General features: G+C 33.6%; 2 protein-coding genes across 2 annotated transcripts; one reads left to right on the plus strand and one right to left on the minus strand.

Moving 5' to 3' along the window:
- Positions 1–32,908: 32,908 nt before the first annotated feature.
- On the plus strand, positions 32,909–36,304 carry LOC129217668 (uncharacterized). The gene is made up of 2 exons (XM_054851999.1): positions 32,909–34,448; positions 35,964–36,304. Exons 1-2 carry the CDS (start codon positions 32,909–32,911, stop codon positions 36,302–36,304), a joined length of 1,881 nt encoding a protein of 626 aa, XP_054707974.1.
- A 16,772-nt stretch (positions 36,305–53,076) lies between these two features.
- On the minus strand, positions 53,077–60,094 carry LOC129223779 (dual specificity protein phosphatase 19-like). The gene is given in 4 exon segments (XM_054858142.1): positions 53,077–53,774; positions 59,558–59,617; positions 59,620–59,791; positions 59,930–60,094. Coding segments are annotated over 3 exon segments (624 nt in total). The 5' UTR covers positions 59,777–59,791; positions 59,930–60,094; the 3' UTR covers positions 53,077–53,367.
- Between the last annotated feature and the right edge of the window lie 854 nt (positions 60,095–60,948).

A 60,948-nucleotide genomic window follows, 5' to 3' on the forward strand; every position in this document is an offset into this window, starting at 1 on the left:
AATAACACCAAGGTTGAACTCGAAAGTGGTCTTGTTTCCGTCGAGAACAGACGGAAACTTGCTACTGTAAAGTTCCCAAATAAAATCAGAAACCACAATAAAGACCACATTGCTTACAGAGCTTTCGACGCTTGGACAGACACATTAAGGCTTCAGAGATCATCAACGCTGCAGTTAGACAGAGATATTAGAGGGGCCATTCATCTTGCCCATTCTTCCCTGAACATAACTCAAGAACCACTCTTTCCTTTTAGACCTCCTAAGAATACTAAAATTAATACTTACCTACTTGAACCATGCTCTAAGAAAGAACCAACTGAAATCTTATTACAGAATTGGCGAAGACACTGTTCGTTCACTTGCCAAAGAAAACAGCGTATTAATCTACGCAGATGGTTCCTCTGACATTGACTGTAATAGAGGTGACGCAGGCATCTCCATCATTTACCCCTCAAGGAATAACGTCAAACTTAAGATACCCACTGGCCAAATCACCTCAAACTTCACTAGCGAACTCATTGCTATTAAAGTGGCTCTTTCTTATTGTCTCCCTTCCCCTACTCCTAAAGACCAAATGGAAGAAATTGTGATCTTTTCCGACTTAAAATCAGCACTCGAAGCCATACGTAACGGTGTGACAAGACTGACGCAAGAAATTAATTTTCTTCTCCACTCACTCAAGATAACTTGTGTTCTCCAGTGAATCCCCGCTCATGTCAGAATCGAGGGAAATGAATGTGCAGATGCCTTTGCAAAGGAAGCACGTGACCAAGATCAACCTCTAACAGCCACCTTCACAGAAGTGAATGCTGTTGCCAGGCGAAGGATCTACAATCAGCTTTTCAGCAAGCAACAATCCCCGACCTTCACTGCCCAAGAAATCTCTCTTCTACAATAGCTAGGCTAGACACTGGGCATTTCAAGGGCATGAAGATATAACCAACTAATAATAAATCCTGCCCCATCTGCAAACACTGTCCCCATTTACAACTCACTCCTGATCATATTTTTAATTGTCAGGCCATTATTCGCTCCCTCCTCCAACTTGGAGCACCACCAATTGAAATCCTGTACATCCATCGGGCTCCAGGATTAGCATATCTTGTAATCAAGACTTTTGGAAGCATCTAAGTCTTTCGCACTCTGCACGTCATTAGACACGACAACAACAAACAACTTGCGTAAACAAACTTCAATTTGGAAAAAATTGCCGGTGCAAGTTCCCTCAAGGGAGGGGCGATCGCCCCTATCGTCTCTCCCTTGTATCCGTCCTTGGGATCGGACTCCGAGAATTTTAAGGCCCCTTGACTCCGATTCAGACGCCTTTATCCCGAAATCAGTCCAACTCCTATTTCACTGCTTTCCTTTTTTCCCAGTTGCGGACTGGGAGGGAAAACGACTGATTTCGACTCCTTCATCCCAAAAACAGTCCAACGCCTTCTTAGCAGCCTTTTCTAAATTGGAAATGCCCATAAATGAGGTGTTTAATACCGAAATCATCTCCGTCCATGAACTTTCAGAAGCTTTTCTTCTTTTTCCTCATTTGATACATTTTTATTACGCTACAAAGCGAATGAGCAAAGAATTCAACCCAATCATGTCGAAAACCGATGTCAAAAACTTGTTTCACTTCAAAATCAGCGCGATCCATGATAATACTACACTGCCATCGTAAAAGGCATCATCTACAAAAGTATTATAAATTGCTTAGTTAACTCACATTGGCTAGTAATGGCATAAAAGTGAGAAAACACATGAATTTAGTTAGAATTTGAATGAAAAATTAAAGGAAAAAAATTTTTAAAAAGATAAATTTTCTTGAAAACCAGTTCAACAACCTTTTTTACCTACAAATAATTAGATAATACTACTAATTTTTTAAAAAAAATGATGCTTTGCGTCGAATGTTATTGAGATGAGAAAAAATCTTTAGAAAAAGCGAAGTGGTTTGGACGAGAAATAATATTTGTCTCTCTTGATAAAATATCTGGTGCACAAATAAGCTTAAAAGGATTTTCAAGAGACCGCCTCACTAGTATTTAATTGAAATGGACAATGCTGCAACTAATTTCATTTCATAACCTCATCGTTTGGTTTTCATTTTCAGTATGTGACATTTCGCTGAAGTGGAAACAACATAGATTTTGTGTGCTCTGAATATGTCAACTATTGTGCCAACAAGACACAATTTGCGGGAAAGTGCACTTTTCTGCTTTCATTTGAAGAAAAGTGCATCTGAAGGCCATCGAATGCTGTCAGAAGCTTACGGGAACATGCTTCATCGGTTTCCACATGTGAATTTTGGTATAGACGTTTTAAAATTGGTGATTTTAATGCCGATGGCAAAGAGCCCGATAAATGGCCACAAAAGTTTGAGGATGCCGAATTGGAGGTTATATTGAACGAAGACTAGTGCCAAACAACTTTACCGAACTCAATTGATGCATTTGAGCCGAGGAGTGCGGGAAAAACGGCCACAATATAATGAGAAGCACGACAAGGTAATTTTGCAACATGATAACGCTCGGTAACTTGTCTCGCAGCGGGTCCAAACATGAACCTTGATACGCTGAAATGGGAAGTCCTACCCCACCCGCCATATAGCTCAGACATTGCTCGTTTAGACTACTACAGTAGAACCTCTCAATAAGGGACACTAAGGGGACCAGACATTTTGTCCCTAAAATAGAGGTGTCCCTTAAATAGAGGTGGATGAATTGATGCATGCCGTGTACTTAATGTTTATTGCGATATTATACTACTAACCCTTATGATTAAATACTGAAAATGTTTCATATATGCTAAATAAAATTCACAATTATTCAAATTTCTAAGTTTATATTATATTATTAAGAAAAATTTAATCAAAAATTTTGTAATGACAAAGTTTTGTAGCATACAGAAATACAGTAGAACCTCTCAATAAGGGACACTAAGGGGACCAGACATTTTGTCCCTAAAATAGAGGTGTCCCTTAAATAGAGGTGGATGAATTGATGCATGCCGTGAACTTAATGTTTATTGTGATATTATACTACTAACCCTTATGATTAAATACTGAAAATGTTTCATATATGCTAAATAAAATTCACAATTATTCAAATTTCTAAGTTTATATTATTTTATTAAGAAAAATTTAATCAAAAATTTTGTAATGACAAAGTTTTGTAGCATACAGAAATAATTTTGTAGTAATTCATTACATATATTTGCTTTACGTCATGTAATTTACAATGTAATACTATGTAAATTACGATTAATGTTCAAATTTAAGTTTTATATACAAAGCTAATTAGTTGCTGTGCATTCTGCATCGGCTTTGAATCTACTTGAATAAGTTGTTGAGAGGACAAATCATGCATGTTAGTTTCAGCAAGTTTTTTATACAATACATTACTGGTTTCCTTCACATATGTGTATGTCAAACTTACCTCAAATAATTTTTAGAGGAATAGTGACACTTTAATTCCAGTAAATTCATTATTTCTTACGTGCTGATACATTATTTTTTGCATTTTTTTGGGCTTTGTGACTGTCCCTTAAACAGAGTGTCCCTTAATGAGAGGTAAATACATAGAAGTCCCTATTCAAAGGGACTGGGACCAGAAAAAATGTCCCTTAAATAGAGGTGTCCCTTATTCGGAGGTGTCCCTTAATGGAGGTTCTACTGTATTTGGTTTCATCGATGGCGCATGCTCTTGAGGATCAGCACTTCTGCTCTTTTGATGAAATTCAAAATTGGATCGATTCTTGGATCGCATCAAAAGACGCATCGTTTTTTCGAGATTCCATCCGAAAATTACCAGAAAGATGGGAAAAGGTATTGCCCAACGATGGACAATACTTCGAAGAATGAACATAAGAACCATTTTTTCACAATAAAGTGTCAAACTTGAAAAAAAATCCTTTAAAACTTATTTGTACACCAGATATTTAAAAATAGATTGAGCTGTTTTTGATACTAAACGCTTCAAATAAACTTTGAGGCAAAAATAATCACAAACAAGACTATTTCACCTAGTCAGTGACAAAATTAGAAAATTGCAGTAATCACTTCGGCAGTTGTTCATATTTTTACAATTGATGCTCAATTTTTGCCACTTGCAGTTACTTCCTGCAATTATACAGAAAGAGTATCTTTCATTGCTTCGTGTGCTCAGAGTTTACCATGTGCAGCGAGGGAAGCGTTACGTAAATCATTTCCTCTGATACTAAAGCAAAAATGAAAACACCCGCTGAATTAACAGGAAAATAGAAAGAAATCTTCACAACTATAAAACAATGCAAGCAAAACCAATGTTTAGTCTGAAGTCCTAAAAACTTTCCTCTTCAAGTCACTGCATATCTAAACCCCAACACGAAATACTTCACCGAAAGCTTTTTCACTTAATTTCTTGAGAAAACAAAGCCTTTTGGATGAAGGCTCCAAATTACAGTTATTTTATTCATTATCTTCCTTTTTCTTTCCGAAATAAGCAAACTGCTTCGAATTCTTTTCTACTTGAGTGGACAAGGAAAATGTGTTCTGGGCACTTCCATTACTTTTAACTTCTTGTCATGAGAAATTTAAAAGCAGATTTTAAAGCAGTTTTACGAAGCATTTTCCTCGATGTTTCTTGATTGAAAATGCAGCATTGTATGGACACGACTTGAACCTTGAGCCCTGAAGCAATTGCTAGATTTTTTTTAAATTTAATAATCACAAAAAAAGGGCTATATAGAATTTTAAAAAAATTTAAATTTTTTTCTGAAAAATTACAATTAAGAATTGCAGCCAAACTACTTCAGAAAGTTATGATTTTGCATAAGATTTAGTTTACCATTTCAGATTTTTTTTATTCATTCCCAAATTAAACACTATTACCGGCTCATGGATTGACATTAGCCTTTGTATATTTTTCGCTGCAGTTTATTACACTACTACTATGATGCGAAAAGTATTTTTGGTACTCAAGACAATAATTATTTTTGAATAATATGGTTTTGTTATAAATGTGTGAGTTCATTTAAAATAACTACAGAACAAATTGAGGTCTTGGAAATGTCAAGAGATCAAAAGTTGGCAATTTTTTTTAAATTATCAGAGTTTTTGGAAGATATCACGGTGAAAATATAAAAACATACTGTAGACGAAAGTTTTCGTTTGCTATGATGAATAGGAAAAGAATATTTACTTAAGCTCAAAAGATATTGTTCTTTTTTTTTTAATATTCTTGATGCTCTTGACAAAATTTCAAATATTTTTTGTGTCAAAAAATATGGCTACTCTTCCGATGGGTTTTAGCATAAAAAACCAAGGTTGTGTAATTAGTCTGATCCATCACAAAGACCATAGAAATATTTATGGTGTAAATAAATCCTTACGTCAGGCTGTGACTGGAGTAATATCGATAAGTAATCTTCGTGATCGCTCAAAACACATTGGAGTGAGTTTTTGTCGTTACAAACTCGAGCGGAAACGAAAAAAAAAATTATTTATGAATTACAACATTATTACTTATTCCCTAGGTTTAATAATGAGCAATATGTTCAATCAAATGTGTTAAAAATGAGACACTTCACCACCTATGATGTCAATATTCAAATATTTCGTCAACCACGTGAGTAGTGAAATTATTTTTCTTTCCTACTAGCCTACAAAAATGACCTAATGTCGAAACAAATTAGGGACAAGCTGAATTTTTGACAGTTGTTAGTACACAAGGAGAGGAGTATTTTCCCAAAAGTCCTCGTCTCTCCCCCTTGAGCTTTCCCCCTAGCACGCCCCCCCCCCCACACACACTTGAGTAAAAAAAATTATAGGTTTTTAAACAAACGCTTATATCTCCGTTAAATATTATTCAAATCTTTTAAACTTAACGTATATTTTTAAACCTTATAACATGACAAATGAGAGATGACCTTTAAATTTTTTTTATACATTTTTTTTTTTTTTTTTTTTTTTTTTTGTTATTCGAGCAACTACGTCATTTTTCTTCCTTTTTCGCTTTTAATGGCTTGGGGCTTCTCACGTCTAATATTAGTTCTTTGAAAAAAAAAATAGGCAGCCTACTTTTAGAGCAATTTCTAAGCTTTCCAAAGATATATACATATATCGAATTATACAGTCAACTTTACGCATAAAACGCGCAACAAGACGTCAAGAACCAACTTGCAAACGCACTAGAAGCTTTCTATTTACACCAGTCAATCAAAGGTTTCTGCCAGAAGAAATGAGGGACATGATGATTTTTTGTCAGTAATTAGTACTAAAGGTGAGGAGTATTATCTTATCAAAAATGTTGTAAAATAAGATTCATATCCAATCTTTTAAAAGTAGAAGGTTATATATCAACTGAATGTACATTTACTTTAAAGATTATAACTTGAATTCATATTACTAAATGGTAGCAGTGCATAGAAAAGAAACAATTGTGGCTTGTGTCGAATCAGCCATTTTTGTTGCAAAAACTTCTTCTCTGACTTAAGGGAAGCATGCACAACAATCCATTAAAATCTGACTTAAAATTTGTTTTAAATTTTGGTTGCAAAAGTTTTGTTTAGTTGAAAGATGTTACTTTGAGTTGGTAGAAGTAAATTTTTGTCTCTTTTTGGGTTTTGAAGAAATGATGGATGCCATTTAGTGGTGCTTCAGTTTTGCTAGTCTCCAGTAATTGGCACATGTGCTTATAGTTCCTAATGTGTTGTGCAATTTGTCAACTAGTTTGATTTCTGATACTTTTGCAGCAACAATAGTATATGGGTTTTACTATTGATTTGGACACTCCGGAATCTACTGTTAAAGTTTTAAAAGAAATAATAAAAAAACAAATATGTTTGGCCATCACAGTCAGATATTGCGACTGTAGAGAACTGTTCCTTTTTTGTGGTCCTTTTGAATCATCGGTTTAATGTTCCTTTTTAGGTGAAAACAGCTCTAATTCTTAAAATCAAAACTGCATTCCAATTGATGAAGCAGCAATAATCTCGATATTTATTTTTCATGCAACATTCCAAATTTTTTCTTTTCTAAAACACGTTTTTAACGTCAAGATGTGTAATTTAACATTAATTTATGTAAAATTACTTACTTAAAGTTTGATTATGTTTCTTATGATGATGAAATTTGTATGTAGTCTAAAAGTGACAACGGCATATTATTTTTTTGGGTTTACTGATTCATCGAACGAATAGTGTTGTGCATCCTGAATTAAAATGTAATATTGAAAAAAAATATTCGAACATTTTTGCAGAATGCATTTTAATTCCCGATATCACAGCAATTGTTTGAATTTCTAAATGATCATTCTTGCATTTCTGAAATATATGGCAGTAGTGCTTATTGTCACTGTATCATGTAACATCTTTAAATTGTTTTCCAACGTCCCTGCCATTACTTCATTTTAATAATAGGTGAAGATGTATTTTCTAAAGAATAGAGACGGGGGGGGGGGTTCTTCTTTGTTAAGACTGTCTTTCTATTTTCTTAATTCTTTAACTTGGATTCTTTGTTGAATGCACATTCAGCAAAGTAGGGAAGACTGGGGATACTTGATTCCCCCCTTTAGTTTTCAATTTTTTTCTCTGCTGCAAATTATCAGTTTTTTTTTTTTTTTTTTTTTTTTTTTAAGTACGTGAGCAAAGGTAATTTTTGCCTCTATCTGATAGTATTTTTTTAGTTGAAATTAAACAGATAGTTTTGGTAAAATAATTTTTTTCAATAATTTCATAAAGGGATCATGTGTCCCCACATCAAGGGATACATGATCTCTTCATGAGGGATACTTGATCCCACAAAGAAAATACATATACTTTTCATTCGATCAGCAATTTACTTATAGATTTTAGTTTTCTAGATAATGCTTCTAAAAAATAGCGCTATTTTTAATTTTCTCTAATAAATTGTAATAATGTGAACACAAAACAACATTGTTTAAAATTCCACAAGGACATTTGTAAAAAAAAATGTATACAACTTTAATGAACTTATGATGCTTTTGATCAGTTACTTATTCTCCAATACATTTGTGAACACACACACAATACATATTTTATAAATAAAACTAACATTTTTTTAAGTAGCGTAGTGAAGCTAAAACTACAGCAAATAAAAGAACTAGGATGACTAGTACAAAAATCAACTTATTTGCTTCTTGTCTTACAATAATAAAATTAAGAGTTTCATCAATTGAATTAATTTTAAAAAAGAGGGAAGAAAATGTAAGTATTGGTATGTTTATAAAAAAGAAAAGAAAGCCTAGCATATGTTTTCAAAACCTGAGTGTCAAATCAAATAATTCGTTTGTTGTAGTTCTAAAAGTTCAACCCAACTCGATGTGAGCAACTAAACACATTTTGTCAATTTTTCAGGAAAATTATATTGATTAAGCATATTACCTTTCGCTTTAGAAAACTTATTTCAAACTCTAGAAATCCAACTTCGTATTCTATCCGCTAATGGGTCTACATAATGGGCAACTCACTTTTTTGTTGTAAATCTAACTATAGCAAAATTTTTTTTTTTTTTCATTCAAACAAGGATTTGACATATTTTTCAACTTGTTCAAGCTCATTTGGCTGATCAAAATATAATTCATCAGTAGAGTTAGTTTACGTTTAGATGTTTGAGGCGTTATGTGTGGGTTACAAGTGCTATATGAGATTTTTATTGTTTAGCACATTTACTGCAGTGATTGCTTAAATCTAGCACTCATACTATGATAAATTTTATTATGTTAACATAGTTTTGAATGTTTACAGTTAATGTCAATTAAGTAAACAACATTTATATTGTTTTCATTGTGTTTATATAGTCACATGAATACTTGATCCCTGCGATCATGTATCTCTCTAAACGAAGGGATCAAGTATCCCTAATATGCGATTTTTACAAACATACTTGTTCTATTATTAACAATAAGTGGCAATTAACTAAAAACATTTATTAAAGACTGTCTATACTTTAACATTACACTTGGATATTTTTTAAGTTGCATGCAACGGATAATGAAAACTTTAGAATGCTTTAATAAAAAAAAGTTTCCCTTGACACAGTCAGACAAACATTTCTTTAGCTAAAACTAAATGACTTTAAAAAAAATAAAATGTGTTGTCAGTTTTTATGTACAAGTATACCTTTAACATACTTGCCAGGTTTCAAATCTCTATACGTTGTGATTTTGGTACATTTTTGGCTGTGGGATCATGTATCCCTAGGGATCAAGTATCCCTAGTCTCCCCTTCTCATTTTGCTTTACTCACCTTTTTTTTAATAATAATTCTTTAAATTGGAAGTATCTTTTTAAAGATCTTTAAAAGAGTATTTTTCTAAGTAGACAGAAGGTCTACAATGTAATATCACTGGTATTTTTCACCCTTTATATTTTTAATCAATGTAGAATGCTTACTTATTCAAAATTGTTCATGAAAATGTACATTAAATTAAATAAGTTTTAAATATTAGCAGTCATTTTTAAAACGTTACGTTAGTCACAGCTCACATTTTACGTTATTCACACTAATTATTTTATATCTACTGATACTAAAATAAATATTTTGCACTTTTTAAGTAGATATGACACAAATGTAAGAAAATAAAAAGTGCTGTTTGGTTCAATCATCTGGTTTAGTTTTAGCAGAAAATAGTACATTTTCGTGATTAACGTAACGTAAATATTTTCAGAGAAATAACCAAACTAATTAAAATGCTTATCTGATAATGTATGCCTATATCTAATCTTTTAGAATAAAAATAGTTCTTTTAAAGATTTGCAAAAAAAATTTACGTTACACAAGAAAACTTAGACACCTGTGTTTTGCGTATGCTAAACCTTTTCTCCAAACTCGCACGTTTAGAGTCATAAAAAAAACACCGAATGAAATTTTTGTAAACTGTTACTGGATTTTTGTACTAGAAAGTATGCTGAATGAAATGATAGGTCAGAATTAGGTCTTTGTGGGAAAAAAATTTCTGAGGTTGAGGTTGACATTTCTATGGAATGACCGCCTACTTAACTTGAGATGCCACCGATGTTGTTGACTTCAAGGGCACCATTTACATCACTTTCAGTGCTTCGCTTTTTGTTCATATTGTGTCCAAAAATAGGCACATTTTTAACAAACAATTTAGTGTTCAGTTCGATTACATAAACCCAGAATTTCTGTCAAAAATGTTTCGAGTATTGTATTTATAAATTTTTATTTACAGCATTTTTAGATATGTATATATATATATATATATATAAGTGTTACAACAGTGCGTGCCAACTAGTGGTGTTGAACGGGAAGGTATCAGTCAAACATTTGGCAGTGCGAAAATTTCATGAGAAAATTTTGTTCCTAGCAAAACGTGTTTATGTTCCACTTCTCGGACATTTGGTTGACCTTGCATATATGCGTAGGATGAAATGTTAAACTTCCTTCCACTAATTTTCAGACGTTCTTTGTGTGAAATTTTGCTCACATACAAAAAACTGACGGCAATTCAATAATGTGGCATACATCAACTCCAAGAGATGGAACAATTGAATGCTTTTCACGAAAACAATTGAATGTTACTTAGTATAACTTAATTGCTATACAAGTGGGTTTTAATGGGAACAAGAGTTTATTAGCTGAATTAGACGATCGCTCGACAGGCAGTTGATTGGCAAAGAACGCATTTAGAGTTCTAAATCTCAGTAGTTATGATTCTACCTTTAAGATCCAAGAAATCATCAGAAATTTTCGTGATAGACACAACATATCTGTTCAATATGTTAGAAAACTTGGAAGTGGCACGCATACTTTTTTTCGCCAGATAATGGCACTCTTTCCCAAAACATTGGCGTCTATTATAAGCATACTTAAGTTCATTTTAATCTTAATCATATCCATGAATGTAAATTGAATAATACGGGGAGGTTTTTTTCTGAAAATCTACGATGCGACTCTCACTATGCAAAATGCAAAATATGATGCTTTCAATATTTTTTTTTCAATTTCTTTACAACATTTCGTAATAAGCACTTTTTTTTTCCCCCACTTCCCAAAAAGATTCTCCGCCCCCCTCCCCGGTTAAAACAATGACCGATACACCAAATTTCACTACAAAAGCAGTTTTAAAACATAGTACATATTTGCATTCTTTGTCGGTTTTCTTTTTTTTTTTTTTTTTCTTCTTCTTTTTAATCATAGGACCTCCCATGTAGAAATGTAATGATCATAACCCTATTTCATCCTTTTTTTATGTCACTCTGATCCATACAAGCATAAAGAATGCATAATTCTACAAGAAGGTAAATAAATAAAGCCGTAAAAACAACTTGTAAGAGCATGTTTTATTCGAAGCACTTAAGCGGCACGTAAAAAGGCGATTTATTATTCAAGATGTCTATCTTCGCGTAAGAGCGCTTCCGGACATACCGCGTTCTTAAACCTTGGGAAATGTGCTCTCGCAAATAAACCAAAACCTCCATCATGTGAAAACAAAAACGAGTAAAATGAACCTGTTGCCGATGTTGAGTTTATTTGATTAGTATTTCTTTTGCGAATTTTGAGAACAGAAGAGATGGATTTGCTCTTGAAAGTTGTAACTCTGTAAAAAGTTTATCCTTACGTCATCGCACGGTCGCCCCTGTTTTGGGATAAGAAGGGGGGAGAGCACCACTTTTTTGTCTATTTTGTGTTTTGCATTGATTATATGAAGGAAAATAGTAGGGGAAGAGTGTTGTACCTTGGGATACTTTTCACATTTTAATTTTTAGCGTCAATCATTTGAATCAAATTTAAAATCTAAAAGTCGCATTAAAATACCGCGACATACTTATATGCAATATATTTTTTCTTATTCAGACGGTTTGAAAACAAAATATTGCCAGCCATTTAAAGTAATGTAAAATATTCCAAGCTGTCTCAAGGTACAACATTCTATTGTACCTTGGGACACATTTTGTTGTGCTATGGGAGTCTTCATGATACAGGAAACAGCCATATACTTGAACCAATTTTGCATCAAAAAGCAAAAAACAAAATATCTTTTCATGGTAATGAATTAAATCATGAATAATGTACTATAAATCATTATCTTACATTAAATGTGTTTAAAAGATTAGATTAGAACATTGTTCCATGTTCCTAAAACATATCTTAATTATTAAGAACCATGCATATGTTGTTCCTTGGAATGTGTCCTAAGGTACAATATGTTTGGCTGTCCCAAGGTACAATCACCACGTGGTTAAGGAAAAAACAAAATAATGGTCAATCTAGATGCACTATCATTATTTTCTCATAACCAAAATATTTAAAGTAAAAGTTCCAAGTTGTCCCAAGGTACAACATCCTATTGTACCTTCGGACACATCCTGTTGTACTATGGGAAAGTCTTCATGATTCAGGAAACAGTCATATGCTTGAACCAATTTCCCAATTGTTTTTGAACCAGAAAACAATTTTTTTTTCCATGGTAGTGAATTAAATTATGAATAATTAATTATGAATTATGAATAATTAATTATGAATTATAAATAATTAATTATGAATTATAAATAATTAATTATGAATTATAAATAATTAATTATGAATTATCTTTCATTAAATGTGTTTAAAAGACTAAATAAGATTAGAACATTGTTCCATGTTCCTAAAAATATGTTGTACCTTGGAACGTGTCCTAAGGTACAAAATGTTTGTCTGTCCCAGGTACAATCACCACTTAGTTTAAGAAAAACCAAAATGATGGTCAATCTAAGTCTATGACTAGTGTATGAAATAAGGTGAAGAGATTCAGTTCGTATTTCATACCATTCGATCTGCGCTACCATTACAGCATCGAAAAGCAAAAGACTAATATATTCTCAAAATCCGTTTTATCTCATCGATTGGTATAAAAATATGAAATATATTTTTCTCGTCCACACTGCACTCCTAAAGAAATATTTTAGGGATACTTCCTCTCTTTCAAAAGCAACCTCAGAATAACATTTGCAAAATGCATTGTCAGATTGTAGGTACATCTGTACATATTTCCTCAGGCGTCTAGAGTAAATATATATTTTTATGGTTCCATTATTGAATCTTTGTGCAAATTTAGACCGTTCAGATAAATTTAAAAACTGTGAAACGCAAAAGTATTTTTCGTGACGTATTTGAGTGTAGAAAGGATGAAAAATGTTTTCTGTATATTTTTGGCGATCAGTTATATCATTTATTACATTTTTGCCAGCAACATATGCATTTGCAACTAATTTAAACTAAAAGGCACTTTATTTTTCAAAACTTCACCTCTTGCAAATAATTTTCAAAACCAAAAATCTCACGACTTATTTCAATACTTACGCATCACGTGAGACGATTAGCAACAAAATCAGCTCTATCAATAATTTTCAAAAGTTTATTCTCTCTCTCTCTCTCTCTCTCTCTCTCTCTCTCTCTCTCTCTCTCTCTCTCTCTCTCTCTCTCTCTCTGTCTGTCTGTCTGTCTGTCTGTCTCTCTCTCTGTCTGTCTGTCTGTCTGTCTGTCTGTCTCTCTCTCTGTCTGTCTGTCTGTCTGTCTCTCTCTCTCTCTCTCTCTCTCTGTCTCTCTCTCTCTGTCTCTCTCTCATTCTCTCTCTCTCTCTTTTTATTTATTAAGCTGTACCCGACGCGCGTTGCTACGCCAACAAAAAAAATACATCATTATACTGATTTTCATGACAATCGGTTAAACGGGGCAGAAGTTGCTACTCTGCAGTGCCACCTGGTGGCGAGTGGCTTCAATGAGCATATTATGCACCTTCTCCGTGAAAAAATACATATATATATATATATATATATATATATATATATATATATATATATATATAGCAATTTTCATAATAATCGGTACAGGTATCAAGTGAAGCCGTGACTAGACTCAAATTTTGTACTCACGCAGTTTGCAAGATCAATCAATCGCTGAAAATATCAAATGGAAAAAGTTTTAAATCCCCCCGTTGCATGAAAAGCCATAAAACAATAAAGAAAGAATTTATTTGTTCAAACTCAAGAAAAATGGCAACAGCTAACTTCTTATCAATGAGATCTTTCACGCGAATTAATTTCTGCAGCCGATAATTTTATTCGTATTTGTCCACTGGATTGTGACTTAAATTGGAATAAAAAAGGAACTATCGATCGGATTTTTTTCGAACTGGTCTATAAACATTCCCAGTACCAAAAATAACAAACGGTGAAAGTTTCAGCCAAATCTACCGGGTAGTTTTGAGTTCATGGATGACATACAGACAAACATTCATTTATATATATATAGATAGATTTGATACTTGTTTGTCACGCCACAAAGTTAGTCGGAGCTCACAAACAGGTCGAAAATCTCTGCCAAAAACCTGTTTTACTTCAAAACCAGCCCAGTCCATACTTTTACCATATCACCACCGCAAAAACGTGTGGGTAGCGAGAACAACATTGTTATAATAAAGGTCTTAATTAACTTATATTCTTATTAAGCAGGCTAGTACATGGCATAAAGGTGAGAAAACACATTAATTTAGCTGGAGTTTGAATAAAAAATTAAAGAATGAAAATAAAATGAGCCCTATTTTCTTCAAAACTAACTCAATCCAACTCATTTTTATCTGTTATTAATTAGACCATACTGTTAATTTAAACAGGTAACAAAAAGTCGTACATCGAATGTTTTTTCAAACGAAAAAAAAATTTTGGGAAAAATTAAGTGGGACAAAGCGTGAAATGTTTTTCGTCTCTTCTGTAAAATATTAAAAAATGAATTGAGCTCGTGTTGATATTAAACGCTTCACTTATCATATCTGTTGGAGTTTAATTATCTATGTATTAATTGCTTGATTTGCTTAGCTGTATGCACATTTAGCTTAAGAGTATTTAAGCAATCTACTGTATCCACGCGTGGTGATTCAATGTGTTGATTTTGTCAGTTTAACATGTTGTGTAAATACTTTTGTTTTACGTTAATTTTTGAGTATAAGAATAAATACATTTTAACTAAACATGGAAGTTATCTCTTAGCCTCTAACTACACCAAGAAATAGCACGGCGTGAATAAACTCTGCTAGTTATCGGAATAATATCCAAAAATAACTGACTAGTCACAGGCGTCAGTGTATGGGCTTATACGATCATTATATCCATAGAGTACTTGTTAAAAAAGATTCGAGAAAGTCACACAGAAAATAGTTTTCATCAGTTTGAACAATATTTTCAGTCTAAACCTATTTTTCTAATCTAGTATGAGTATCAAGAACGCATTTAATACACTGTAAAAATACCAACTCTTGAAAAAAAACAGGTTATTTAAATGAGCGGTGCTTCAAGGCAGGGTTGCCCACCCCACCTAATAATATCAAGGGCGCTATCCCCTTCCCCCTTTCCCAAAATATTGCGAAGAACTCCTCCAAAAAACAAGAACCCCTCCTTTAAAAATGAGAAAAATATCCCTCAAAACACGCCCCCCCCCCCTCCTAAAAATTTTAATGGCGCAGTCTGCGCCATGCCCCGCTCCCCCCCCCCCCCTCCCCCAGGTGGGCACCCCTGCTTCAAGGATATTAAAATGAGTAAATGTAAAAGATGACGTATCTATTAACTGCGAGTAAAATTATCTGATGTGTACAGTACACCAGGGTGGATCGGAAAAAAAAACAAAATTTCGAATCTTAATTTGGAATACCTCCCAAAAGCTGTGCATGTGTAATTACAATACACATGCGAAATATTATCAAGTTTGAACAACTCCTTGAGGGTCCTAGCAGGGCTTGAAATTCTCCAAAAATAGGGAAAAAAGGTCAATTTTCCATAATTTTATGAAAATATTAAAGTTCAAAATTTTTGTTCTTATTCCATTAAAATGCTTCTTGTTAACCCCTTTTCATGTATCTTTAAAATTATTTACGTTCTTTGCAGCATTAATTTCGGACATAAGCCGTAAAGTTTCGCAAAATTAGCCAAAAACTGGGCTTTTTTGCATATTGCAATATTTCTTCTTTTAAAGCCCAGTTATTATTTTTTCTGTGTGACCGTGCAGCATGTAGTTTTAAAAGGAAGTGAATTGATACTTTGTTACATTAACAGCCCGGCATTCCACTAAAAGGAGGTGGCTGCATTTCGAGTTCCATTCTGCCCTTCCCATCTGCTCAACCACATCTATTAAGTAAAAATATATTATTCATTTTACATTAGAAGCAAACTACCAAAATGATTTATTAATATTAACTAAAAACTAGCATGTTGTGGCCATCACGAAACTTTCTTCTATATATATTTTTTTTTTTCTGATCCCTCCCCATGCTTGACAATATGCAATATTCCCAACAAAAACAAAATTACACATGCAAAAACTAGACGACCATCCCAATGTCTGAATTATTGCAAAAGAAAAGCAAAGAGCGAAAATTGAAAGTTATTTTAAAAGCCTTGCTTGAATTTATTACAAATATTTTATTTGTTGACAAACATAAGATGGCAACAGTTAAAAGTTTTAAATCATTGAGATAATATTTCCACTCGGTAAGGCATTGGACTCGGGACCGGAGGGCCTCGGGTTCGATCCTCGCTGGTCGAAGACCCACCGTCGTCATTAATGGGGACTGGGCGACGTTAAATATGCTCGAGGTCTCAATGTCCTCCAAGTGAAACGATACCTCTGGGGGTGCTAGTACTAGGTAGCTATTAGCTCCTGGGCTAGTTCAAAATTCTCACTAACTGTTCGATCCGGTGATGGTGCTGCCATCTATCGGTATATAAAATAATAGAGGCAAGGCACATAGTATGCAGTCCTCGACATAAATACAGTTGAAGTCAGTTGTGACTCTTGAATAGAATAGAATAATATTTCCATTAATAAGAGTAGACCGAGCTTTCTCATTCTTGCTGATAAAGAAAATTGGTTCATAGATGTATCATGTGACTAGTGGAAGGGCTTGGCGAAGACTTTGGCAGCAGACTTTTGGTTGCTAGATGGCAGCATTATCTATAGTTTGGCACTCGACATGTATTTTAAGACAATGTGTTTTCATTAAAAAAAGCTTCCAGGTGCAGAGATTGAACTGTTTTTCTTTTAGTTATGCATTATTTTGACATTAGTAATAGTTTTTGATCAGTTTTCGGTAACTTTTATTTCATTTGGAGCTGTCAGCGTTGGCGTGAACGAAATGGCGTAAACGTTTTGCGTTAATGCAAAAATGTACTAATCGGTATCTTAAATTGAAACTGTAGGTAAAAATCTTACCGTTTGCTGATTCTTCTTGGTCGCTTGCATCTTTTATTGCTTAGAGAGTTATTGAAATTGACTAAAGAAAATGCACAATGCTATCTAAACGAAAAACTCACTATATTAACAAAATATTTACAACTTAGAATAACAAATTTACAAATCGGACTCCATAAAAGATCATTCTTCCGTGTTCCATAAATTCTATTTATTTTATTTCGCGCTGGCGTTGATCGTCTGCTACGATTAACGCCCGCTGTTGCTAGGATATCCACCAGTCACATGGTTTGGTTTATGAGCAGCAAAAGGGTTGCCATAGCTCGGTCTACTCTTATTATTAGTCTATGAATATTTCCGATCATTTCCATACAATTCGGAACTCCAGCGCTCGAATACGCTACCTTGCGGTGATTTACAAAACTGCCGATGAAACTAAAACATTGCCACGTTGCGTTCCACGTGTGTCTGTTGACGTAAACACAGGCAGTTTGTTCTGAGTATTTATTAACGCAATCGATGTGTCTTAGTTTGCTTTCAGCTACAGAAATTAATTCGTCCCTTAGTAGTATTCTCGAGCTTCTCAAAATAATGTTAGTTTTCCTTATTTCTTTCAAAAAAGTATTAAATGGTGGAAGCATAAACAAGAAAACTCTGTATTCAGTAAATTACCGCCATTAGCCAGGGCTAAAGCAAAAATACGTGAAATACACCGCCAGCTCAGTCATTTCCAGCCGAGGACTGCAGTTTCGTGCTTATTAGCACTCATCAGCCCGGCATAGGAAAGTGACTGAGCTGGAGATGGAAAACCTCTTAAGGAAGCCAAGAGTGCGAAACAAACTGGTAGCTAATATAGAATTAGCAGACCAGACGAGTGACCGAAGCAATAGTTCGGTTCAACTCGAAGATTGAACGCGAGGCAAGGTATATTCAGTAAATTACCGCCATTAGCCAGGGCTAAAGCAAAAATACGTGAAATACACCGCCAGCTCAGTCATTTCCAGCCGAGGACTGCAGTTTCGTGCTTATTAGCACTCATCAGCCCGGCATAGGAAAGTGACTGAGCTGGAGATGGAAAACCTGTTAAGGAAGCCAAGAGTGGGATTAACAAAATTGGATAACGTTATACCAGGTGAAATTTTTTATTGTTTTGTATGAATTTGTAAGAATATGAGTTTTTTTTAATCTTAAATTAATTTAACTAATCATATTTTACAGCAGCATTTAGTTGGAATGGACAGTATGCAAAATATTTTCTTGAATATATTATCGTAGAACAAAATGAATAACCGAGAAAGAATTTACTTTATTCCTTTTATTCTCAGCTGAAAGGTTTCGCCAAATTTGTTTCGGGTTATAGTTTTAGTATTGTGCGAGCAAAATAGCCTTGGCGAGATTTCGCGTTTTTAGTTAAACCATTTTTAATTTTTATCATGAGTGGAATAAAATGATAGTAAGATTACAGAATTCGATAAGTAAAAAGAAATAATGATCAATCAACTGAAAAGAAAACTACCACCATATATAAACTGTGAGTACACATTTTATTTATTTTGTTCTGAGTGAATTTGAATAAATATCAGTTTTTCAATTCGATGAAAGAAAAAACAAACTTAACAACATTGACCGGACACTTTTCCTTAACCTAATTCCACATAAATGATTTAAATAACATTTGTTACTACAGTATCCTACTGAAATAAACAGTATGCAAATAAATTTTCTTGAAAATACTTATCGCAGAACAGATTGAAAAATAGAGAAAGAATGTTAAGAATTTGAACAATAAAAAATAAAAGTTCGCCAAAAATCTGTTTATAGGGTTATGGTTTTAAAATTGTGTGAAAGAATAATGTATCTTGGCAAGATTTCGCATATCAGGTAAATCATTTCCATGACGAATGAATTAAATGTATGATTTCTTTGGATATCCAAGCATATAGTCATAGAAATAAATTATCTAGTGTTAAACGTTACTCTTGACAGTCTGCCACGTATGTGCACTATGTGACAAAAATGTCAACAAATGCTGGAAATGTCACGAAACTGAACTTAATATGTACTAATGTATAGAAAAAACGGTACAAAATGAAAATGCCGTTCGAAGCGAACCAAAAATTTATGAATTCCGAATTCAACATCGTGAAAATGGCTGCTTCAGAACAACTTACTGTGTGTTCTGCATTAATTGTTTACTTTCGTAATACTTTTTGGTTTCTAATCTCTTTCTATATGGGTCAGAATAACCAAAAGACTTTGAAAAATCTTTTCAAATGAATAAAGCGAAAAAATCATACATACGAACAAAAATCACAACACTTTTAGCATTTTCTTCGTTACCACATGCGTTTGTTTTAGTTTTTAAGTCGGCCATTAGACAGTGACTGCAGGGCCCCCTATAGTTCGTTGGAGTTGCGAATTAAAATCACGAGAAATACGCAGACGACAATCTATTACGATTTATCTTTCTTATTGTTGGATTAATAAAGCTATTTTTATTCGCAAAAAAAAAAAAAGCAGCACCTCTTGGAGCGATTGGCGTCAAAATTGAACCAAAGCCTGTTTACATATGGATTAACATATATTCCAAATTTCAACCAGAACGTAGTATTACTTCTTGAGATAGGGCACTCACAATGGAAAAAAAGAACGGGCGACTGCGCTACTCCCTTTCTAGCTGTTGACACCAAAATAAAATCAGCTCTTATACCCACTAAGGGCTACTTGCCGATAAATTTTTCTTTCATTCCGTTCATTATTTCTTGAGATACAGCAGTCACAGTTGACGACAAAAAACGTTCTATAGCTCAACCCCCGTTTGAGTTATTGACACCAAAATTGAATCAGCACCTGTTCCTGTTGATGGCAACATATGGACATAATTTTGTTTGATTCCGCCAGTTACTTCCTGAGGAATAGCAAGCACGCGTAAGTCAAAAAACGTCCCATTGCTCCACCCCCTTGGAGGAATTCGCGCCAAAAACCAATGGGCACAAGTTCACATAGGGGCACATATGTGTACCAAATTTCGTTCGATTTCATGCGGTAGTTTTTGCTGCAGAGCGGCCTTAAAAAACTGGTCACACACAGACGTGACACACACACATACACACCACGGTGGAACGAAAAAAAAACAAAGTTTTTATTTTCGAATCGTAATAGTGCGGAAAAGTTGCGATTGGTGAAGACTTACAAAACAAAACAAAGATTTTTAAAATCGGATAATATCTTCCGATCCCGCAACAAGCCTGAATATTTAAAAAAATGGAAAATTTCGTGTTTTCTTAGTGATTTTTCAAAAATTTTGTTTTATGTTTCTTTTTAAGGCTCTAAGACGGAAAAGTTACGATTGGTGAAACCTTTAGAAATAAAAAAAATTTGAAATCGAATAATACTTTCTGATCCAGAACCAAGGCAAAAAAATCGAAAAAGTTGAGAATTTCAGAATTTTTCCGAATTTTTAACATTTTTGAATCAATGTACTTTTTCAGGCTACAGAACGGAGAAGTTGCGTTTAGTGAAGACTTCAATCCTTCAATTCAAAAGTATCTTTTTGAAATAAAACAATATCTTCCGATTGCGCAACGAACCTACATGTTTGAAAAAATGTAAACTTTAAGCCCTTTTTTAGCTTTTTTTTTTTTCTTTTAGTTTAACGATCCTCATAAGTTCGGTATGAAATACTAAATGGAAGAACGTTTGTTTATAAAACAAATGTGATATTTTAGTACCAGAGCCTGCCTGTAAATTGTTCACATGGCCCTTTAATCCCGCGATACTCATATTTGTTCATGCCGCTTAGTACAGTGTATGCATCTAATACGCCCCATTAGCGAAATAAAGAACCACAAAAATTTCACAGACGGTGCCATTCATGTTTACAGAACAATTCAAACCTGTCAATACTTACCTGACAATCTAAAGCAAGTTGTTTTACCGTGTCATTGAAAGAAACTCTTTCTTTGCACATCCCGAAAACTTATTAATGGCAATGGTGTTTGATGAAAGGAGGCACATAAGAGAACGAGCGTTTAAAAACGTCTTAAAAGCCAGAGAATCTGTTTCTAAAGGCAAAAGCATTAGAAACTTTGTCATTCCATCTCTAAATTTCGCAGCAGAAGGTTACACAGAGATTATTAATTGGAACACGACAAAGCTATCGTATCCACCTTTTCTTCGAAAAGTTCCTAACAAAGACATTGAAAATTTTATTGTAACAGGCACTATACCCGACTGGGATATAAAATTATTCCCCTGCCATACGCAAGCTGTCGAAAGATGTGTGATGCTAGTGACGGAGGCTTCACTCAAAGTGTGGATTTAAATCAAGAGATGGCTACATAAGAGCAACACTGAAATCCAGATCAATTATGCCCGAATTTTCCAAAAAATCTGATTATAAAATAGCTTCAATAACTAACACTTAAAACAATAAGACTTGTATACTGGATTGTAAATACTTTATAACTTTCTATTATTTGAAAATGTTTCATTGTTGTAAAGAATGGTAGTTTTGCATGTTTCGAAGATACCTTAAAAGTCAAGAAATAAATTAATGTTTATGTGTAATATAGGGTTTTTTAAAAGGCTTTTCTCTGTAACATCGGGGGAAAAAACAACAAGAACAATTTTATTTTTAATCACTGAGAAAATATGAAATTCTCCCTTTTTTTACTTTTCATGCTTGTTCCTGGATCAGAAGGTATTATTTGATTTCAATATGTTTTTTTAAATTTCTGAAGGCTTCACCAATCGTAACTTTTCCGTCTTAGAGTATTAAAAAGAAACGTTGGAGAAAAATTTTTAAAAAAATCTCTAAGAACCCATGAAATTTTCCATTTTTTCAAATTTTTAAGCTCATTGCGGGATCGGAAGATATTATCCGATTTTTAAAATTTGTTTTGTTTTGTAAGTCTTCACCAATCGCAACTTTTCTGCACTATTACAATTCGAAAATAAAAACTTTGTTTTTTTTCGTTCCACCCTAATACACACACACACACACACACACATACACACACATAGACACAGACAGACAGACATTTTCCAAAAATAGTCGAAATGGACTCAGCACACCTCAAAACGTTCGAATCCGTCAAAATTCGAAATTCGAAAATTTGTATGAATCCAATACTTTCTTCTATATATTAGATATAGAAGAAAGTAAAAACATAAAGTGAAGAGCATTATGCACAAGTAATGTGCATTTACGCACACCACGTCGATTCAATATATAAGCAACAATATTTCACAAATTAAGGAACTTGAAAAGTATCTGTTAGTTAAAGTCACAAAAAATAGTTCATCACCTCCGTTCATGAAACCAGTTTGAAATCATTTTTTGATTCAAACGATGACATGATGCTTCCAGATTTGATTTTTGCTCGTATGAAGCCATGTCTTGCCTACTGACCAATCACAAACAAAGAACCTTCTGTCACCATCTTAACACAGCCTGAGTGTGATAGGGGAACTGAACGAACTTTAAATCGGCGTTGGTACTTTCAATCGATTGTTGAAGACTTTCATTAGATATGCCAGTGAAAATAAGGGGAGCAGTTTTTTTACATCCTTGCAGTTGATAATATTAGAGTACTCTGATGCATTAAAGTTAATCTTTGAAATACGGAATTCTCTTATTTCTCCATGAACAGAAGGATACTTCTCTCGCCTAAAAATTTCTCCGCAAAGCGAGTTCTCTGATGTGCCTTCGTTCACCAGTTATTATTGTTAACAGAACATTTTCCGGGTGGCAAAAATAAGCATTTCAATAAATGACAGGATCTTTTTTTTTTTTTTTTTTCCAGATTTTCACCTTGATAACGAGATGCTGTAATTGTCTTGAATACATGCCTTGCTCTATTCAAACAAGATGGGGTTCTCTTTATTTAGAACCAAACTGGAGCGCAATCTTTTATTTTTCATTCGATCAGAATTTTCAAATTTAAAGAAGGACTGCCATTTAAAAATGCCAAGTCTTAACATTCTATTTGCTGCTGTAACCCATCTCGAGTTATCGCATTTTTTCTGGAACACGGCTACTCAAATTCAAGGAATGTTGGCCATTCGAAACCGCCTGACACATTTCATACATGTATATCTGGTCCGCACTGAGATTACCATGGTCTATTTCTGGCAAGACACACGTAATTGTTTCGAACTGGGCAATGGTAAATTTTCGCACCTTTCCAACAATTTAGTTATTGGTCCCTGAAAATTCACGTGGACCGGTAGTTTGACCATCAAGGAATGCGAACAAGCGACGTAAAGGCAGCACGTTTGCATGCAAAGGATATCCTTTTTTTTTCTCTATAGCCGCAATGGGGTCGTTTCCAAAATTTTAAAAATATTTTTTTCTGTAAGAGCATGCTTAAAAAACATAGGCTCGACCATTTTTTGATACATTTGTTTACGTTTAATATTTTTTAAAAAATTACTTAAATCGTATCGCTTTCATTGTTTACGGCTTCTGCCGATGACATCACAAATGATGAAATTCTATTCAGTTTTGCCATTCACAGTGAAAAATATTTCATTTGCATCTTTACTCACGTGTATTGGCAACGATATGGTTGATAGCAAGCGAAAAGCGCTATTTTAATTCGCTGCTTGATTATCATAACGTAGAATCGCGGTAGAAAGATGTGGCAAAGTGCATCATTTGTGACGTCATCAAGACCACGCCTTGTTTCAAAACATCAGACATTTAAAAAATTTAATTAAAAAATAACTGTTTGGAAAATAAAAGTATTTTTTAGGTTCATGTTATTTTTCTGGTTGTGTTGGTGAGCTTTTTGCACTGATGAAGAGGTTCTATTGTAGCCTTGAAATAGCTATATGCTGTATTTTCTACAATATTTGTGCTTTATTTACGTTGTTTTTTCACCTTAACTTATGGAATATGCTAGAAATTGAGTTTTGCACTTTCAAATTTAAAGAATTCGGCATTTTTTGTATGCGTCATGTAGTTGAAATTTCAAGGAAAATGATGTATTGTTTTGTAAGAAATGATGATCACAATTACTAAAATAAAAATAAATGCTGTAAATAAATTGCTGAGTTTTTACAATTATTCAATAACAGTTTAATTTTTCAAATGAAATTTTAAAGAATAAATAAAAAATAAATAGTACCTAAGAGTAATTTTTCAGCAAAAAAATTACAATAAACAGCATTTTTCGGAATGGTTTTGAAAAATTTGGTAAGAGTTTGAACCCTAAAAACCCCCTTCCTAAAATATGGCCCTGGTCCAAAGGTGTTGATGTACCTTTCATACCAGTAAATAAAAAGAAATGGTGCACTTTTTCGTGGAAGACCACCTCCTTCCCCCCCCCCCCCCCCCCCAAAAAAATAGTAATAATAATAATAAATCAAATAAGTAAATAAATAATTCTCTCGTACACATAATGGTCTGGTTATCACACTCAATCGCCATAATACCTTTTTAAAAATCGTTCTCTGTGGCTACGGATCTAAGACCGTACACCTCGCGGGTTTCACAATCTCGCTGCAAACTTTGATTGTGAAAACTTAAACTTGTCAGAAACCTTTTTTTTTTTCTCTCCGGTCATCCAAGTGCGTTTAGCTCTGTATTTGCTCATTATGTTAACTAATACTTATAACTTTTTTTTTTCCAGAAGAGCTAACGAGTATCCAGCAACAGGCAGTCAAAACTAATTTTTTTCTTCAACCAAATCAACTGCATCTTTATTCAGTTTTGACCTCCAGCACTGTAACTGATAAAGTTTCCTCTTTTTCAAATATCAGAATGTCGCGTCGTGCTATTTTCTAGTAACAAGTATCACTCTCTGCAAAGAAAGAAAATGCTTAATTTATAATGATTCTTAGAATAACATAGCCATATAATGATTTTCGACTCGGTTCAGAGACGTTCTCACATCTTTACGCATGACCAAGAAAGAAAGTGAAAGTGGGTTCACAACCCTAATCGTTTCATTTTCACTTGTTCTATTTGGAAACTCGGCTGCTCACAAAAACGATAAATCCGGAATTTAATTTCATTAACATTAAATTCATAAAGCATTTATAAAATATTATTTCACATAACTCTTAACAATTAACTAAATTGATAAACCTGTATGAATATATTTTTATGTTTGGAAAACGTGCAGAGACACTGGTCACGCATTCGGTAGATTCCTTGTAATGCTAACTATCTTAAGCGCAATAATTCAGACTATAAGTGAAGCAATTACAAGGTGGGTCAAATAGAAGTGATCTGGAAAAGCAAATACAATTAGATGTGAATGGAGTTACGATGAATGGTTAACTGTGGAGGAAAAGACCTACAGTTATTTTCAATAAGATGGATAAACTGCCCATTAGAACCATGATTCACATTAACACTCCCGCCTTGCGGTCAGAAAAGTCTGATAGTGGAGGAGTTGGTTTTGGGTTTGAATCTCGGCTCGGGTATGGATGTACTTCCTCTCTTCTGTCCTTGTCCATCCTTTGTGTGAATGTTTTGTTATGCTGTGAATGGTTGCTCATTACTCTACCGATTGAGTGTGTTATCGAATATTCAAGTTATGGCAAGGCTTTGACTCTCAATAAATATTAAACATCCGTTTTAATGCTGTACTTATTTTTCCATTATGTTGACTCAGGACTCACCACGTGGAGGTAGCAGCAAATTGAGTCTCCCCCCCCCCCCACACACCCTACCCAAACAACCAAACAATTTTTGTATTCTTTCTCTGTTGAAGTTCTTTAAATTCTGACGTTGTTTCAAAATTTTCATATTTATTATTTAAAAAATCTTGATCTGAATGTTGTCCATTTAATAGAACCATCTAGGGTTTTATGCCCGCAAACTTTTACACCGGTCTCTGTCACAAATTTTACACATCTCTCTACTGACTGAGAATGGCACGGAAATTTCACCTTTTTGTTGAAATTTCCCTACCCCGAACACAGGAAAATTTCAACCAAGTGATCCAGAATTAGTTGTTAAGAATCCCACACCTCTCAGTTGTTCCGAAATGTTAACTGTGCTAAATGGGTGTTAGGAATTTATTTTTCCCGAATTAGTCCGACAAGCGTAATGTATATACTGAAAAAAGTATAGTAATGACCTATGCTCCTGTTTGGTTTGATATTAAGATGCATTACCCCGTGAAAGACTGTCCGAATCATATACTAAAGGTCATTCAAAAAACGAGATATTTATCGAATAACATTAAAAGAAATCCTTGATCCCGTCATTCACAGAAACTCGTTCGATTGTCATCCAGAGAATACGATGTGGCTTTGATATTGGACTACACACAGCACGTTTGAGAATTAGGTTACATGAGAATACTGAAAGTCTGAAATGAGTCGACAGTGGTACGTCCCGTTAGGTTCTTCAAGTTTTCATTAAGTAATTTTCAAGCCGCAGAACATCCTCTTATTTATCGGCTCAAGTGTAAGCTTATACCGCTACCATTGTTGTCAAATATGGCAACAGAAGACTTTGAAATTCAAAGCCCTGCCATAACTTGAATAGTTGAAATGACACTAAATAGGTAGAGAGATGAACAAAACTTGTGACAGAGACTGAAGGAGAATGTCGCAAGCGTGAAAACCGAGATTTTCATTGTAACATTTGATACTAATTCAGAGTTTAAAGATTGTGTGGGATTCCACTTGCTGCCATCGCCACTGGATTAGGCCCGTCCTTTAAAGGGACCGGGTGTGATCCATTGCTCCCCTTCTCACCACACCTTTGAGAAATAAATGTATTTACATTAGGGTGGGCGCAATTTTTGCTGTTTTCCGTTGAAACTTCCATCGAATTTGCACTCTTTGACACCCCCCCCCCCACCCGGAAAAATGTGAAATAATAAGTCAGCACGTGGTGAGTCCTGAGTCATTTCAGCACAAGAGAAATGTATGTGAAACATTAAAGTAGTATTTGCAGTAAGTTACCGCCCTAAGCATTGGTCGGAATAACTGAGCTGGCGCTGCATTATATATATGAAAGTAGATATTTTTATAGCTTTATGTTAGCTTAAGAATTTTTGAAATAATATAATTTTTACTTTAAAAATGGCATTTTAAAGCTTTCTGCGCAAATTCAAATGATCGACAATGTGCCCTCAATTTTTTTTCCATACATTTCAGTAACTACAAAGTGTATTTTTCATACTGTTAGAAATAAAGTAAATTACTTTTAAAAAAATACACGTCTTTAAAAATTGCCGATTTTTGAGCAATCACGATTACTTATTGTTCTTACTTGACTGTTTTTGACGTTCCTTTGATTTTTCCCACCGCCACCCTACACACCGTCGACGGGCTCCTCACGATGCTGCTCCTATTTCGAAAGTCGTCTCCAGGTTGCATCCATGTCCTACACACACGCGCATACATACACAACTACACACACACGCGCATACATACACAACTACACACACACGCGCATACATACACAACTACACACACACGCGCATACATACACAACTACACACACACGCGCATACATACACAACTACACACACACGCGCATACATACACAACTACACACACACACGCGCATGCATACACAACTACACACACACGCGCGCATACGTACACAACTACACACACGCGCATACATACACAACTACACACACAAACACATACACACATACAAACACACCCACATATACACACACACACACAACTACCCACACATTCATGTCCGCACACAGACACAAACACATATGCCTACACACACATACACATACCCCCCCCCACACACACACATTCATACACACAACTACCCACACACTTATGCCAGCACACAGACACAAACACATACCCCCACACACAAACACACACGCCTACATACACACACTCGTGATTGCAAAAAACATAATTTGAATTCAAGATGTCAAAATTCAAATTAATTTTTTGTTCTATTTTTTCTCAACTTGAAAGCACTTGCGCGATTTCAAAAACAATTTATAATTTTTTTAATTATTTTTCCCGTTATTAGGATAGCAATGCGCAAGTTTTCCGCGCAATTAGAAATTGATTAGAAAAAAAGAGTGTTTTTCGACCCACCCTAGTGTATAGGATGGAAGTCGGACTTCACACCAAATTACGGTACAGTTGAAAAAGTGAAGCAACGCATCTTAAATTGCCAGCGTAGCTGACACACAACATCACATTGACAGAATCTTCTATCCTGGCGAAGTTGTCAATAAAGGTCAGTCTTGTATCGGTCCTAGCTGTTCACCCAAGTCACCTGATCTGTCAACGCTCGAATTCTTTTGGTGAGAAGCCTTCCAGTCTAAGATGCAGTGCAACAACCCTCACAATCTTCAAGGACTGCAGCAGAACGTTTCTGATGGGTTTTATCAATTCCAGAAACCTCTCTTCGATCTACTTCCTGCATCTTGCTAGGAGGTAGCTTGGACTAGCTGTGTCCAAAAGGGCCGAGAGATTGGACGGTGGCGTGACCGTCGCTCCAGGTTCGTCTGCACAAGATCCCATATGGGTCATTCCATGCGAAATGAGCAAATCAGCTGTGGCTGACATGTCACAGATTTCAATGAAAATTTTTATTTAGGTAAATCATGCATATCTATGAAGGAATGCAAAGTATGGAAGTTTAAAAACTGTTTGTTGCTTTGTTATTGAAATTAGAAGATGATGCTTACGCTAAGCCTAAATTTTCAGAGTTCATTGCAGCCAGTTTGTGACTCAGTAACTCTATAAGTTATAAACGTACACTTAAAAAATAAATATTTCCACATTCTATAAACAAATCTCTATTGGGAATGAGCAAAGTAAAATTCATTCGGATCTTTTTTGAATCTGAGTTATTAACAAAGATTGAAATTTTGCCAATTTACTTCAGATTTCAAATCACTCTTCTAGCTCTTTTAATGAAAAAGTAACAGTAAAAATGATTCAGAATGAAAAATATATCTATAAATAACTATCTGCTCTAATTTTGTAATTGTTTATGAATTTCTTGATGACGAAATTGTACTTTAAAAATCAGAAATTTCCGAAAATTTCATTTTTTCCTTTATTTCAGATGTTATTTTGAAGATGAGGGAATGCTCTAAATTTACTCAATTTTTTTTACGTAACATATTGAAGTGTCTTTTAGATGCTGCTAAATTTTAATCATTGGTACCTGCGTATTTTTGTTACTAGAGTAATTTGAACTAAGGTAAAATTTCATTAGTTACTTCTTTTTATTGTAAGTTTAGCGAAACTAACCATTTCTTTCATGCTTCATTTTCTCAAAAGCATGTTTATCAGGTATTTGCTGAAATGTTTCCTAAATTATTGTGTTGAATTTTCCTCCCCATTCATGATATAGGAAAACAATAGCTCTTAAAGAGCATACTGAGTTTAAAGATACGGGCAGAGGATCATCTCGTCTAATTCACAATAGTATTTGACATTGGGCTATGAGTTTGAGAAAATTTGTTTCATCCATGAATAAGTATGTTTGACGGAATTTCACATAAAGGTCAATCCATACAGGTTCCATACAGTATAAACTACACATTCATGTTCAAATATTTCTAAGTTATCAAATTAAAATAATTATTTTGAAAATTACAATATGTTTTTACAGTATCATCTTAATATATAAAAATCAATGTCCTGAGATAACATATATATATTTATATATGAGCCGCTCAGAAGCCAATGCGGTTAAGTCCATTTTTGGATATTTTCTGATTTTTTGAAATTTTGATAAAATAAATGTTAATCTTCTTAGTTATTAAAGGATTTACTCTTTGGTTATTTTTTTCTAGGTTAGACAGCCCTTTTTTTAATAGCTTCTGAACATGTTGTATAATAATTTCAGAAGCCATTGTGAATAAGTCCACCTTTTATTAATATTTTTTTACATAAACTTTGAAATAAAAATTAAATTATTCTTCTTCTTTCGATATTTGTTGGCAGCACTGAAAAACAAGAAATTCATTATACAAGAAGTCATTATCCCAGTGGCAGATACTTGAATTCAGATTTTTCTATTGCAAAAATGTATAACCTGTATGTCGAACAATGTAATGAAGAGCAAATTGTACCAGTAAAGGAAAAGTTTTATTACCATATATTTTCGACAAAATTTAACTTACATTTTAAGCAACCTTCAAAAGATACTTGTGCAACATCCGATTATTTGGTAATAAAAAAGCAATCTACAATAGATGAAGAAAAAAATGCAGCTGAAGTTGAACATGACGAACACATGCGAGATGCAGAAATTGCCCGTAATAGTATGGCTAATGATCGACTAAGAGCTTCAGACGAAATATGCATGTTCAGTTTTGATTTCGAAAAAGCATTACCATTTCCGAAACTATCCACATCAGTGGTTTATTACAAGAGAAACTTATTAGTATACAATCTTGGTTGCCATGATTTCAAGACTAACGAGGGCTACACGTATGTTTGGCCTATAACCCAAGCATCGCGGGGTTCATAAGAAGTGTCATCGTGTTTATCTAAACACATTGTTACCACTCCAAACAAATTTTGTATTTCCTGTTTTCGTTGTATCATATTCAAACTTGAGATCTGGCAACCCATTTTTGGTTTTGAAAAATGGTAACAAAATTATTAGCGTTCTTGTAGAATTACGTTGCGCATACGTTACGAAAAGAGTTGTGTTATATATTCATTTTTAAGATGTACGGATCATAAGATCAAAATGAGTCATCTTCATCACTGTAAATATCTTCATCAAACTTTCTTTCCTGTGCTGTGAAATAAATTGTGTTTAAAAACAAAAGCCGAGTCTGTAGTTAGAACAACTGGCGTCCGGTGACAGGATCTTGTTCTCTGCATTACGTAAGTGAGTGATCGTTTGTTATTCATTGCAGTTAATGTTCAAGGTGATTTTAAGATAAATAAAATGGCTACAGATTCGAAATTAGACGAGACTGATCGCAAATTAATTGCTGAGCAAGAAAAATTACGAAATGAAAGAACTAATTTACGGCGCCTTTTTACAATAGCAGCAAATGCATTTGATGATATCCATAGTAAGGCCGATAATGAAAAGGATATTCACACTCAGTATAACAAAGTCGTTGAGAAAGCGGAGCGTTTATTTAAAGTAGATGAAGAGATTAAAGAAGTCATTAATTTCACGGATGAAGATTACGATACGATAGAATCTTACAGAGACAGATTCACAGAAATGAGAGTTATATATGAAAAACATTATAATCAACAGGAAGAAAGCAATTCTGTTATTTCAAGTAAATGTACACCTGATAATTTGAAATTGCCTAGATTACGCCTAAAGGAATATGAACTAATGCCTAGATCATGGGTGGCTTTTTGGGGACAATTTTGTAATATTCACGAGAATGAAAATATAAGAGAAGAAGACAAATTTCAATATTTGTTATCATCATTAAAGCCAAAAACGAAAGCTCGTGATATTGTAGAAAGTTATCCGCCATCTAAGGGCAATTATTCGAAAGTTATTGAACATTTAGAGTCCAGATTTGGTAGAAAGGATTTACTGATAGAAGTTTATATACGGGATCTTTTATCACTAGTAAACAGTAAATCAAACATTAAGCTAACTGATTTATACGATAAACTTGGTTCGTATTTACGGGCATTAGAAACATTAGGTGTGACAACGTCTAATTATGCAGCGATGCTTTTCCCGGTTGTGGAGTCATGTCTTCCTGTCGAGATTTTAAAGGCTTGGGATAGGTATAGACTCAACAGAGAAGTCATAGAAGAGGATTCTGTTCTCACAAAGGAGAAGGTTCTTGAAAATATGATGACTTTCTTACGTCATGAAGTCGAAGGCGAAGAGCATCGTGCTTTAGCAGAAACTGCATTTGGAAGTGGAATAAAGCGAAAAGATTCCCATAAACCAGTACCGAGAGATGAGCCTACTGCTGCTGCACTAACTTCAAGCACAACCGCAAGACAATTCAGTTGTGTTTTCTGTGATCGTTCTCATCCAAGTCAGGAATGTCAGAAAATATCGGACATGAATTATGAGGACAGAAAATCGCAAGTAATGCGCAAGAGATGCTGCCTCGTTTGCCTCAAACCAGGTCATATGGCAAAAAGGTGCCACAGTAATGTAAAATGCAAAATTTGTGGTCGCCGACATTATGCCTTACTTTGTCCGGATTTGTCAGGGAAGGAGAAGCGTAATTTTGAGACAGATGCTATGACAGATGTGAGGAACACTACAGCCTTATTTTCCTTACAACCAGCAGATCATGAAATTTATTTAAAAACTATCATGATAAAAATACGAAATAAAGGGAATCAAGCATGTGTTCGTGCACTTATGGATGACGGATCCCATCGTTCATATATTGAGAAAAGTTTAGTGCAAGAACTTAAACTCATTCCTTCTGGACAAGAAACCATAGCACAAGGGTTATTTGGTGGAGGAATAACTCCAGAAATGCAGCACGGAAGATACACTGTTCTTATTGAAAGTTTAGATGGCAAATATAGAAAAAGGGTATCATTTCTTGACCAGCATAAAATTTGTACTACTCTACCCCGTATTAGGGATACAAATCTAATTTGTGAGCTAGAATCTCGGGGAGTAAGATTAACGGATTTGGGAAATTCTACACCAACTGTACAAGTTCTTCTAGGAGCTGATATACTGGGATCATTATTTACTGGACGAATTGAAGCTACAAAGACGGGAATTTCAGCAATAGAAACCAAACTTGGTTGGACAGTACTTGGTCTGGGAAGCAGAAAAGAAACTTTAAACATGGTCACGTTAACCCTGCAGAATACCGAGTTACCAAAATTTTGGGATTTAGAAGTTTTAGGAATTAAAGATCCAATAGAAAGAAAAAATAAGATCCTTCTTGAAGAAGAAACTCTAACCCATTTCAGAGAAACCTTAGAAGTTCTAGAAGGCGGACGATATGAAGTAGCTTTACCTTGGTTGTCTGGACATCCACCTGTATATGATATGTACGATGTCGCTGAATCCAGACTACGTTCAGTAACAAAACGTCTATTAAAAGAAAACATCTACGATGTGTACGATGATGTTTTGAGACAGTGGCAAAGAGAAGGTATAATTGAAGCTGTACCGCAGGACGAAATTTCGAAACCTGGTCATTATCTTCCTCACAGGCCCGTTATCAAACCATCAAGTGCTACAACTAAGGTTCGACCAGTCTTCGATGCCTCCTTTAAACGACCAGGTTATGCTTCTCTAAACGAATGCTTGAGTGTTGGACCTAGTCTTTCGGAACAGATTCCCCCACTTCTGTTAAGATTTCGCACTGGTTCTATAGGAGTGATTGCTGATATAAAACAAGCTTTCTTACAATTGAGTGTCAAACCGGAGGATCGTGATTTTTTAAGATTCTTGTGGTGGAATTTCAAAGATCGATCAAAATTAGAATTCTGGAGGCATTGTCGAGTAGTCTTTGGAGTGACTTCGAGTCCATTTCTCTTGAATGCTAGTATTCGTCACCACCTTAATTCAAAGGAATACCAACTTGAATCTCTTCAGCCGATTGTCGAGAAACTTAAAAAGGGTTTCTATGTAGACAATTTGACTACCAGCGTTGAGGACCAAGAAGAGTTGGTGGAGTTCAAGACTGAGACGATGAAGATAATGAATGCTGCTTCGTTTGAATTAAGATGTTGGGCTCACAGTGGAGATCAGAACCAGGAACGTCAAAATGTTCTTGGTCTCGAGTGGGATACAAAGACTGATGAGCTGTACTGTGTTGGTCCTGATATAAGTTCCGTTGAAGTTGTATCCAAGAGAAAATTACTTTCCGTTGTTAACGGCATATACGATCCTGTGGGTTTCACATCTCCTGCGACACTGTTACCAAAATTGTTACTCCAAGAAGCTTGGCGCAATAAGTTGGACTGGGACGAACAGTTGCCTTCCGAAATGCAGTTACGCTATCAACGGTGGGCAAAGCATTTAGATCTTATCCAGAAATGTAGGATCCCTCGTAGGATATTGCATGGAACTTTCGAAAGGGCCAGTTTACACATATTTACAGATGCATCGGCTCATGGGTATGCCTGCTGTGCCTTTCTACGATGTGGAGAAGAGGAGGAAGTGAGAGTCTCATTAGTTTCAGCAAAGGCTAGAGTAGCTCCTCTTCAGAGACCAACAATTCCACGATTGGAGCTTTTAGGAGCCGCTATTGGAGCTAGAATTGCTTCAACAATATTAGAAACATTTAATTTGCCTTTAAAGACGTATTTTTGGACAGATTCCATGATAGTTCTGGGATGGATTACTAAAACAGAACCCTGGAATACGTTTGTAGGTAACAGAGTGAAAGAAATACGAGAACTTACAAACATAGAAGATTGGAGATTTGTCCCTGGAGATGTCAACCCAGCAGACTTACCTTCCCGCTCATGTGATTGGTCTGAACTTTTACGGAGTCAATGGTGGGAGGGTCCAAAGTGGCTTTATGAACGTCCAGAATTTTGGCCTTACACTGAGATCATTCTTCCTGACGAAGCGATGTTAGAACGACGGAAGTCAGTAGCTGTTAATCTAAATATTGAAGCAAAGGAGCATTTTGGAAATAGATTTTTATACTTTTCCAGTTATCCAAGGATCATCCGCTTGATAGCCTGGGTATTGAGATTTTGCCAGAATATCAAAGTGAATTCTTGCAAGTTGACCAAGGAGCTGTCATACGAAGAAATTCGAAGGGGTGAGGAAACTCTGATACGAATAATACAATCAGAATGGCCAACTGACATTAGGGAGAAGTACTCTCAGACAATTCAGTTTTACGTAGAAAATGAAATATTGAAAGTTCAATCAAGGCTAATCCTAGGGCAAGATCCAGAAGATTTTGTACGACCCATAGTTTTGCCAGATCATCCAATTGTCAGAAGACTCATAGAATATACTCATAAGTCACTTCACCATGCAGGCGTACAAACTACCTTGTCTCATCTACGTGACCGATTTTGGATTCCTCGGGGACGGAAAGTTGTTAGAGAAGTTTTACAGAAGTGTATGACATGTAAGAGGTATACATCAAAACCTGTAGTACCAGTTGTTCCTGCTCCTCTTCCTATTGATAGGATCAATCGTGTAGCTGCATTTCAAGTGACTGGGGCTGATCTGGCAGGTCCTGTTTATTTGAAAGGAAGGCAAAAGGCTTGGATAGTGCTTTTTACGTGCGCGGTATATCGTGCTATTCACTTAGAGTTGGTGACATCCCTGTCTACTGAAGCATTTATGCAAGCCATGAGACGATTTTTTGCTAGAAGAGGACGTAGTTCTATTATGTACACTGATAACGGAACTAATTTTTTGGGAACAACTAGAGCTCTCAGCTCCCTCAACTGGCAAGAAATAACATCTGAATGTGCTATCCAACAGATTAAATGGCACTTCAATCCCCCTACAGCACCATGGTATGGAGGTTGGTGGGAAAGAATGATCCGCACCGTTAAAGAACTTTTGAGAAAGGTATTAAGCCGTGCTTCTGTCACTTACGAGGAAATGGTGACTTTACTATGTGAATGTGAAAGCATAGTTAATGGACGTCCTCTTACATATGTTTATGATGATCCGAATGAGTTGAGGGTTATCAAACCTTCTGACTTTATACAAGACATAAAAGGAAATGAAACTGTGGATTTGGACATCGTAGATACCAGACATCTACGTAATCGCATTCGATACCTGCAGAATCTACGTTATCAGCTACGTCAACGATTCCAAAAGGAGTATTTAGCAGAACTTATACGGAATCCTCATTTATCTACCAAACGACAGAACCTGTCACCAGGTGATATTGTTCTCATTGGCTCAGAAAACACAAAACGTTTAAATTGGCCTTTAGGACGTGTCATCAAACTATATCAAGGTAAGGATAACATCGAACGAGTAGTTAGATTACGTGTGGCTAATGGAGAAATCATCCGTCCAGTTCAAAGAGTCTATCCTTTGGAAATTAGTTCCAATGATATCTCCAAAGATATACCCGAAAATGTGGAAGATGCTTCTGATATTACTGATGATGATATTGGAGTACCTGTTGCTTCAAATGAAAAATGCTGTCAACCTGAAGCATTCCCCCAAGAAAAATTACAGGCTGTGAAACAAACGCGATGTGGTCGACGAGTTGTTCCTGTGAAACGCCTGGACTTATAGATTGGACTAATGACTTTAATTTTATTTTATCTCATTATTATAGTTAAAATCTAATTAGTTTAGTATTAGATATTGTTATATTCATTAGTAGTTATTAGTCAAGTGTTTTCATAAGTATTGAAATTTCATGTTGATTGCATGATACTATATTTTCTGGTTTTCATTTTGTATTGCTTTAGCCGATATGTGCACAATACAAAAGGTGGGAGGATGTTACCACTCCAAACAAATTTTGTATTTCCTGTTTTCGTTGTATCATATTCAAACTTGAGATCTGGCAACCCATTTTTGGTTTTGAAAAATGGTAACAAAATTATTAGCGTTCTTGTAGAATTACGTTGCGCATACGTTACGAAAAGAGTTGTGTTATATATTCATTTTTAAGATGTACGGATCATAAGATCAAAATGAGTCATCTTCATCACTGTAAATATCTTCATCAAACTTTCTTTCCTGTGCTGTGAAATAAATTGTGTTTAAAAACAAAAGCCGAGTCTGTAGTTAGAACACACATTAAATTGTACGCAAAGGATTTTCAAAAAATTATAATGTATTCAGATTCATGTTCAGGACAGAATCGAAATATAAAAACTGTGTTAAGTTTAATGAAATTGGTTCAGAGTGAAGACATAAAGGCTGAATCAATTGAACTTAAATTTTTATTAAGTGGGCACAGTTATTTGCCCAATGATGCTGATTTTGCAGTTATAGAAGCTTATGCAAAAAAATTCTGTATATTTATAACCCTAGTGACTGGTATCATATAATACAAAATAGTAAAAGGAAGAACCCTTTCAGAGTTGTCGAAAAGAATCCATGAGAATTTCTTTTCACAAGACCATTGGAAGAAGCTGTTATCAACAGAAAAAAATCAACAAGTGGATTAACAGTCAATTGGCTTAATATGAGATGCATAAAATTGGAACCCAAGCAGCATTAAGTTCAAACATAATTTTGACGAGGATGATACCTTTCATGTAATTGATTTTAAATAAATAAATAAAAAAAAGGTAGGCCAGTAAATTTAAAAAATATAACTCAACCTATATTCAGAACAATTTCAAGAGAAACAAAAAAAGACATCATATGTTCAGTAAAGTATATACCTCCAATTAAACACTACTTTTACAGGACATTAAGGACAACACATGGAGATCAAGATTTACATTTAAATAACTTGTAAGAAGATGGTTTTTGTTATTATGAATAAACATAAAACTTATGACAATAAATGTTATTTTATTATTTTTAAATAAATTTCTTATATTTTTCATCTGCCAAAAGGTATAAGTCCTAAAATTTTTAAGATGCTGTCATTATTTCAATAAATACTTACGTTTTTATTTACACATCCTGTACATATCTTGTTTTTTTGCAGAGTTTACATTTCGAAAAAAGATTTTATACACTTTTCTAATTAAATTAATAAACCAAGAATTTTAAAAACTAATGTATCAAAAAACATTAATTTTCTCAATTTTTGTGTTTTGGACTTAACCGCATTGGCTTCTGAGCGGCTCATATATCAACGCACAGCCGAAACCGCTGAAGCTTCAGACTTGAAATTTGGCAGGCATGTCCGCATGATTACGAAAGTAACCACTAAGAAAGGATTTTTCGAAATCTCAATTAGTTCGGGAGAAATTAATTAAAACCCCTTAATTTCTGCGAAATTAAAACCTGTCAATGAAATTCAAATCCCTTATTTTCGAAGGCTTTCCTCAATTCAAATCATTATTCAGTACTTCATCTCAACTTTTGGTCGTAGCGAACTATAAATTTGATAATGTTTTTGTTTCTCACGTGATTCTTCGAGGCTTTTCTCAAGTCAAATCATAATGTTTCTGTCTTTTGCTTTCCTTTTTTCAAAACTAGAAACAAAGTTTTTAAGAACATCATCACAGGCGGACTACCCTTTTGAATTTAGAAGAGTGCAGTTTCCTGTTAAAGTTTGTTTTGCAATAACCATTAATAAGTCACAAGGACAGACATTAAAAGTAGCAGGGATCGATTTAAAGAGGAGACTTTTTTTCACACGGCCAATGTTATGTAGCTTTTAGCACCAGAAAAAAAAACTAAAAATGTTGTATACAAAGAAGTTCTTGCTTAAACATAGGTATAACAATAAAATGTGGATGGCCTGGTTTGCAAAGATAATCAATACTTTAAAAGGATCGTTAGTAACAGTTTAAGATCGGTTAAGGACAAGGGCATATATATAAGGAGTCAAGGGGCCCCGGGATCCTCCCCAAATTTGAAAAAGTTATAGGTAATAAGTAATTATTATAGGGGATTTTCGAAAGTAGGTGCACCAAGCACTGTTAACCTCTTCTCACCATTACCCGAGCAATGCCGGGTACGGGAATGCTAGTGTATTATATAGGGCACAATATACGTAATTTAAGAAGGTGCAATGAAGTTTTCACACTTTTTATTTCTGTTTTAGTGTGTAAATTGACTAGCAAAATTGCTCAATTTCAAAGACCTATATCTTTTTTACAAACCAAATACAAAAAACAATATGTATAACATGTATAGTACTTGAACGGAATATTCAATTGGCCAGGAAATTTTATTTTTAATTCCATCCCCTTTTGGTTTATAGGGGTCTAAAAATGTCATTTTCGTCATTTTTCCGATTTTTGAGGGGCTATAATCTATAAAGGGTGCACAAACACACAGCAACAGTTACATATTCTTTTTAGCATGGTTCCAGTGATTAGTTTTTGTCGTATTTCATTTTGTGTTTCCGTCACGTGAGTTATAACCCTTTGAAATGAGTAAAATTTTTACATTTGGCCTTGAAATTTAACCTGTTGTCATTATTTTAATTATTAACTTACAGCTACGTAACTCAGTATGTAAGACTATCAACTTATGCACTTTAACAGCAAAGCGTTAAATTAACTGTCATAAATGTAATTCAAATAGATTTCGGCCAAAATGCAAAGGTCTAAAAGTAGCATTTTTGACTACGAAAATCACTTTTGATGACCTCTAAACAATCAAAGGTCCAGTTGAGAGAAAAAATAAAAGTGGTTTTAAACATCTTTCATATGCAGCTTTTAGGAATATGAATTTCAAAAAAAATTAAAAATGGTCGAGGGCATCCATTCGTTGAACCTGTATGGATTTACCCATAAAACAAAAAAAAAAGCTATTTTTCTGAATTTTATTTTACGTTTGGAAATCAAAAACCAATTTCGACTTTCTTCAAGCGAATAGTAGAAACACAGCTCTATATTCTTGTAAAATTTTAAAGTTGTTTGAATTTTCCCTCATTTGAATTTTTGTGTGTACGTGAAGGGGAAAATCATCATTTTACAAAATGTCACTAAGTTTAAAACTGCTTTTGAAGACAAAGGAGTTAAAATACAGCTTCAAAAGTAAGGTATTTCTTTTATGATACTTAGCACATTATTGGGTATTAATTTGATCAAAACTAATGCATTCCTTAAAGATTGAGATTAAAAAATAAAATGCTTAATTATGAGAAAATTGAAATATTTTCAGTTTTTGAAACTCGGTTAAAAGTTAACTATAATAACTTTGAAAATTTTTACTGACATCAGATTAATTACTCTACTCCATAGATGGCAACAACATATAACTTTTATGTTTTCATTCAATAGTTAATAATATACAAGCCTTCAAAAGTGCAACATTTAGCATTTATGAGAATGCTGTTCAATTTGACCAATTTTCAATCGCATGTAACTATTCAAATAAAAAATTTTAAGCAAAAATATTTTAGATTTTTTTATATAGGCATAAAAGGAACCTGTATACCAAATTTCATAAAAATCTGTTACCTTGCGGCCACCACTTTTTTGCGAATTTTGCTCATTTCGTATGGAATGACCCATATAGGGTCACATAATAGTAATAGATAACATTTTTTTAAAGTACCACAAAATACGAAAATATTTTTTTTTAATCTCAAAACATTCCATGACAACTTTGTAGTTTGTCAACAATTTTTACGATATTATAATAAAATGCTACAAATTAAGTGTTTTATTTTCCTTCTTTCTTTTTTGAATCTATGTTATTTAATTAAACATATTCACGGTAAAATTACAAATGCATCCTGATCTCTCTCAGAATCGATAAACTTTTCGAGTTACGTGGCATAATGAAGTCAATTATTTCTGAATCTTATCATTCACGATAACGTTTCAAAAATACGTCTCATGTTTTATAATTACAGGGAAAAAATATTTAAAGTGGATAATTCAGAGTAAGTGAATACTTCAGAATTGATTTTTTTGATAAAAATTTGTTGATATGGTCGTATGGCTTCGAAAATCAAGTTTAGGCGTAGTCCTGATGATGTTTCAAAGTTTATTTATGTACAAATTTATTACTTTTTTTAATGTATGCTATTAATGTGCAATTCGGTACTGTTTTCTACAATGGGGTTGTTTCCTTCAGTCAAAGGTACTATTTTTAGTCACTGAAATTGATAGAATGAGTAAAAAAAATAACATGGACCCAGAAAATATTTTTATTTTCCCAACAGTTATTTTTTAATTAATCTTTTAAAATGTCCGATTTTGAAAACAAGGCGTGGTCTTTATGACGTCACAAATGATGCAATTTTGCGCATCTTTCTACCACGTTTCCACGTTATGATAATAAAGAAGCGGGTTAAATATTGCGCTCTAAGCTTGCTATCAACCATATCGTTGCCAATATACGTAAGTAAAGATGCGAATTAAATATTTTGCTCCGTGAATGGCAACACTGAATGGCATTTCATCATTTGTGATGTCACACGACAGAAACGTAAACAATGAAAGCGCACCAATTTAAGTAATTTTTTAAAAATATTAAACTTAAATAAATTATTTTTTAAATGATCAGATCCTATGTTTTTAAACATGCTCTTTCAGAAAAAAATACTTTTAAAATTTTAGAAACGATCCCATTTGAATAAATCAATAGACTTAGACTGGGTTCAGAGAAAGTGAATACATACATTGGAGTTAATTTTTATAATAAAAATTTGTCGACATGATCAAATGGATTTGAAAATAGTTTTTTTTTTATTTGGCACTTTGCTTTTTTTTTTAATTTTGTTTATTTATATATTTATTGCGATATTTATTATGTCTCTACATAGTATAAAATTAAGTCTCCAAAAAGCGTCTGTTAGTGTGAACGCGCAAAGCTCGACAACTACCCAACCGATTTAGCTGAAATTATCAGTTTAATCCCTTTAGCAAACGGAAAGTTTTGGACGAAAAATTTTCGAACAGAGTTTTTTTTTTTCTTTTTTTTCCCAATTTTAAATTAAGACCCGATTTTTACATTACTTACCGAATATGTGGGTGAAAAATTACCCGCACATATTTATAATCGTTAGAAAGAGCAAGTTTTTTTTTTTTTTTTGTTTGTTTGTTTTTGTTTTTGTTTTCGTTCTATACATTACCCCAGATCTAACCAGGCCTATGGTTGAAGAACCAAGCTTCTATCTCAACTAGAAAAAAGTTACGAGCGATTTAATTCGAGTTCGAAAATTTCTTCTCATTTAAGTTATTCAAGTTTTAATTTCGTTGGCATTCTTGCGTCTTTTAGCTTTATCATTTGTTTCTTCTTTCTCATTTTAATTTTTTGAAACATTGCATTTTATAGCGATCAATGTTAAAAAATAATGCCTTTTAGTTCAGGGCAATTCTATCGGTGATAAAATGACATTTTGACAAAAAAAAAAAAAAAAGTTTAAAGGATTACAGAGAAATTATTCCTTAAAACCAGGAAATTTTAATTTCCATTCATTGCAGTAAAAGTGACCATATTTTTAATGACGTTAAAAAATGTTGCACTCGTCTCATAGAATGTTTCATATTTTCAATTTAATCTAATCGGGACTTTAAAATTTGCCGTTTACGTTGTTTGAGAATGGTTGATGCTGATATGGGTATTAAGTAGGAATGCCGGACGTCCCGGTTTGACCGGGACAGTCCCTGTTTTCAGACAAAACCCTGGTGTCCCAGCCGGTTTATTTCGCGTCCCGGAAAAAGATAAATTTGGTTACAGATGACCAAAAAAGGTCCAAAAGTAATGAACTGTGAAGGATTACTTAGGATAATTACTTTATCAGTTGTAAAATTGACTTGAAAAATTAGAACCTGATTAGCTTGTGAGGATTTTACAAGATTAGAACCAAAAAAAAAAGACTCTAAAAAGTTCTATAAAATGAAAAGTATATATAAATTTTTTTTTTTTTTTTTTTTTTTTTTTTTTGACTAAAATCAATTGTAAATAATTACATCTAAGATGTGGAGTGTTCAAATTTTATCTGCTTACGTCATTTTTTATTACCCTTGTTTTAGATTCGTAATTAGTAATCATTTATTCATATCATTGAGAATAAACTGCGCTATAAAACATTCTTAAAATGAGCCAGGAGTGTGTACTATTTTTAATACTAGCGACTCTGGGGGGGGGGGTCACTCCTGTGTCCCGGTTGAACATTTCAGCAATCTGGCAAGCCTAGTATTAAGGCACTGACGGGAAAACTTTTTCCCAGAGTGGAATTTTCTGAAGCTATCATTCCAATTCTTATGGAGATTAAAAGAGAGAATGCTGATGTTACTTTGAAAAAATGTTCTCATATATTACCAGATATTCGGCGCTAAAAGCGGAGCAAATAAGGTATCAGGCATTATTAGACAGGTATCAGGCATTTTTAAACCTAATGAGTAAGCTATCCGAAATATAAAACATCATTAAGGACTTACTTCAAAATGCAATTTTAAATTATAGTTGGATGACATTGATACCGAAAGCTTTTTGCTTTTCGGGCAAAGTTTGCACGAAACGAGAAAAAAAAATCCGTTTTCATACTTTTATTTAACACAAATATTTATTGTAAGACGTACAAGGTAGTTCAATATCATCCTCTTCTATAACATGTACAGTAACTTCCATATTTTTTGAATATTGGAACAAAAATCCCATTGAAATTTTAAACTTTCATCTACGGGACATTCTCGGATATCAGAAAACACAAATGTGCTACTAAATTTGCAGTTTTCACTTATTCTTTTCTATCTTCGCCACGCTCTATTCAATGCGAATATTTGCGAAATATAAAAATTACGATGCCAAACGAAGTATTGGCGTCTAACTGATAGAACGTATGGCGTCAAAATGATATGGCTGAGGTCAGTTCGTACTTTTGTGATTCTTATTTCTCATTGCATCCGCTGATCTACTTGCGTAAGATTTGCACCAATCACATTCGCTTGAACCATGTTTCTTTTAAAAACAAAAAACTTCATTTAAAAGTAGTTCCCAGAAATCGATACTAACTTTTTTTTTTTGTATCGCACTACTTACTAAACTACTATTTTTAGCCTACTTTCCCAGCAAAAGTCAGAAAAAGAAGAAAAAAGCATGAAAGAAGGCTTAATGCTTCTTAAAAATATCGCAAAAAAGAAAAAAAAAGTCAAAAATAAATAAAATAATTAAATAAATATTGAAAAATTAAAAATTGGAAAGTAGGGTATTGAGATGGGGAAAAATGTCAGTCGGTCTGTCTGTCTGTCGCCCCCCCCCCCCAATAACTTTTGAATGAATCGTCCGATTCGAACAAACATTTTTTTGTTCGAAAGATCTCGACGAGGACACCTCATTCCCATATTTCACTTTTTGATTTGAACTATTTTTTGTTCAATTTTGAACAGTTCAAAAAAACTTAACATTAGCGCCTACGGGGAAATTCAAAGCAATTCCGAACTGTGAGGCGAATTTGCTTCAAACAAATTTTGTAGGAAAAAGCGTTTGATGAAAAACTTGTATATAAAATATCTTTTTGATTTGAACAATTTTCCGTTCAATTTTGAACAGTTCAAATCCCTTAACATTAGCGCCTACGGGGAAACTGAAAGTCAATGTAGATTCCGTACTTGAAGGCGGATTTACTTCAAACAAATTTTGTTGGAAATAGCTCTTGACGCCAAACTCCAGACTTCGACTCCGAGAATTTAGGGGCACTTGACTCCGACTCCGACTCCTGTGCCCGACAATTAATCGGACTCCGACTCCCCGACTTCGACTCTGACTTCGTAGCCTTGGCAAAAATTTATACACGGAGGACAAATGACTGACTCCGATTCTTAGATATTCGACTCCGACTCCTTTATCTCAAAATGAGATTGACTCCGACTCCGACTCCGCAGCTATGGTTTTGACTGTGAAATAATTATTGTTGATCTGACTTGTTTTTATTTTTACGCTAAAGTTTTAATTTAGGTATTCCATAGACTAATAATAAAAGTAGACCGAGCTTTCTCATTCTTGCTGATAAAGAAAATTGGTTCATAGATGTATCATGTGACTAGTGGAAGGGCTTGGCGAAGACTTTGGCAGCATGGTTGCTAGATGGCAGCATTATCTATAGTTTGGCACTTGACATGTATTTTAAGACAATGTGTTTTCATTAAAAAAAACTTCCAGGTGCAGAGATTGAACTGTTTTTCTTTTAGTTATGCATTATTTTGACATTAGTAATTGTTTTTGATCAGTTTTCGGTAACTTTTATTTCATTTGGAGCTGTCAGCGTTGGCGTGAACGAAATGGCGTAAACGTTTTGCGTTAACGCAAAAATGTACTAATCGTTATCTTAAATTGAAATTGTAGGTAAAAATCTTACCGTTTGCTGATTCCTCTTGGTCGCTTGCATCTTTTATTGCTTAGAGAGTTATTGAAATTGACTAAAGAAAATGCACAATACTATCTAAACGAAAAACTCACTATATTAACAAAATGTTTACAACTTAGAATAACAAATTTACAAATCGGACTCCATAAAAGATCATTCTTCCATGTTCCATCAATTCTATTTATTTTATTTCGCGCTGGCGTTGATCGTCTGCTACGATTAACGCCCGCAGTTACTAGGATATCCACCAGTCACATGGTTTGGTTTATGAGCAGCAAAAGGGTTGCCATAGCTCGGTCTACTCTTATTATTAGTCTATGAGGTATTCAGTTTTCGGCGAATAAACTCGAAGTCATTTATGTTTCTACATAAAGATATGCGCAGACGATTTTTTTTTTTTTTTTTTTTGAAAATGAAAATTATTTCTTTAAGTTGACATTTTATTGTTTTTATTTATTTTGGTAAGTGCATTAATTCATTAAAAAAAATTTTTTTGGCAACAGGGGAAAAAGAAACGATATTTTTATTATTTTGATATGATGTATTTATTTTAACGAGCTTATGAATTTTAATTATAATTTTTTCGTTTTGAAAGCTGTTAAAGATTTTTTTATTGGAAAAAAGTGTATTAGCTGCTTTGTTTAAAAATTGATGCTTTTTTTTTTTTTTTTTTATGCATCGATTTTTTTAGATGAGTGAGGAATATTTTATTCCTAGAAATCAGCTTAAAGTATTTTAAAAATATGTTTGAAAAAATTCGCGATTTTAGCTATTTTTGCGTATATTGATCAGGTACTAGAAAGTAGTATGGGTATACGGGAAAGTAGGCTCGTCTAGTTCTAGACAGAACTTCTTGTTAAAAAGTGGTGCGCTACACTACAAACTACTAAAAAAAAAGTAGCGTCGCTTCTTCCAACCACTGAGTAAGTGCATCCATAAAAATTTCAAAGAATCATTTTTAAGAACCATCCACTCGAACACCTAATATTAAAAGTAATAAAAAATAATAATTTTTTTAAATCTAATGATTATTTATATAAGCTTGGTTCACACTAAAAAGTACGAAATAAAATAAATATATGGTTTCTGGATTACATTAGTGAAAAATTGCAGTTAATAACTTCATATTTTAATTTGAGCAGCCAAAAAATTTTTAATTAAAAATTTTGGGTGAAGAAGTAGGCGGTATAGTGCTTGGTATGATTAACTATTACTATACCGCCAGGTTTTTTTTCCTTAATCCAATATTCAAATTTTATTGGCTGCTTTAGAATTAACGTAAATATAAAGGTATTAAGATCAACTGCAATTTTTGAGCACTGTATCAATGAATCAGATGCTCAATTTTTACTTTTATTGAATACTTTTTAGTGCGAACCAAACGTATAGAAAGGTCCAGAGGTGATAGTGGACTCAAGTAAAACTTTCTGAGGAAAGTGATACTTTCGGAAGCTCTCCCCCCCCCCCCCGTAAAAACTCTTCAGATATGCATACACAAATCCCTGAAATTTTTGATAAAAATCATTTTCAAAGTCTTTTTTTAATAACCTTTCAATGAAGATTAATCAATTCAAAGTCTTTTTAGAATGTGTTGTCATTATCGGAAACGGAAAACCAAAATTTTCGGAAATTCCGGATTACAAACACCTCTAAAAAAGTCTTAAGATTAAAAAAAAAAATTAATTTTTTCGTATTAAAATTTATTTGAATGAAAACCTTTTTAAAATGTAAAACTTATTTTCCAGTTACTTATCCTTATCAAAAACAAACAAACAAAAAAAAAAGTATTCACTTTCGTTTTTAATATAAATTATAAATGCATTGCTCTTAAATAGAGAGAAAGAGAACAGCTTGTGTTTACCGTTAATCTGCTCCAAAAATTACAAGTTAGTATGCTCGAATTTAAAAACTTTTGAACATACGGGAAAAAAAAAGCTTTTCAAAACGCGTTTGAACTGTTGACTTGATTTGAATCAAATAAAACTTCGAAACCCTGCATTATTTGAAAAGTTTAAAATGCCCAAAATCCACAATTATATGCGAAGTTCAGCTAGAAATTAGTTTGTTAACTTTATTAACAAAATTAACTTTACAACTACGGTTATTCTTCATTATTTTAGGCAACAATTAAAAAGCGGAAGTAAAAAGGCGGGCATTAGGAAAGATAAAGCAACTTGAAAAATTAAAAAATAACCTTTAAAAAAGTTGGAACGATTTCTCTTGTCTCGATTTTCCAAGGTTTCGATTTCAACGCAACAATAAGATTGAGTGGTGCTGCCATCTAGTTGTTGAAAAACATATAAAAATATATTAAATATTCCTTAAAAAAATACAAAACAAGGTTTCGTAAAAATAGCTTTATGACTTGCAATGAAGCGAAAAGCTAGAGATACCCACCACGGTTTTGCCTATGGTGAGATTTAAAGGGAGATACCAGCGATCATGCTGTCGCTGCAGTCGCTGTTTTCACAATTTAAGAACTCAAAACAAAAAAAAAAAAAAGAAAACTCTATAGTAGAGTAGAAGAGATTACTTTTATGCTAAAATTCATTCCCAGCAGTACTTTTGAAAAGTTTGAAAAGATTTCCATGACTGAGACTCTTGGCATTTTTTTCAATTGTCATCGCCATTTTTTTTAGATTCCATAAATAAGCACTGATGTTTTTCCTCCGTCCTTGCCGATGTAGAAAAAAATAGAACTGCCTAAAATTTGGAAACAGAATGCATTAATGAAACTCCATTAGTTTATTACACTCTAGCGTCTAGCTATGTCTCCCGGCGTTGGTTACCTCATTTATAAAAGCGATGCCAAGTGACACATATTCAGCCTAAAAGAAAAAAAAGAGAAAAAACTAATTTGAATTCTGAAATTTTGAATTCAAATTATGTTTTTTGCAATCACGGGTTTCAGCAGGATCCTACTCATTGGAGCTATTGTTTCTAGAAACGGCTCCAGTCCCCATAAGTCTGCCCCTCCTCCTGTGCGGTTACGTGTGTATAGTTGTGTGTGTGTGTGTAGGCGTGCGTGCATGTGTAGGCTAGGCTTGTGTGTGTGCGTAGACCTGCGTGTATTCACGTAGGCGTGTGTGTGTGTAAAGACGCACGCGTGTGTGTGTAGCCACCGGATTCCAGGGGACACTGGTCAGGATCAGAGGAGGCGCATCTGCAGAGGCCCTTGGTCCAATTTGAAAAAGGAACCACAACATCAAGGACGGTCAAATGAAAACAATAAGCAATCGTGATTGCTCAAAAACAATTTTAGTTCCTGAAAATCCTCCCAGCGTTGCACTGACAATCTCTAAAATATCCATTCTTAAGTCAGCTGAATTAAAGTCCATATTTCCCTTTAAAATCTGGAACACTATCATATTAGGCCCTGCATTTCGCGGAGCTATCTCGATTGTTGCATCATCGCTTCTTGGAGGAGAAAGGTGTGATGATGGTCATTTGCTACATTGACCCTTTAAACTTATAAGGAGAAATATAGCTAAAATTGCAAATTCAGATTACAGAGGAAGGCTCCCAAAAATCATCATTTGATTACACAAAAATCTCCATCAGATTCAGAATGAAAATAACAGTACCTAAAAATCCCAATCAGAAGAAGGACAGCAGTTCCTAAATAAAGTTAAAGAAGTTCTCGTTACAAATACACATCAAACCGCAGTGTCCAAAAACTATCATTTGGATGAGAATAATACTACCCAAAATACTATTTTAGAAAAACTTTTATAATTTCCTTAAATCCTGATGAGAAGAAGGACATCAGGGTGTAATAATCAAGGAGATAACTAGGGTAAATTTTCAAATAACTTAAGCTGCACTTAAACCAACTCAGCAAAAGGGGGGGGGGTCCTTTTGTTATCCTGACAATTTTTATGTTGGTGGTAAAACAAGCCAATATTGAAAGTTGTTTCCTTTTTTTTTCTTATTTGTATCTTTCTCTTTATTTTACAAAGCCATGTCCGCCCCCCCCCCCTTCATTTTTAAATGCTGCTCTCTTTCGAAATGTATTGACCTTGGAGGGAGAGGGGTATGGATGAGATTGAATCAAACCATACTCTCTAGCAACAATACATTCAAAACATACCAACTAAAAACACTTACTTAGCAAAACTCTGTTGTTTTGCTTTATACAAAAAATATCAACACTTTAAACTTTAAAGAGGGAAGGAAGATTGAAACAAATGAAAGAACTGAACACAAAAACACGTAATTTTATTAAAGAAAATACAAAGATCAAAATTGAAATGATAAAAGGAGTTTGAATAACAGAATATTAAAGTAAATTCTCAATATGCACAGCAGACATGAGACACAAGAAAAATAAGTTGCTATTTATGCTTTACATCATCGTATCTGGGTCCTTTTTTTTTTCTTTTCTTCTTTTTTTAAACCTCGAATGGGTTCTAACAATTTTTACTCTAAATGTGCGTTCAGTAAAACTTTTCATAAAATCAATTGATCAATAAAACAAGTGTTTATTGATCAATTGATTTTATCACAATAAACTTATTACTTATGACAATAAGTATATATTTCAATATATAAGTTATGACAATAAACTATTTATAACACAATTTAAAAAATTTTATTTTTATTTATGTTTTTCCTGTGACAGTGCACAAATCAATGTTTTTATTAAATGTTTAAAACAATTAACAAGAGTAAAAATTTAAACTTCTAACGTTAACAATAAAAAAAAACATTTTTAACTAACACTGTAATATTAATTATACAACTCCAAAGATTCATACTAAATTTATCTTTACTTGGTTATTCAGAACTGTTTAATGTATTTTTCTTCTCCCTTTGTCTTCTTTTCCTCAATTTATCATTTTCCCTATCAATATTTTTCTTTAACATACTTCTGTTATCATAAGCTTTCTTATACTCTCTATCCCTTTTCTTATACATACGTTTCTTTTCTTGAGATATTTCATCTCTATAATCTCTCATTCTTTCTCTTGCTGTTTGTCCCATGTTGATAACAAGCAAAATACAAAGTAAAAATGATACAGTTTTGCATGTAAATGTCATCAAACACAAAGGAAACTAGTTTAATCTGGTTGGAACAAGGTGTTACTACCATTTTGCATTCCCAGAATACCTTATAAACAGCGCAGCCAATCAGATTTAAAAAAGAAAATTGATATGAAGCTGTATCTTATGGTTACTTTGTGGGTGGGAACAAATGATGTAGGCCACAGTAAAAATGAGGAGTTTTCAAAGGAATGGGAGTCCCTGTTGGCAAAGCAAACAACTGTTCGACCAATGTCCAAGTGGTTGGTTTGCTTCCCAGGTATGGAGTGCATAGGAGCTGGCTAAATCAATGCGCTAGGTGTATGAACCTGATGCTTAAATCAATTTGCAAAAAGCGTAGTATCAGGTTCATTGATGTATGGAGTCAATGTAAACGGGATTGGATTGCTAGGGATGGCCTGCATCTGAGCTCTACAGGGGTCAAAATTGTTAGTGGTTTGATTTTAGGGGCTTCGGAGTCAAAAAGCTAAGTTTGAATGGGGGACTTGAAAATTGTAGTTTAGGAATTTTTATCGCAATAATATCGGTTTTATTTGCTAGCAGGGTTCTTGAACTTCAAAATAAAAAGTGATTTTCGTATTGTTTCAAACACAATATTTATTCATCATCAAACTTTACAAACATTTGAAAAACCCGCTTTGCCCTACGAGGGAGCCTAAAGCAGGCAAGCTTAATTAATTGTGATTTGATACATTTGAAATCAAATATGAAGTTATAAATGATTAAAATAATTGTCTAGCTACCTGCCATTATAAAAAATACAAAAAAAAAAGTTGTACTTATCCAATTAAATGTCAGCACATTTGTTTATAAAACATAAAGAAATAACTGATTGAATTAATAGACTAATTGATTGCCACCCTAAAAAATAATTTTTTTAAGCTACACTCATCCTATTGAAATAGAAAATCTAAGTCAGCACACGAGTCAAGAAATTATAAATAAATATATGATTAAATCCTATATCTGCTTTGCCTGAAGGCACGTTTTTTATTTCAAAAGTTAACCTTAAGTTCAAAAAAGAATTGCTATCATAGTTTTTAGGTGGATGGTGTCAGAATAATGTAATATTATTGACAATCAAAAAAATTAGCTGGTCTTCGACTAATCACAAGTTACAAAACTTCATTTTTTTTTAGAAATACATCATTTTTTTAATTTTAAGCCTGGATGCGCCATGCCGCTTCACTGCTGAGACTGATTAAAACTCGGGGGGGTGTTCATGTAAACACGACATACGTATGCATTGCCAGTTACAGGCCATGTGGGGGAGGGGCATACGAAGGCCTACCCGCTTTGGGCCACCCTCCCCAATATTTGTTTAGAAAAAAGCAAATTGAACGCTATAAATAGAAACCAAGTGGATAATCTTCATGTTTTAAACAGTTTTTGCTATTTAAAAAGTTACATTTTTTAAGTAAGAAATCAAAATCAGAAATTCCTCTTATTCTTCATAAATTTTAAACATAACTATGCATAATTCCCAAAACTAGACATACAATCTAAAAACTTCAATAAATTTCTTTCAAAATGATATCAAATACAAGGGTATTTATTGCTTTAAGTTTACAAAACCATGTTGTGGTTTCTGTTGGCATAGAATGGCACTATTAGAATTCATTTAAAACTTAATTATCACCCAGTTTAAAGCGATACAATGTCATTAAAACAAACATAGTTATCAACCAAGTGGTAATAAAAGGAAATTTGCAAAGTGCTAAAATTGTTTGATTAATTAAGGAATATTTTTTTAAAAGCCTACATAATCAATAAATATTAAATATATAAAACTACTAATGCAAAGGTTTTAGTTATTTTTAACTGATATTTTACAAGTATATCTTTTCTATAAAAATAAAAACATACATATGAATTACTAAAGATCTACCAAGAATTATAACAGATAAAATGAAAAATTGAATAAGAAAAAAAAATTATGCTTGACTAACAATTCAATTATTAGCTGTGCATGACATTATTATTTTTAATTTGCAAAATTTTTCAAATGAAAATTATTGAATAAAATAACAATATATTCCAACAAATTATTTCATGAATATTCACTAGAAAGTTGTGATGTGACAAGAAAATGCAAAATATTACTAGATGGGAAAAAAACAACATTAAAAACTATGAACTAGCATCAACAAGAATCAAAAAACTTAAACAGAACTAAAAATATCAACAAATCAAGTCTTAAATAAGCAACATAAAATAAAGATTTCAAAATGGAAAACGAATTATGAAACGAAAAAAACACTGCAGAGTAATAAAAAACAAATGCAAGTATAATCATCTGAAAACAGTAATGACAAAGTTAAAAAAATAATAATAGAAGAGTAAGAAATAATAGCAAATAGTCTTTGAAATTATCAACTAAAGAAGTGAAACAAAAGTGGAGCAGAAAAAAAAATGTAGGTAGGTATGTTTTTAAATGCTCATTACTAAACTGGGTACAATCTAAAAGATTGTCACAGGGGGAAAGAGTTGAAAAACAAATCCAATATATTATCAAAGTCAAATAATTTAATACAAAAACAAAATATAACAGCAAGTTAGTTCTCAAATGGCAACTAGCAAACAAATATACAAAAATATCCTGCATAGAAGCTATTATGTCAAAAATAATTTTCCTAGTTCCTTTTTTTACATTAAATTTATTCAATACTTATCACAGTTAATAGAAATGAATGTCTGATTTAAAGAGAAAGGTTTTTAATATACACATATTAAAAGTTTTTTCAGAAGACTTAAATAAAAATACTACTTTACTTTTAACAAAATTAAATAAACTAACCTACAAAAGTGACATTATTGTTGATATATAATAATGTATGTACTAAATTTCAATGTAATAAATTGTAATGTATATACCACACGAAATGGCACAAATTTTAACAAAAAATAATCAAAATTTTAAACACTTAACGAATGTTTAGTAAATGTTTTTGAAACTGTAACACATTCGCTTTTATAAACAGAAAGAAAAATTATTAAAACTTTTAACTTTTCACAAAGCTTGAAAAAACATAAAGGGCCACCGAGAAAATAAATTTTGCTAACTTAACTTCTCAGTTAACTGAACTTAACTTCTCAATTTACCAAGTAAAACTCTAAATTGTACCAAATACAATCACACTCACTCTAAAAAAAATCTAAAAAAATATTATTAAAATGTCGCATTTATAGAAAATTTTAATATTGCACTACTGTCTTTCACTTCAAAGTTGTTGAATAAGGACATTTTTGGGAGGTCGTAGTGACCATCCATTGGGGCACCCCTGTAAACCTAACAAATGCATATAAAAGATGAAAAGTCATTCAGTTTGTATTGCTTATTTACCTCACATTACTGCTTCTTTTCGGTAAAAAGTTCCTTGTCGTAATCTTCCAGTACTTTCATGAAGCCCTCATTAGGCTTAATGTTTGAGCGCACACTTTTTACGAGAGCATAGGCTTCTTTCACTCGCATGTTATATTTTTTCATCAAATACGCTATAACAATCGTTGGTGCACGAGAAAGCCCAGCATTACAATGCACTAAAATGCAGCCTTCTTGACGTCCATCATCAATAAACTGGAAACATCCATCAAAAAACATCCGAATGTTAGTGTAAGATGGGTCGTCAAGTGTCTCCACATTTTTATAGATAAATTTCGTCTCGAAATAATTCGGAATTTGGTAACCTACATTCAGTATGTGAGTTACGTTAAAGTCTTCCAAAATTTTCAGCTCCATAGCCACATCCTGGGATCCTAAAAACAACCCGTATACTTTTCATTCTTAAAGTAGCATTTGCAGGGTAATTGTTATCATAATGAAACATACGAATATTTCGGCAGAATAAATGCACTTTCATCAACATTAAAAATGAAATTTCAACAACATTTAGTATGACAATGTTCCACTCACCTTGCACAGTAAATGCTTAAAATTCAAGAATTTATTCCTCTATTGCCTATTGTGACATTTTATACATTGTTTTTATGATCCTATGTTGCACACAATCCTTAATTATATTTCTTGGTTCATAAAATTTAGGGTATTTCAATAATTCCTACTGCTATTGTCTCATTGAAGCTTGATACTTATGGAACTCTTTCATTATTATGAAAAAATTAATGAGTTTTACTAAAATCAACAACCAATGTTAACAAAAATCTAAACTTCTGAACAAAACCTATTCTAAAGTTTTGTTGTAGGGTGTTGTCTGGATTTTCTGAGAAATTGAGAGTTTTTTCCGGGGATTTGCTGCTTTTCTGGGGTAGTGGGGTTTGTGTGCATGATATCAACTGTTATTATTTTGTTTCAAAACCGCATAAATAATAACAGAAAGTCATTAGTTAAAAAAATACAATACATTTTTTAAACACATATTTTCATGGGAATGTTCCATAATAGAAAACACTTAATGATTCAGTTGAAGCACATACAGTGGAACTTAGATAAGTTAAAGTTCGAGAAAAAGAGAAAAAAATTCGAGGTTTCTAAAATTTGGCTCGTTGAAAATGAAAATAAAACTGTAGAATGAAATAACATAATGCCACTGAAACTCATTCAGTTTTAAGAAAAAGCAAAAGGTGATAGAATAATGTATCAAGGAGACTTAACACAATTAACATATAGTATAATTAAGTAAATTCAAGAGTTTGTATAGGTTGGAAAACAAATTACCTTTTTATGCTAAAAAATAATAAATTTTACAAGGTAACCAAAAAAAAAATACATGTGTTCAGAAATTTGTTCATTCATTACTTGTCTTCAGATACCGTACAAGCGGGTGATTATGGTACAATTTCAGTGCATTTATGTCCATAATTACTCAACATTCATTTGAAAATAAATTAAGTAGTGATATTACGAAAGTTTAGGTCCTGAGCTTTCGATTCCGACCCTGAAATAATTTTGAACTTTACCTACACCCCCTCCAGAGCAGAGCTAGTCTCATCCTCTCATTTCGAGTGAGAATGGTACAGCTCATATTTCAACGTTTTGACGTAGGTTTTGGTGGTTTGTATTATACTCTAACTCTCTTATATTTTAATGGGGGAGTTGTAGATGTAAGTTATGTTGAAAATTGAACTTTGGAGATTCAGGTGCATCATAAAAACGAGATAAAACAAAGGGTAAATCTTGAGGCGTTTTTGGTTCGTTTAGCTGACTAGACCCAGAATTTCCAGCTGTATCGACCTCTCGTTCATCCACAATGAAGCCCCCCACAGAACATAAAATAACAGAAGAAAAATCGCCAGGGTTTTTTTTTTCCTACTGCATTTTATTTTCATTAATTACTGTACCACACTCACCCTCCAAATTGAAAACTTTACACATTTGTAAATGTAGCAACATCAAAATATTTTATTTTTGAATGAAAATAAGAGGTAACTTCCTTTATGTAATATGAAAGTGAAAGGTACTTACGAAATCACGATTCCTTCTGCACGAAAAGTTCACCAACATAAATTTCCGAGCTACCTACAAACACATGGTACCAGTTGCTCACAACAAATCAATTCACAATTACCAGGTTATTCGTCTGGTGGGCTAGTTTTCCAGTGATAACAACTCTCTCATTACTAGAGAAAGGTTGCACAATAGTTCCTATTGAAACTAGGATATCCTAAAACGCACTATGAACGCTTATTACATCAAAACTGAGGTCTGTATCATTCTCACCCTCCAAACCATTTTCACCTGCTTTTACGGTACTTATAAACAGGGGCGTGCTTAAAGTTTTAGTGGCCCTGTGCGAAATTTGCTTTAATAGTCGATAAATAAACAAGTTTGTTACTTATTTATTCTCTCCCAAAACATAACCCAATGTACTGTGTCACGATGTAGTGTGTCTGTATAAATTAGTACGAGATTTTTATATGTAATTACAAAATATTAATCTGAAAAAATGTGACACAAAATATGGTTGCAAAGACAATTTTTGGAATCCGAAAGAGAATTGATGAAATTAAGACTGCTATCCAAATTGCGTTGTTTTCAGCCCGGGGGCGGGGGGGGGGGGGGGGGGAATTGAAATACGAAATTGAAATCTAACTTCTGAACAACGTTCCGAAAAAGAATGAAAATTTTGGACCTTTTTCTGCCTTTTCACATATTTTTACTACTAGCAAAAATAGAGTCATTCCATGTCAAGTGGCCTAGGGGTACCCGTTCAACCATCTCCGATTTGGACGAAATTTTAAAGAGGTGTAGAGCACCTATGCATATTTTCAGCTTCCTAGATCCAAATCCTGAGGATCTAGGATCTCTGAAAAATGTAATTCAAAATGATGGATCAGCCTTTTGTGCCAAACTGCAAAGTTTAGGCTAAGTTTACAGAAAATTTTATCACACTGGAAGCCTGAAATTTGGCGCTTAAAGTACAATTAGCTGTTATTACATTGAAATATTTTTGGAAATTTGAGCTCATTAGATTTTTTATAGCATGTGTAAACTCGTGAAAAAGCGCAGCGGAGAAAACTTTTCCTGGATTTTAGGTTGTCATAAAATCTGAACAAAAATAATTCAAAGGCTCGTACTTCGTGTTTACATTGCAAAAATACTTGTTTTTAATGGGTTACAGTTTCAGAGCTTAAATATCGGTTTTCTAAAAGATAGTCAAAGTGGCTCTCAAAACCGTTCAAGTGAAAAATAGCTTTTTTTCAAAGCGCTGTAGCTCAAGTTTGTCACCTTGCATCTTCTCTTCATTAATACATTAAAATCCTGCTAACGCGGACACTAAAAGGACAAATTTTTTTGTCCGCAATAGAGGGGTGTCCGCAGGACAGGGGTTGAATAATGCTATTTGCCTTGGAATCAGGGAATTAAAAATTGATCGCAAAAGAGGGGTGTCTGCATTTGAGGGGTTATCCGTTACGAGTAGTTTTACTGTACTATTAGAAAAAACAGATTTTTTTCTTTCAAAATAAGTTTTTTCTTGGATGGTGTTCTTTCAAATAAAGACAGAAAAATGAGTTTGAAATTCTGATTGTCGTAAGGAATTGAATCGTTTTTTTATCACATTAGAAGCCTGAAATTTTAGGAGCTCAAACTACTTTTGGTTGTCAATATGTCCTAGTATTTTTATGAATTTGAGTTCATTAACTTTTGTGTAGCACTCAAGTCGCAAGAAAAACTTTTTCCTGGATTTTAGAATGTCATAAATTCTGAACAAAAATGATTCAAAAGCTCTTACTTTGTAATTCTATTGTCAATATACATGCTTTTAATAGGTTACGGTTGCAGAGCGTAAATATTGATTTTCTAAAAGATATTGGCATCCAAATTGCGACCCCTGCTTATAATGTCTCAAAGGAGAAATTGGGAACACACGGACAGGATTCTATAAAAATATGCAATGCATCTGCTGTTCTTCTTGTATTGTTAAATAGAAGGTAATTTTATCATTGGATGAAGCTTTTCCTTCTCTCTATCACCAGAAGCATTTTCACTATTTTCTCTAATCAACCATAAAATATCTTTATCAATGGGGCACTCTGTGAATAATATTCCATCATCAACTGCAACAAACAATGTATAAAATCTGTGTTTGAAGGAATGTTCATTTTCTTTTTTAAAAAGGTCCATTCATTTTTAAAAAATTAAATCAAAGATTTATTGGATTCACTTTGTAGGAGCCTTCTGATGCAATGGTGCTCATACCTTTCTTTTTGCTCACATGCTATTTGGGGGGGAAACAATTTTAATTTAAGGAGTTACGTTAGAAAAGAAAATCTGACAACGATCATGAAATAAAATTTGGATTATCAAAAATTTAATTTTCCATTTAGTTAGACGAAAATAAAGATTCACTTCATTTTTTTTCAAAGTTTTTGGCTCATTGAAGTTCAACTTACCAAAGTTTCACTGTATTTTAATATATATTTATTGAAGGAGAAGCCTAGTTGGTAGTTGGTCCTACTACTGGTTTGGTTATCGTTGAATTTGTATTCATTTGTATTATGTTGAAAATTATTCCCTGTTTCAATACTTTTGTGCACATTAATAGTCAGAAAACTACAATTAAATGTATTTTGTCATTTTTACTTCCTTTTACAAAAAAGGAAGTATTGCATTCACAAAAAAACTTTCACTCAAAAATCGGCCTTAACTTCCATTTTGCTCACCCCCCCGAATGAATGTTGAGTTTTTTTTTTCGACCCAACTACATGTGTATACATGCCTAGGAATGTACACACACCCGAAATATCCATTTTGACGATCCCCAAGTTAATTACAACGGGTTTTCCCGTGACGTCTGTATGTATGTGTATATGTATCTCGCATAACTGAAAAAACCGTATGTCCTAGACAGGTGAAATTTGGTACGTAGACTCCTAGTAGAGGGGGTCTAGTTGTGCACCTTCCCATTTGATTGCATTCGGATGTTCCTATGGGGGTCTTTCACACCTTTTTGGAGGGAAATCATTGTTAATTTCAATGCTCACTCAACTGGTGTTATAATTTGTCAAACTCTTGGTGGTATATCGCCAAGCTTTTGGCTGTCAAGTTTAGTTGCCAACTTGGTGAAAAATTATTTTTTTTTAATTTAATTTTTTTTAAATTTATTTTATTTTTTTTTTATTTTTAAGTCTGGTTTTAATTTAGCCAATGTTGGTGATATTTAAAGAGTTAACCACTGATTCAGTTTAAAATTGCAAATAATGGGGAAAAAAAATCTGTGTAAAACGTTTTTTTGCTTCGGTTTGTAAGAAATTAGGGGTGAAAATATTTAGTGTTTCCTTGCTTACTCCAAGGCGCTATTATCATTAAATTGACGTAAAAGGAAGTCATGTGATGCATACATCAGCTTGTTTTACTATGAGAAATTTTAGAAGAGAAAGGATTTTTAACGGAAATACAGTAGAACCTCGTTAAACTGCCCAATTTTAGTGACAGGTTGAATGTTGAGGTTCGCTGTTTAACAAGGTTCATTTTCCCCAATCCTGTATGAAAGCATGTTTTTATGAAAACAAATTTAAAAGCACATATGGGTGTCCCTCGTATAATGCGGTTAATTCGATCCGTGTAGTATTGAAACAGTGTTATTACAAGACTTTTTTTTAAATAACATTTTTACTTATTTTTAATACTAATTATGTATGTGCATGAGAAAATTCTGGTTAATATGTATCATGTTCCATGTTATATCGAAACCGTGTTATACAAGACTTAGAAATACTGTAAATCAAGGGATGTGTATCATGTTATATCGAAACCAAATTTCATAAAAACAAAGTAAAAACTCATTAAAGTTATCAACCATTAACAGAATGTATTAAACAAAAATGAAACTCCATCTTTTTTAGGTATAACATTTGAGTTATATCAAAACCATGAAGTATTAAAATGAAGTATAAATACTACCATGAAGTAAGTTTTTGTACCATGTAATAACGAAACCATGTTATAATAATTGCAAATTTGGTACTGTGTAATATCAAAACCGTGTTATACGAGGGATGCCTGTATTTTCCTTTTCTCTTTTTATAAATGATCACATTATGAGGAATAATACATAGTAATTGTGAGATCCAACACTTACCAAGTATAAGGCCTTGCATAACTAAAGACACTGTAATATCTGCTTTAGTATCCACAACAATAACCAGTACTCAATCCTGTTTTAGATACAGAGTATCCCATTGACCTGCAATGTCTCTGAGTATTGCTGACCGTCACACATTGTGACTGTTGTTGAGACTTGTTTTAGACTATCACTCCGAAAACTTCGAAGCTGATTAAACAAATCACCATGAGGCATTTCAGGAAAATAAACCTGAAAGAATATATCAAAAACATGTTAAGTTTTTAATATAAAAATCATAACAAGCAAAAATAGGAGTGCTAAATATGAGCACTTTACAAGTTTCTTAATGAAAACAAAAAGTTTCTGTACTCTTCGTCGAGCATTTACCAGTTGCTAAATATAAATATCAAATATGAAAAAACATGTTTCACGAACGAAAATATTTAACAAAAAATTCAGCGTAATTCCTTCGTCTCAGAAAAATAAAGCTATCGTTCTGAAATCCTTGAACTTTGAATCAGCCGATGTTCGTTCGAAATTTACATTAGCAGAATTTTTGATGTTTATACTTCTTTATCGCCTCGAAATAACTATTCGAAACAAGACACGATTTTTTTTTTTTTTTTTTCAACGTAAATAAACAATGAAGAAACTGCCAGATTAGAGCTTAGAGTGCGAAAAGGTGGGAGTAACAAACTTAATAGAGAGATGGAGTTGCGAAGATTCAATCAATCATTGGAATATTTTCCTGCAGTCGTTAGCATTGACCTAACTTCCTTGAGAAGTTTGCGACACAAATTAACAATCCAAAAATAGTCTGCGAGATGATCTAGCATTAGATTAATTGCTGAATCTGGAACGGAGCCTGCAAGAAATACTTAAAAATAAGATGCTCAACTTTAAGTATATGCTACATTAGATTGGATTGTATCCCAGAAAATACGGTAAAAAAAAATTTCTTCGCTAAAATTATGGTTTTTTTTTTTTTTTTTTTTTTGGGAGCAATCACGATTGTTTATTGTTCTCACTTGATCGTCTTTGATGTCCGGTTCCTTTTTCAGCTTGGACCAGGGGGCCTCTGCAGCACCACCGCCCACCGTCCTCATGCAGGCGCGCTCCTCCTGTCCTTAGCACTGTCCCAGAACCCGCTTCTCCTGGTCGGTGGAGTCCATGTCCCACACACACGCACGCTCACACACGCCTACGAGTGTACACACAGGTCTACGTACACACGTAACCGCCCAGGGAGGAGGGGGCGGGGCTTGGGGGAACAGGAACCGTTTCTAGAAACAATAACCCCGATGAGTAGGGTCCTGTTTCAACTCGTGATTGCGAAACACGAAATATGAATTCAAAATTTCAGAATTCAATTTTTTTTCCCCTCTCAATCTAATTAGGAAATACTC

This window comes from Uloborus diversus, chromosome 1 (assembly GCF_026930045.1).
Source record: "Uloborus diversus isolate 005 chromosome 1, Udiv.v.3.1, whole genome shotgun sequence".
NCBI lineage: Eukaryota > Metazoa > Arthropoda > Arachnida > Araneae > Uloboridae > Uloborus > Uloborus diversus.

Bases quoted from the DNA above. Each gene is read 5' to 3' on its own strand.
- LOC129217668 (XM_054851999.1), top strand. From the start codon at position 32,909: ATGGTCACGTTAACCCTGCAGAATACCGAGTTACCAAAATTTTGGGAT. The intron at 34,449-35,963 runs GTAACAGAGTGA...TCATTGGCTCAG, and splicing joins ACCCTGGAATACGTTTGTAG to AAAACACAAAACGTTTAAAT.